The sequence below is a fragment of the Mobula birostris genome, chromosome 2 (assembly GCF_030028105.1).
Source record: "Mobula birostris isolate sMobBir1 chromosome 2, sMobBir1.hap1, whole genome shotgun sequence".
In the NCBI taxonomy this organism is placed as follows: domain Eukaryota; kingdom Metazoa; phylum Chordata; class Chondrichthyes; order Myliobatiformes; family Myliobatidae; genus Mobula; species Mobula birostris.
Genome location: NC_092371.1, coordinates 26,065,614 through 26,137,702, shown reverse-complemented (window position 1 = coordinate 26,137,702; position 72,089 = coordinate 26,065,614). Strand labels below are relative to the sequence as shown.

Sequence of the window (72,089 nt, the reverse complement as noted above, 5' to 3'; positions counted from 1 at the left end):
TACTGATAACGCAGAGGACAGAATCCATGCCACAAACTTCAAACATACTGTATGTAAAATTGGTTTCAAACAGTAGATTGCACACAACATGCTTTTTGAACACGACGGCAGACTGGGCAACTTGGCCAATGGGCCTTGGTACACAGAAAATGCCATAGCTCAGATTCAGGGCAGCGCAGTCCAGATAACTGGTTGTATTCATTTGGCTTTAACCAGGTCTCAGTTAGGAACATAAAATCAAGGTCTGTAGAGGTACTAAAATCATTTAAGCTAAAGTAACACACACAAAACGCTGAAGGAACTCATCAGGTTCGGCAGCATCAATGGAAAATAATAGATTGACAACATTTCAGGTCGAGATTCTTCTTCAGGGCTGAGAAGGAAGGGGGAAGATGCCAGAATGCAAAGGTGGGGTGGGGGGAGGGGAAAGAGACTAGCTGGAAGGTGATAGGTGAAGTTAGGTGGGTGGGAAAGGTCAAGGGCTGGAGAAGAAGGAATCTGATAGGAGAGGAGAGTGGACCATGGGAGAAAGAGTACCCAGGGGGAAGAAATAGGCAGGTGAGAAGGGGTAAAAGTGGGGAATAGACAAGATGGAGTATAAAAGTCTTATTTGAAAAGGACCTCACATTTCGAAGAGCTAACTTAAACAGAGTAGCCTGGTGTGGTGCAACATGCAGGCAGATTTTAAGAGTAAAATATTATTAATTCTATTGTGTTTTTTGTAATCACTGTGAGTGCCCACAAGAAGTTGAATCTCAGGGCTGTATATGGTAACATATCTGTACTTCGATACTAAATTTACTTTGAACTTTGAAATGGTTCTGGAGAACTGGAAAATCACAAATGTTGCCCCACTCTTTAAGAAGGGAGGGAAATTATAGACCAATTAGCCTGTCTTTTGTGGTTGGCAAGATGTTGGATGTTGGAGTCCATTACTAAAAATGACACCAGGGCTACCTGGGGGCACACGGTAAAGTGGGCTGATGTCAGTATGGTTTCCTTAATGGGAAATTTTACCTGACAAATCTATTAGAATTTTTGAGGAGATAACAGGCAGGATTTACAAATAAGAGTCAGTGGATGTTGTTTATTTGGACTTCCAGAAGAACTTTGACGAGGTGCACACATGAGGCTGCTTAACAAGGTAAGATCACATGTTATAGGTAACTAGATGATTATAGCTATTGAAACTGTAGTTAATAGTGTTTAACAATGTGTCAAGAGGGTTAGATTCACCTGACTCTTCAGGACCCTCACTCTTTCTCTCTCCTGGAGCCTCGCTGTGTGAATAAAGACTTACATTTCCCCGTTCCAGCTTCTAGGTGGCACAATTGTAGTTCAGTCACAACGGAAAGCAAATGGAAGCTTTAGAGAGGGTGCAGAGGAGATTTACCAGAATGCTGCCTAGACTGAAGATCAGGTATTATAAGGAAAAATTGAGCGAGCTAGGGCTTTTCTCTTTTGAATGAGGGAGGATGACAGGTAGCTTATAGAGGTGTATAAGATGTTAAGAGGCAAGAGTAGAGTGAACAGCCATCGCCTTTATTCCAGAACGGCAGTGACGAATATGAGAAGGATAATTTAAAGGAGATTAGAGGAAAGTACAGTGGGCATGTTTTTTTTTGCACAGGGAATGGTAAGTGGTGGAATGCACTGCCAGCGACAGATTTTCAACAGTATCCAAAGCAGCATACCTGTTACTGAGGGGAGCAGCCACAGGTGTACTCTGCATGTTTGGCTATACCCTTTCCTTCTCCTGATTGTTACCCATCTATCTGCCTCTTGCAGCTTAGGGGTGCCTGCCTGCCTGCCTGCAGCTCTTACCTCTCAGGTGAGACGAAGGTCACCCAGCTGCAGTTCTAGTTCCCCTAGTCCGTGAGGAACTGCAGCTCGATGCACTTCATACTGATGTGGTTATCAGGAAAACTGGAGGTCTCCCAGAACTCCCACATCCGACATGAAGAACATGTTGACCCTGGATCCATTCTCACTACCCTATAGGTAGGGCTAATAGACAAGGAAAGAGAGAAACTTACCAGAAGCTTACCTTCATATCCGTATCTTCTCACCAACACCTCCACCTCTCCCCTCTAACTCTATCCACCCTGCGTAAACCTCACTTCTTTCTATAGGACTTTACCAAGTGTCTAATCAGTATCTCAAGTCTGCCGAAAAGTTCCGAAATACCCCACTCACGCTCAGCCACCCCCAAACAAGTGACTGCTGGCACCACCTCAATCCACACTGGGTCTCCATCTCTGTCCATCGACCCAACAGCGCCCTGGCTGGTGGGAGGACCCCGCTGCACCAATGTTTCTGTATAGAACAACACCTCTCCCCGTGGCACCTGATTCTGTTTGTAGATAGAGATTTTCTTTTCATTGCAATGCTGTTCTTCGGCCCACTCCTTCTCTCCAGTCATCTCGGGGATGGAAAAGAGAGGGACAGGATTACTCAATTCCCACCCCACCCCCCCCCCACCCTCCTCCTCACTACGTTTGGGGAGAGGGGAACCATTGTGTAATGCTCGCTCCTGAGTAAGGGAAGGGAATGGGAGAGGCGAGGAGAGAAAGGGAGGCCAGGCAGGCGGGAGAATTAGGAGGGGCGACGGAAGGGAGGGTAGGCAGTAGGGACAAGTGGGCGCACAAGAGTGAGAAGTGAGAGGGCAGGAGTGTGGGGGAAATGGGAAGGAGAGCAGGGAAAATTGAAGAGTGGGGGAATCAGGAGAGGTGATGGGGAGGGAGTCAGGTCGGGGGAAGGAGGGAGGGCGGGGAAGCAGCAGAGACAACAGGGAGGGAGGGTGGAGGTGAAGGAGGGAGGGGAGGGAAGCAGAAGAGGCAACAAAAGGGAGGGCGAGCAGATGGAGAAGCGAGAGAGGCAACAGGGAGGAAGGGAGAGGCAAGTGTGAGGAGCAACAAGGTGGAGAGATGGTGAGGAGGGAGAGCATGAGGAAAGACAAAGGGGTGGGAGGGGATGCAAGGGGAAGGGGAGCAGCAGAGTGGCAAGAGGGCTGAGGGGGAGTGGGAGAGATGGTGAGGAGGGAGGGGGTGAGAAGGAAAGTCACAAACCTACCAAAACCTGAAACAAATGGCAAGGACATTTGTTCCAAACAGTCGCGTTTATTCTTTAATACATAAGGCTCCCCTCTCACCTCTCCCACTCTCTCCTCTCCTTCACCTCTCTCCTTTCCCTTCTTCCCTCTCATCTCCATTTTCCATTCCCACTCTCCCACCCAAAAAGCATGGTTACTAGGCATCACAGGAGACTCTGAAGGAGCCTTGAGTTAAGCTGTCCGATGGACACAATCTGACCATGGTCTCAGAATGGGTCTGAAGCTATCCCCTCACTTCCCCATTCCACATCAGACCTAAACAACACTCCTCTTCCTTCCCTGGAACCAATTCCTTGGCTCAAACCCACAGGGCCCTTTGGATGTGGCAGCTGCGGCCTTCAAACGGTGCTCCCTTGCATTGGAAAGAGCTTTCATAGTGAAGGGAAGATTTGAACTTCCTTGGAAGAGACTTCGCTGTGAAGGGAATGCACTGCCCTCCACTCTGTCTGCACTAATCCTAACCTCACCATCAAACCTGCAGATGGGGAGGTGGGGTGGTGTAGTAGTCTGGTGGACCGCCCTCTACCTTGCTGAGGCCCAGTGACAACTTTCAGACACATCTTCTTTCTTACCCCTCGAACAGGGCCCCACTAAGGAGCACCATCACTGACCTTATTAACTCTGGGGATCTCCCATCCGCTGCCACCAAACTCATAGTTCATGCACCCCACACCTCCTGTTTCTACCTCCTACCCAACATCCACAAACCTGCTTGTACAGGTAGACCCGTTGTTTCTGCTTGTTCCTGTCCCACCAAACTTATATCTGCATATCACGACTCTGTTTAATCCCCCGTTTCAGTCCCTTCCTACCTACACACACTCTTGACCTTTTCAATGATTTCAATTTCCCTGGCCCCAATCATTTCATTTTCACCATAGACATCCAGTCCCTATACACCTCCATCCCCCATCGAGAGGGCCTTATAGCTCTCTGCTTCTTTCTAAATAACAGATCCAACCACTCTCCTCCATCTGATAGAACTGGTCCTCACTCTCAATAATTTCTCCTTCAGCTCCTCCCACTTCCTTCAAACAAAAGGTGTAGCAATGGGCACTCACATGGGTCCTAGCTATGCCTTCCTTTTTGTTGGTTACATGAAGTAGTCTATGTTCCAAGCCTACACTCGTATCACTGCCCAACTCTTCCCACACTACATCAATGACTGCTTTGGCGCTGCTTCCTGCATCCATGCTGAGCTCATCAGCTTCATTAACTTTGTCTCCAACTTCCACCCTGCCCTCAGATTTACCTGGTCCATTTCGGACATCTCCCTTCCCTTTCTCGATCTCTCTGTCTCTATCTCTGAAGACAGATTATCTACTGATATCTTTTATAAACCCACTGATTCTCACAGCTACCTGGACTATACTCTTCCCATGCTGTCATTTGTAAAAATGCCATCCCTTTTTCTCAATTCCCCTGTCTTCTCCACATCTGGTCTCAGGGTGAGGCTTTTAATTCCAGAACTAATGAGTTGTCCTCCTTTTTTAAAGAAAGGGGCTTTCCTTCCTCCGCCATCAACTCTCCCCTCACCCGCATCTCTTCCATTTCATGTACATCTGCCCCCCCATCCTCCCTCCCGCCACCCCACTAAGGTTAGGCTTCCTCTTGTCCTGACCTACCACCCCAGTAGCCTCCATGTCCAGCACATAATTCTCCATAACTTCCACCATCTCTGATGGGATCCTACCACCAAGCACATCTTTCCCTCAACAACCCCCCCCCCACACATTCCCCTTTCCACAGGGATCACTCCCTAAGCAACTGCCTACATCTCCTCCCTCACTACCATTCAGGGCCCCAAGCAGTCTTTCCAGGTGAGGTGACACTTCACCTGTTAGTCTGTTGGAGTCATTTACTGTATCTGGTGCTCCCGGTGTGGCCTCTTGTATATCAGTGAGACTCAATGTAGACTGGGAGACTGCTTTGCTGAGCATCTACACTGTGTCCACCAGAAAAAGCGGGATCTCCCAGTGGCCACCCATTTTAATTCTACTTCTCATTCTGACAGGCCAGTCCATGGCCTCCTCTACTGCTGCAATGAGGCCACACTCAGGTTTGAGGACCAACGCCTTATATTCTGTCTGGGTAGCCTCCAACCAGATGGCATGAACATTGATTTCGCGAACTTCCAGTAATTGTCCCCTCACCATTCCCAATTGTTGCTTCCCTCTCTCACCTCATCTCCTTACCTGCCCATCACCACCCTCTAGTGCTCCTCCCACTTCCCCTTCTTCCAAGATCTTCTACCCTCTCCTATCAGATTTCCCCTTCTCCACTCCTTTATCTTTCTCACCTATCAGCTTTCCAGCTCTTTACTTCACCTCTCCCCCTCTCCTGGATTCACCTATCACCTACCATCTTGTATCTCTTCCTCCCATCCCCCCACCTTCTTGCTCTAACTTCTCATCTTTTTTTTCCTGTCATGATGAAGGTCTCAGTCCGAAATGTTGACTGTTTACTCTTTTCCATAGATGCTGCCTGGCCTGCTGAGTTCCTCCAGCATTTTGTGTGTGTTGCTTGGAAAGAGCTTGTTTGGTATCATCAAATGTCTTGGTTATGTCCATTGACCAGTCAAGCATGTGATTAGGGGCATTGCCTTTAAGTGCAATATACAGGGGGAGCTTAAGATCAGCAGCTCGCAGAATGAACCGGTGGCAGAAATTCACCATGCCTAAAAACTCTTGTAGTTTTTGGTAGCGTCAGGCAGTGGGAAATCCATAATAGCGGCTACTTTTGAGGTGGAGATGCGATGGCCAAGAAGGTCAATGGCTGACAACCCAAACTGGTACTTAGCAGAGTTAATAATCAATCCGTTTTGGCTTAAGCACTCAAAAAGTGTGCAGAGATGAGATATGTGTTCAGATTTGGATGCACTGGTGACAAGTATGTCATCCAGGTAAATAAAAAGAAAATCTAAGTGTTGTAATACAGAGTCCATCAGGCATTGGAAAGACTGTGCTGCATTTTTCAGCCCTAACAGCATGCACAGGAACTTAGAAGCCAAATGAGGTTATCACAGCTGTTTTGGGAATGTTCTTTGAGCATACAGGCACTTGATGGTAGCCCCTAACTAGATCAACTTTGGAAAAAATCAACTCTCTGGCTAAACATACCGAAAAGTGTGGGGCTGGATAATGATTGGGGGTGGTGGCCGTGTTAAGGCATCAATAATCACCACATGGTCGGCAACCACCATCAGGATTAGGGACCATATGCAGGGGTAAAGACCAGGGACTATTTGACCAGCATACAATGCCAAGTCTTTCTATGTTGGCCAACTCAGCATATACAATTGCCAGCCTTTTTGGTCCAGTCTACGTGTGCGGGCATGGACTGGTGGGCCGGGTGTGGGAATGTGGTGCTTGCCCCCATGTTTAGTGACTGTTGTGGAGAATGTTGGCTTGGTGATGTTTGGGAAATCACCCAGCAATTGAATGAACTCACATGTGGTGGTGCATGTGCTTGACAGAGTCACTGTGGGGAACTTACTGGGGGAGCAGATTAACGACCCAAAATCCTTGACATCCACAAGTTGGCGGTTCATAAGATCGATTGATAATCCTTGGGCACACAGGAGATCTGTAGCGAGCAAGGGTTTAGCCACTCCTGCCAGGACGAAGTCCCATGTGTAATGTTGCCCACTGATGCAGAGCATCACCCGTCGTGTCCCGTTAGTCTGGATCCTGCTGTCGTTGGTGACCCCCAGCGAGGTTTCGTCGCTCTTTGCCTTGCTGGCCGAACGCTCACATGAGCACCCATGTCACACAGGAAATGTCGCCTTGAATGGGTGTCTGTAATGAACAGTGGATGACCCTGGCAGCTGGAACCCAGTGTTCACAGACCTCTGATGTTCTGATGCGCTGGCACTGTCGAAGCTGTAAGGTGGTCAGTACTTCCTCACGTTTGCACCAAAGCGAGTGTGGTAAAAGCACAGGCCCGGGCTCATCAGTTCTGCAGTTGCAGGCATCCTTATGTTGAGGGATTTGCTGACTGGGCTTATTGAGGTAGAGAAAGGGTGAGGAATGATGCATCGCTACCCAGCTGAGTATAGACTATCAGACATTTTAGCAAACTCCCTATAGTTCTTCACGGTTGCATTAGTGAGGGCTATGTGAACTTGATCAGACATTTGCTGCATGAAGCATTCTTTAAAAATAAAACAAGGACGATGATTTTCCAGGAGAGACAGCAGGTGGTCCGTCAGTTCTGATGGCTTAGCATCACCAAGGCCAGGCAAGGATAGCAACTGCTTGGCATGCTCAGACTCCGATAGTCCAAAAATCTGTAAAGGTGAGTTTTCAGCAATCGGTATTTATTGTGTTCAGGTGAGTGTTTAAGCAGACTCACCACTCACACAACCATGAAATTGCTGAGTGACAATACCATATAGAAATATTTGGTGTTGTTCGTGGAGATTTCTCACAGCATGAACTCGGCTTGTACAAACCAAGCAATGCATTTTGCTCCCAAAATTCCAGCAGTTTTAAGCAACTGCGTTGGCTGACATGTTCAATAACTCTGGAATAATCCTCGGCTGTAATGGTCACCAACATAGGTTTTCGCAAATAAAAATGGCAGAGGCATTTTATGTTTAAGAAAAGCCATAGCAACTTACTTATTGTATGCCAAACACTGAACACAAAGCACAGTATTGTGAATTATGTACGCTTCCACAAATTACACAAATTACGGAAGGAGCAGTTCTCTCTGGCAGTTGGTTGTCACAATGACTCAGAGCTGGTGTAAGCCCAAGGTCTGACTGCAGAAGCCCGTCTGTGGAATGAGGGAGCATGGCTGTTGGTCATGGTGGTTTGGGTCAGGATGAGGGTGACAACGTTTGGAGGCAACAGCAGCACCACTGTCCTCCCCAGCAGGACCTGGGACTGGATTTATAAGGGTCTGCAAGAACAACAGACCTACCACATCAGAAGTCGGCCGGGGCATCAAAGGAGCAGATGGACAAGTCAGAGAAGGAGAAGCCGGCACTCAACCAGGAGAAGATGAAACCGGTGCTCGGCCAGGAGAAAGAGAAGTCAGTGGACATGCCAGAGAAGGAGAAGCCAGCTCTCGGTGGCCAGAAGTAGAAGTTGGAGGGTGGCCGGGAGAGGGAGAAGCTGGCACTCGATTGGGAGGAGGAGAAGGCGATGGTTGGCCAGGAGAGGGAGAAGCTGGCCGACGGGTCAGAGAAGGTTCGGGGGTGCTGACCCGGGTGCAGACCGTGCTGCTGCCAGCTACTCAAAAATAAATGGGAATAACAGAGACATGGCTTCAAATGGACGGGGCCTGGGAAATGAATCTTCAGGGATATACGTCTTATCGAAAGGACAGACTAATGGGCAGAGGGGGTGGGGTGGCCCTGTTGGTGAGGAATGATATTCAGTCCCTTGCGAGGGGGGACATAGAATCAGGAGGCGTAGAGTCAGTATGGAGAGAACTGAGAAATTCTAAGGGTAGGAAGATCCTAATGGGAGTTATCTACAGGCCCCCAAACAGTAGTCTGGATATAGGGTGTAAGTTGAATCAAGAGTTAAAATTGGCATGTTGCAAAGGTAATGCTACAGTTGTTATGGGGGACTTCAACATGCAGGTAGACTGGAGGAATCAGGTTGGTACTGGACCCCAAGAAAGGGAGTTTGTGGAGTCCCTCCGAGATGGATTCTTAGAACAGCTTGTACTGGAGCCTACCAGAGAGAACGCAATTCTAGATTTAGTGTTGTGCAATGAACCGGATTTGATCAGGGACCTTGAGGTAAAGGAGCCATTAGGAGATAGTGACCATATTATGATAAGTTTTAATCTACAATTTGAGAGGGAGAAGGGAAACTCGGAAGTGTCAGTATTACAGTTGAACAAAGGGAACTATGGTGCTATGAGGGAGGAGCTGGCCAAAGTTCAATGGAAGAATACCCTAGCAGGGATGACAGTGGAACAGCAATGGCAAGTGTTTCTGGGAATAATGCGGAAGGTGCAGTTCGTTCCAAAGAGGAAGAAAGATCCTAAGGGGAGTAAGGGGAGGTCGTGGCTGACAAGGGAAGTAATGGACAGTATAAAAATAAAAGAGAAGAAGTATAACATAGCAAAGACGAGTGGGAGGCCGGAGGATTGGGAAACTTTTAAAGAGCAACAGAAGGTGACTAACAAGGCAATACACGGAGAAAAAATGAGGTATGAAAGTAAACTAGCCAAGAAAATAAAGGAGGATAGTAAAAGCTTCTTTAGGTATGTGAAAAAGGAAAAAATAGTTAAGACCAAAATTTGACCCTTGAAGACAGAAGCGGGTGAATTTATTATGGGGAACAAGGAAATGGCAGACGAGTTGAACAGGTACTTTGGATCTGTCTTCACTAGGGAAGACACAAACAATCTCCCAGATGTAATAGTGGCCAAAGGACCTCAGGTAATGAATGAATTGAAGGAAATATATATTAGGCAGGAAATGGTGTTGGATGGGCTGTTGGGTCTGAAGGCTGATAAGTCCCCGGGACCCGATGGTCTGCATCCCAGGGTACTTAAAGAGGTGGCTTTAGAAATCATGGATGCATTGGTAATCATTTTCCAATGTTCTATAGATTTAGGATCAGTTCCTGTGGATTGGAGGGTGGATAATGTTGTCCCTCTCTTCAAGAAGGGAGGAAGAGAGAAAACAGGGAATTATAGACTGGTTAGCCTGACGTCGGTGGTGGGAAAGATGCTGGAGTCAATTATAAAAGATGAAATTACGACACATCTGGATAGCAGTAACAGGATTGGTCCGATTCAGCATGGATTTACAAAGGGGAAATTGTGCTTGACTAATCTTCTAGAATTTTTGAGGATGTAACTATGAAAATGGACAAGGGAGAGCCAGTGGATGTAGTGTACCTGGACTTTCAGAAAGCCTTTGATAAAGTCCCAAATAGGAGATTAGTGGGCAAAATTAGGGCACATGGTATTGGGGGCAGAGTACTGACATGGATTGAAAATTGGCTGGCTGACAGAAAACAAAGAGTAGCGATTAACAGGTCCCCTTCGGAATGGCAGGCGGTGACCAGTGGGGTACCGCAAGGTTCAGTGCTGGGACCACAGCTGTTTACAATATATATTAATGATTTAGATGAGGGAATTAAAATTAACATTAGCAAATCTGCCGATGACACAAAGCTGGGTGGCAGTGTGAAATGTAAGGAGGATGTTATGAGAATGCAGGGTGACTTGGACCGGCTGGGTGAGTGGGCAGATGCATGGCAGATGCAGTTTAATGTGGATAAATGTGAGGTTATCCACTTTGGTGGTAAGAACAGGAAGGCAGATTATTATCTAAATGGAGTCAAGTTAGGAAAAGGGGAAGTACAATGAGATCTATGTGTTCTTGCACAGCAGTCACTGAAAGCAAGCCTGCAAGTACAGCAGGCTGTGAAGAAAGCTAATGGCATGCTGGCCTTCACAACAAGGGGAATTGAGTATAAGAGCAAAGAGGTCCTTCTGCAGCTGTATAGGGCCCTGGTGAGACCACACCTGGAGTACTGTGTGCAGTTTTGGTCTCCAAATTTGAGGAAGGACATTCTTGCTATTGAGGGAGTGAAGCGTAGGTTCACAAGGCTAATTCCCGGGATGGCGGGACTGTCATATGTCGAAAGATTGGAGTGACTGGGCTTGTATACTCTGGAATTTAGAAGGCTGAGAGGGGATCTTATTGAAACATATAAGATTATTAAGGGATTGGTCACACTGCAGGCAGGAAGCATGTTCCCACTGATGGATGAGTCCAGAACCAGAGGCCACAGTTTAAGAATAAGGGGTAGGCCATTTAGAACGGAATTGAGGAAAAATTTTTTCACCCAGAGAGTGGTGGATATATGGAATGCTCTGCCCCAGAAGGCTGTGGAGGCCAAGTCTCTGGATGCTTTCAAAAAAGAGATGGATAGAGCTCTTAAAGATAGCGGAATCAAAGGTTTTGGGGATAAGGCAGGAACTGGATACTGATTGTGGATGATCAGCCATGATCACAGTGAATGGCATTGCTGGCTCGAAGGGCCAAATGGCCTACTCCTGCACCTATTGTCTATTGTCTAATAATGGAGCTGTTGCGCGACAGCAGTGTGCAGAGTAACCGTGAGCGACTGTCTTGGACATTTCTCTTGCAATCACAAGCCCCTATTGGGCATTGATCATGCAATATGCTGCAATCCTGTTTGCCTAGTTTGGTGGCAAGACAGGTGATGAGGCAGCAGCGTGGCCTCAGTTGTAGCGAGGACTAGGCCTCAAGCCGCAGGCTTGCCTGCTACTGCAGCCCAGGCAAGAAGATGCGTTGTGTCCATGCCTGGTTGGGACCTGGCCTCTTCTATTAGTACTGCCCTCTGGTGCTCGTCTGATGGAAAGACAGGCTGGTTTGCTGGGAGCTGTATCATCAATTTGCATGTTGCTTGGGGAGTTGGACTACAATACATGTGTTTTCTTGTCTAACAATGTATGCTTTCTCTCCCTCTCGCTATTTTGAATGTATGCTATGCACCTTGGCCCCAGAGGAATGCTGGTGCCTGTTACAGTGGTGTTTGGGTTTAGGACATATGCATTTAGCAATTGACTTTGGCCACCAGGCTTCACATCTGAAAATGTATTGCGCATTTAATTTGGAGTGCAGATATGAACAATCTGATCCTAAAAGCCATGAATCCCAGCCCGGACAATACTGATTAAAATTCATTTGGATGTCTGCGGTGTGGATGTGAATCAGGAGGTGTGAAGGTTGTATGTAGTTTCAAAGAAAGCATTGTCGGTACATTGTAAATATAGTGTTGTCCTTTAATGATTGGCACATAAAATATTGAGCCCCATGTTGGGTCAGTGAGACCTTTCCACCGAAAGCGTCTCCAAATGATGCCTGTTGTACCTTGTTTTGTCGAATACAGAAAAGCTGCTTTGTATCTACCAGTAGTTTTCTCCGATGACTTCTTCACGCAACATTTGGTGACAGTAGTGGGATACCTCTGTGACCCATCGTGTGGCCAGCGATCTTAGCAGTCTAAGTGGGTGAGTATTTTTTAAAATTAGCACACCCACTTGGGTCTGTTTGGGTCGGTGGTACATAGGAACATGAGGTATCACGAACGTGGAGAACTGAATGTGTGTTTATGTAAGAGATGAAACTGTGCGTGTTATTTTGGTGAGACGGAGCCACCAGTTTTGAAGGATGGTTACCGAAGGTTCGGGATGCCAGAGTGGGGGCATTTATACTCGCTCAGGGAGCTGCACATGTTTTGTAAATGTGATGCAGGCATCATGAGCTTAGGTGGTCAAAAGTGGCAGATCGCAGAGAACATACTGCGGAGCGAAGTTAAGATGACGCTAAACGGCGACTCCTTCGCTTCCATCTTCGGAAACAGCTCTATTTCCATCTTTAATGTCTTTATTTTTCCCTTTCAGGGATTTTTTTTTGAAGACCCTGACCTGGAGTTACACGCTGACTTTGGTTCTTCGCGGGAATGGGACCCGTTCCCGGGGTTTCAGGACCTGCCGTTGTTGCTCGGCACGCCAAGGGGTCGGCCTGAGAGTCCGGCTCGGATTTGGAAGCCCAAGATCTCAGAGCTTTGGAGACAGGTGGATCGAGGGTCGGTGTCATGGCAGGAGACCCGCGTGTGGTCGGGGGAGTCGGGAAATCTACTACTGTGGGCCCGAAGACCCGGGATCTTTGCGATCTTCAGGCACAGAGCTCGAAAAAAGCGACGTGACGGACTGTGTCAACATCGTAAACCAGAGACTTGGTTGTTATGTCTCCCCACTCGCTGGGAAAATGGAGACGTCTCCTTGGAGGGAGGAGGGAGAGAGAGAGAGAGAGAGAGAGAGGTGAAATACCAGGTAAAACGAGAAATCTTTGGGGTAACTGCAAGTCTGTGTCTTTGCTATTGCTTTGCTCATGTGCCCGGTTGCGGTGCTGATGCTTTTTTGCCGGGGGGGGGGCGGTGGAAATTGTTTCTCGCTGCCGCTTACACGCCGGAGGGGGGGACTTTGGGGTTCTTACGTTTAACTGTCGTTCAACCTTTGGGGCACTTCTCTGTTTTCGTGGATGTCACTGACAGCAGGAGGGCAGGTATTGAGCACGGACCCCTAATACAACTACTGCTAGAAGCACTGAGTCTGCCAGCAATTAAAGTAAAAACTCACCAGCAAGGGGAGAGTAGGGAGCAGAAAGGAAATGAGCAGGGGCAGACATCACTGCAAAAAGGCAGGAGAGGAACAAGAGGCAATTGAAATTGAACAAGAGGCAGGAAGAAATGATGGAAGCCAGTTTAGGAAAATTATGCGAAGAGTTGGAGGCAGAAGAGACGAAGAAATGGAGGAGAAATGGGGCAAAGAAGGGGGCCAGTTGGAAGCTGGACACGCGGGGGAGGAGGAGTCCTGGCACCACCATGTATTAAGCAGATACTACTGAAGACATATCATGGGGTAATACATCAGGGAAGGCAGAGCATGATCACGACCAGGGGTGGGCGGAGATAGACCCCCCTCACTGGGGGGTCTATTTGCTGCACTCTCTTTAAACTTGATGTGTTCGCTGGAAATGTAAACACGAGGAATTCTGCAGATGCTGGAAATTCAAGCAACACACATCAAAGTTGCCGGTGAAAGCAGCAGGCCAGGCAGCATCTCTAGGAAGAGTACAGTCGATGTTTCGGACCAAGACCCTTCGTCAGGACTAACTGAAGAAAGGATGGTTTTCAGTTAGTCTTCAGAAGTCTTCCTTTATTCAGTTAGTCCTGACGAAGGGTCTCGACCTGAAACGTCGACTGTACTTCTTCCTAGAGATGCTGCCTGGCCTGCTGCGTTCACCAGCAACTTTGATGTGCGTCGCTGGAAATGTAATTACATTACTGTGTGACATTTTTAAAAAGTGAAAAGAGAGGGAAGGGGGAGAGAAGTGAAGGGGAAATGAAGGAGGTGAAAGTCAAGAGAGGGGGCAGGTAGCGGGGAAGAGGCAGGGAGGAACAGAGTGGAGACTGAGAGATGGAAACGGAAGGGGGCATCAGGGGTGAGGAAGCGGGATACGTCTTCCACCGTGATCGGGGCTGAGGCACAGTTCCGCCCCGCCCGCCGCCCTCCAATCAGGGACCGGGAAAGACCTCACATGACCTGCAGGCGTTCTGACGGCGGGGAAGAGGCAAGCGGCACGCGTCAGCCAAGGTGAGTCGGGGACGAGGGAGGATAATGCGGAGAGGGAAGAGAGACGGGAAAGCGGGATGTGCGTGCCATCCTGTTCGGGACTGAGGGACAGCTCCACACCCTCCGCCCGCCTCCCTCCAATCACAGACCGGGAAACGCGCTCACGTGATCCACGGGAGTTTGCCAGAGCACGTGATGGCGGGGAACGGGGAAGCGAGACTGTTGGGTCCATCGTCAGCTGAGCTGAGCTGGGTTCTGTGCTGCGGCTTGGGACGGTGCCCTTTCCCCGTGGGCGACTACCTGGACGGAGGTGGGATGAGCAGAGGTTGTTGCATCCCCGGGGCGGTTGAGGGAGTGGGAAGGTGGTGCAAAGTGAAGGAGGATACGGATACTCGCATTTTGCAGACGCTGGAAATCTTGAGCAGCAAACACAAAATGCTGGAGGACCTCGGCAAGCTGGGCAGTATTTTACAAGTGGAGGGGGAAGTAGTGTTTTCCCAGTGTGTCTGGGTGCTGGTTTGCGGATGTGAGGGTGAGCACGACGTTTCTCACTCTGGGAAAGGTTGGGGGGGGGGGAAGAGGTGCCCTGTCGCTGTGGGAGCTGCAGCTCATCTCCAGCCCCTGGACCAACTTTCTGTTTTGTTTCTTGGAGTAATTTCCCTAACGCAGTGAATGTTCTGATCTGATCCGAGTGATCTGACTCTCACCGCAAAGATTTAAGTAAGTACCCCAAGTTGACAAACTTATTGGCTTGTTGAATGCGAAAATGAGCCTCAGTCTGTGTTCTCAGATGAATATTGTAAGGTCTCATGACAGCAAACTGAAGGAATATTTCCATGTTCCAGCACAATTCATACGCCATCTCTAACGGGATCCTACCACCAAACACACCTCCCCCCCGGCCCCACTTTCTGCTTTCCGCAGGGATCGCTCCCTAGGCGACTCTTTTATTCATTTAAACACGAGGAATTCTGCAGATGCTGGAAATTCAAGCAACACACATCAAAGTTGCTGGTGAACGCAGCAGGCCAGGAAGGGTCTCAGCCCGAAACGTCGACACTACCTCTTCCTAGAGATGCTGCCTGGCCTGCTGCGTTCACCTGATCCTTTATTCATTCATCCCTTCGCACGGTTCTCCCTCCTGGCGCTTATCCTTACAAGCGGAACAAGTGCCACACCTTCTTTCTCACTACCATTCAGGGCCCCGAACAGCCCTTCCTTCACCCGTGAGTCTGTTGGGGGTCATCTGTTGTAACCGGTGCTCCCGCTGTGGCCTCTTGTATATTGTTGAGACCCGACGTAGATTGGGAGACCGCTTCGCCGAGTACCTACTCTCCGTCGTCCAGAAGAAGCGCCATCTCCCAGTGGCCACCCATTTTAATTCCACTTCCCGTTCCCACTCCGACATGTCAGTCCATGACCTCTAATGCCGCGATGGGGCCACGCTCAGGTTGGAGGAGCAACACCTTGTCTGGGTAGCCTCCAACATGATGGCATGAACATCGCTTTCTCAAACTTACGGTAAAGCACCCCCCCCCCTTCACCATTCCCATTCCCCTCTCTCACCTTATCTCCTCACCTGCCCATCATCTCCCTCTGGTGCTCCTCCCCCTTCCATTTCTTCCAGGGTCTTCTATTCTCTCCTAACTGATTCCCTGCTCGCCTGCTCTTTTATCTCTCACCCATCAGCTTCCCAGCTCTTTACCTCCCCTTTCCCTTTCTTCCATGGCCTCCTGTCCTCTCCTATCAGTTTCCCCCTTCTCCAGCCCTGTATCTCTTTCACCAACTTCCCAGCCCTTTACTTCACCCCTCACCCCCCTGTTTCACCTATCATCTTGTTTCTTCCTCCCCTCTCTTGCCCCTGCCCCCTTTGACTCCTCTTGTTTTTCTCCAGTCTCCATGAAGGGTCTCGGCTGGAAACATCGAATGTACTCTTTTCCATAGATGCTGCTTGGCCTGCTGAGTTCCTCCAGCATTTTGAGTGTGCTGCTTGGATTTCCAGTTTCTGGAGATTTTCCTCTTGTTTGTGATTGAATTATTTCACTAGCCCCCAAGAATGATCTGACTCAACAGCATTCTTTTCCAGCATTAAACTTTATCACTGATGTCAGCTCTTTTTTTGCCCTGGTCAGATGGTTCCTCTTCTGGTTTTGATTCTGGTAGTTCAAGTCTTTGTTGCTGAATCTGCTCCGGCCGAGGATGAGATTACTTACCTCCCAGGTCTTGCCAAGCAATCCAGCTTCAGGCAATACTCGGGGTACCTCAATACATCTGAGAATAAACACCTCCACTACTGGTGAGTGACTCATATTTTTGCATTGTTCTTGTTGTCACTCTGAGTTTTGGTTTTCTTGTGACAGATCAAATATAATGTGGAAAATGCAAGGTGGGGGAAGTAAGGCAGAATTTTTATTCTAGATGGTGTGAGAATGAGGCATGGTGTCATGCTATTCTGGGGTCTTGCATAAAATCACTAAGTCACTTAGCATGTAATTCGGAAGGCAAATGATTTAATTCAAGAGTATTTAAAAATAAGAGGTTGGGCACCCTCTTCCATTTCCATGAAACTCTGGATTTCCTGCATCTGAAATTTTTGTGTACAGGTTCACTTGGCTCCAGATGTCATTACAGCCTTGCTGTAAAATTGGAGCTAAATTCCAGAGGTGAGGTGAGCATGAATGCCTGTGGCATTAATGTGGCATTTGATTGAGGGTTGCATGAAGATAATACATGCCAATGGTGGAAACATTGCTCCCCTCAAGGAGGGTGTGGCTGGTGGTCAATTATCCCATCTGAGGGCATCACAGCAGGAGTCCCTCAAGACAGTCTCTTTAGCCCGGCCATCTTTAACGCTCCTTCAATGATTGCCCTTCCATTGGAAGGTCATTAGTAGGGTTGTTGGCTGCTAGTTGCACAGTTTCACTCTAAAACAAAGCCATGTACCTTTGCCCAATGTGGGTGACATTTGGACACAGACAAATAACATCTGTGGTATGATAGTGCAAGGCAATGGCCATCTCTGACAAGGGAGATGGTAATATCATTGAGTACCAAGTCCCCCATCGTAAAAGTCTTGGGATTGGCATTAACATGAAACCTACTGCCACACATGCACAGCTGCCTCCCTTCCTCAGCAGATCAGGCAGCATCTATGGAAGGAAATAAACTACTTGCGTTTTGGGTCAAGACCCTTCACCGGGACTGGAGAGGATAGGTAATGGGGTGAAAGTTTAACCAGAGTGGAGACTGGAGAAAGAGAAGAAAGTGGAGGGTGCTTAGTGTTGCACCTTGATTCCTGCCGCGGTGCACCGTGATTGCAGAATTTGCCATCCGCAGTCCTTGACAGTGACACAAGTGGAGAAAGTGTGAAAAGGTGGTGTTTGGCTAACTTGCCTTTTTTTGGTTAGGATACTGAGCACAGTAGTTGGGAAGTATTTGCGCAAGTCTTTGGTAAGCCTATGTTTCGAGCCTGTGGGTAGTTCTGGTTGCCCTACTGCAGAAATGATGTCATTAAACCGGTAAGGTTGCAAAAAAGACTTGAGAGAATGTTACTGGACTTAGAAGGTTTGAGCTATAAGGAGAGACTGATTAGATTGGGACTTTTTCCCTTGGAGCCTGGGGGGCTAAAAGGGTAATCATATAGTGGCTTATAAATTCACAGGGGGAATAGGTAGGGTGAATAGCCACAGAGTTTTCCCTGGAGTAGGGAAGTTCAAAACTGGAGGACACAGGTTTAAAGTGATCCCCTTCTGCACCCTCTCCAAAGCCTCAGAATCCTTCCTGTGCTGGGGTGACCAGAACTGTATGCAATACCCCAGATGTAGCTTAACCAGATTATAAAGTTGCAACATAACCTCTTGACTTTTGAACTCAGTGCCTCCACTAATAAAAGCAAGCATTCTATAAGCCGCCTTAACTACCTTATTGACCTGTGTAGCCACTTTCAGCATGCTATGAACTTCGATCCCAAGATCTCTGTGCTCAGCAACACTGTTAAGGATCTTGACCTTAGCAGCATATTGTCTCCTTGCATTTGTCCTACCGAGGTGCAACACCTCACATTTATCTGGGTTAAACTCCATCTGCCATATCTGCAACTTATCCACATTGTGCGGTATTCTTTGTCAGTCATCTACACTATCCACAACTATCATCTGCAAACGTGCTAACCTACCCATCCACCCAGTCCCTCAGTGGTGGGCAGAGTTGTACCCATGAGGAGACTGGCTAAATCCACCACTCCTTTCTGCTCAGAATCCCCTTCTACAAGCCGACAAATTGAAGCAGGCATTGGCAGTTCGCCCAATTGAACCCACTCAGTTGTTTAATAAGTTCATGAGTGTCACTTTTCTTCCTTTGGAAGAAAAAGTTTCACTTTGCCAGCTTTAAATGACTGAGGCTCTAACTTTGTGAAAGCACATCTGGCATAAAACATAGTGTTTATCTTAAACTAATCCAATGTTAGTTCATTGAAACAGTTCAGAGGAGGTTCACTAGACTTGTACTTGGAATGGGGGGGTTGTCTTAGGAGGAAGAATTAGAGGGATTTGATTAGAAGAATTAAAGGGAATTGACTAATGCATTCAGGACCCTGGGGGTGTTTTAAGACATGCAACAAAATACTTTCTCCATGAGTAGAAAGTCTTTGGAACTCTCTCCCTCAAAGCTGAGTCTTTGAATATTTTTAAGGCAGAGGTAGATAAATGGTAAGCAGGAGTAAACGATAATGTGGAATTCAGATCTGCCATGAACTCATTAAATGTTAAAATAGTCTTGGGCAGAATAGCCTGCTCCTAATTCATGTGATTATGTTTTCCCATGAGGAACTATCCAGTCAGCATCCAGCCTATCAAGGCCCACATGATTTCAAGTATTTCTTTTATACTAAATTAAACATTGCTTAATGTTTCCTCCGAGGACAACTGACTGTTGTAGTTATTGGACTTGTAGCCTTCTCTAAACTGATTCCGATGCAGTTAAATGCTTAAATAAGAGGTATGCAAGTATCCTTAAGAGTTTCTCACGGTTGTGGTCTTTTAAAGAGTGATAAAGCTACGTTGGAAGCAGTTTTGAGAATGTTCACTTTGTCTGTTGCTAGGGAAGAGGCTGTTATGGGAGGTATATTGGGCCTGTACTCGCTCTCGTTTAGAAGAATGGGGTGATCTTTTTGAAGCAAAAGATTTTGACACGTAACACGGAAGATGCTGAGTGGATGTCTCCCTCAGGTGGTAATCCAAAACTCATGAGCTTAGTTTTCAAATAAAGTTGGTTGCTCAGTTTATGACAGATGGGGGAATTGTTTTTAGCCCATAAGACATAGGAGCAAAAATTAGGCTATTTGGCCTATTGAGTCTGCTCTATTCTATCATGCTGATTCATTATCCCTCTCTACCCTGTAACCTTTGACACCCTTAGTAATCAAGAACCTATCAACCTTCACTTTAAATATACCCTAAGACTTGGCCTCCACAGCCAGCTGTGGCAAAGAATTCCTCTGGCTAAAGAAATACCTCTGATCTTTGTTCCAGGGGATGTCCCTCTTTTCTGAGGCTGTGCCCTCTGGTCCTAGACTCCCCCCACTATAGGAAGCATCCACTCTACATTCGTTCTATCTAGAATGTTTATATAGACTTCACTAATATATTTGATAAGATTCCACATGATAGGCTGCTCTGAAAGTTTAGATCTCCTGGAATCCAGGGAGAACTGGCTAATTGGATACACAATTGGCTTGATGATGAAAGTAGATGATAGTATTCAGGATGAGGTAGTAAATTGGATTTGATCGCAAACTTTGGCCCGGAACATCGACTGTACTTTTTTTCCATAGATGCTGCCTGGCCTGCTGAGTTCCTCCAGCATTTTGTGTGTGTTGCTAGATTCCAGCATCTGCAGATTTTCTGTTTTTTAATGATTTGATTACTACTCTGGAAGTCTCATCCAGGGATGAAGTTTAACTCTTCTGTCCTGCCGAGGGGCTTCGACCCGAAACATCAATTGTCCTTTTTTTCTATAGATGCTGCCTAGCCTGCTGTGCCTCCCTGACTCGAGGCCTGTGACTAGTGTTGTGCCACAGGGACTGGTGCTGGCTCCATTGTCATTTGTCATCTATATCAATGAACTGGATGATAACGTGGTAAACTGGATCAACAAATTTGTGATGACACCAAGATTGGGGGTATAGTGGGCAGCGGGGAAGGCTGTCATAGCTTGCAGTGGGATTTGAACCAGCTGGAAAAATGGACAAAAAAATAACATGTGGAATTTAATGTAGACAATTGTGAGGTGTTGCACAGGACAAACCAGGGTAGAACTTGCACTGTGAAAGGTAGGGCACTGAAGAGCGAGTTAGAATAGAGGGATCTAGGAATACAAATCCATAGTCCCTTGTAAGTGGCTTCAGAAGTAGAGAGAGTAAAGAGAACTTTTGGCACATTGACTTTCATAAATCAAGGTATTGAGTATGGGGGTTGGGATGTTATATTGGAGTTGTATAACATATTTGGTGCCTAAACTCCTAATTTGTGTGCAGTTCTGGTCACCTACCTACAGGAAAGACACCAAGATTGAAAAGGGTGCATATAAAATTTACAAGGACTTGAGGATCTGAGTTACAGGAAAAAGTTGAATAAGTCAGGGCTTTTTTTGCTGGAGCATTGGAGAATGAGGGGAGATTTGATAGAAGTATACAAAATCATGTGAGGTATAGATAGGGTAAATGTAAGCAGGCTTTTTCCACTGAGGTTGGGTGGGACTAGAACTAGAGGTCATAGGTTAAGGGTGAAAGGTGACATATTTGAGAGGAACCAGAGGGGGAGCTTTTCCACTCAGGGTGGTTAGTGTGGAATGAACTACCAGTGGAAGTGGTAGATGCAGGTTTGATTGCAACATTTAAGAGAAATTTAGTAAGTACATAGATGGGACAGGCTTTGGTCCAGGTGCAGGTTGATAAAATTAGAATAACAGTTCAGTATAGACTATTCTAACCAAAGGGCCTGTTTGCATTCTACATGGTAGAAAGTCATTTTTCTAACTGGCGGGCCAAATGTAGACAAATGGGGTTAACTTGGATCTGGCATTAACCAGTTGAGACAAAGGGCCTGTTTTGTACCATATACAGTGCTTATAAAAAGTATTCACCCCCCCCCACTCCCTTCAAAAAAGCCAAATTAAACCCAATGTGGTTCAATGTTGTAAAACGTTGAAACACATTGGATTTAATTTGGCTTTTTTTGACACTGATTAACAGAGAAAGGCTCTTTTGTGTCAAAGTAAAAACAGATCTTTGCAAAGTAATCTGAATTAATTACAAATATAAAACACAAAATAATTGACCCCCTTCAAGTCAGTGTTTGGTAGATGCACCTTTGGCAGCAATTAGTCTAAAATCTATGTGGATAGGTCTCTACCAGCTTTGCACATCTGGACACTGCAATTTCCCGCCATTCTTTTTTACAAAACTGCTCAAGCTCTGTCAGGTTGCATGGGGATCGTGAGTGAACAGCCCTTTTCATGTCCTGCCACAAATTCTCAATTAGATTGAGGTCTGGTTTCTGACTTGGTCACTCCAGGACATGAACTTCGTTTTTAAGACATTCCTGTGTAGCTTTGGCTTTATGGTTGGGGTCATTGTCTTGCTGGAAAACAAATCTCCCAAGTTGCCGTTCCCTTGCAGACTGCATCAGGTTTTCCTCCAGGATTTCCCTGTCTTTTGCTACATTCACTTTACCCTCTACCTTCACAAGCCTTCCAGGGCCTGCTGCAGTGAAGCATCCCCACAGCAGGATGCAGCCACCACCATGCTTCATGGTAGGGGTGGTGTGTTATTGATGATGTGTGGTGTTTGGCTTATCCCAAACATAGCCTTTAGTCTGATGGTCAAAAAGCTCAATTTTGGTTTCGTTAGACCATAGAACCTTAGTCTAGCTGACTTCGGAGTCTGCCACATGCCTTCTGGCAGCCTCTAGCCCAGATTTCATGCGAGGTTTTCTCTTTGCCTGGTGAAGCGCCTGGGCAACAGTTGCATGTGCAATCTCTCCCATCTCAGCCACTGAAGTTTGTAACTCATCCAGAGTCATCACAGGTCTCTTGGTGGCCTCCCTCACTAGTTCTCTCCTTGCACGGTCACCCAGTTTTTGAGGATGGCCTGCTCTAGGCAGATTTACAGCTGTGCCTCATTTTTTCCATTTCTTGATGATTAAATTAACTGTAATCAAAGGGATATTCAGTGACTTGGAAATTTACTTGTATCCATCTCCTGACTTCTGCTTTAAAATAACCTTTTTGCGGAGTTGCTTGAAGTGTCCTTTTCTCTTCATGGTGTAGTTTTTGCCGGGATACTGACTCACCAGCAATTGGACCTTCTAGATACAGGTGTATTTTTGCTACAATCAATTGAAACACCTTGACTGCACACAGTAATATCCATTAACTAATTATGTGACTGCATCAGTGATGATCTGGTGTGTCGTATTAAAGGGGGAGGGGGGAATAATTATGCAATCAATTATTTTGTTTTATATTTGTAATTAATTTAGATCACTTAGTAAAGATCTGTTTTCACTGTGACGTGAAAGAGACTTTTTCATTTGATCAGTGTCAAAAAAGCCAGATTAAATCCACTGTGATTCAGTGTTGTAAAACACAACATGAAAATTTCCAAGGGGATGAAAACTTTTTACAGGCACAGTAACTATAATTTATGATCTTGGCAAGAGTCAGGAATTTAGAAATGGGCATTGTTTGTTTTCCCATCCTTGTTGTGGCTGGTTTCTCGTCCTGTGTTCAAAAGATATAAAAGCTTGAGAATGCTTCCCACCAGGCTCAAGGACAACTTCTATTCTGCTGTTCGTAAGATGCTTGAATCAACCTCGTCTAGGTAGTCACTTAATCTACCTTATTGTAGCTCTTGCACTTAGTCTACCTGCACTGTACACTTCCTGTAACACTGTATGCTGCATTCTGTTTTTATCCTCTCGTGCTGCCTCGATGTAGTTCTATCTGGATGGCATGCAAACAATAGTTTTTCACTGTATCATTGTCCACATGACAGTAATAAACTACATACCCATTACTGTTGTATGTTGATTCATCTCTAATGGTTGTTGATTTTGCCCTGCAGGTTTGTGGAGTCTGAAGGGTATCCTGAACGTGATCCTGTGGTGCTCTGGCTGAACGGAGGCCCTGGCTGTAGCTCTTTAGATGGACTTCTAAATGAAAATGGCCCCTTCTTGGTAAAGAGAATTTGGCGACTACTGTTCGATCTGATTTTTTTTTCTGTAGTAATTTGGCTTGCTGCTAAGGACTTTAAGGCATGAACATCGACTTCTCTAACTTCCGCTAATGCCCCACCTCCCCCTCGTACCCCATCTGTTACTTATTTTTATACACACATTCTTTCTCTCACTCTCCTTTTTCTCCCTCTGTCCCTCTGAATATACCCCTTGCCCATCCTCTGGGTCCCCCTCCCACCCTTGTCTTTCTTCCCGGACCTCCTGTCCCATGATCCTCTCGTATCCTTTTTGCCAATCACCTGTCCAGCTCTTGGCTCCATCCCTCCCCCTCCTGTCTTCTCCTATCATTTTGGATCTCCCCCTCCCCCTCCAACTTTCAAATCTCTTACTATCTCTTCCTTCAGTTAGTCCTGATGAAGGGTCTCTGCCTGAACCGTCGACTGTACCTCTTCCTAGAGATGCTGCCTGGCCTGCTGCGTTCACCAGCAACTTTGATGTGTGTTGCTTGAATTTCCAGCATCTGCAGAATTCCTGTTGCTTGCGACTTTAAGGCATGGCCTGTTTCAATAAATGCTTCTGTGTTATAAGTCTGGAGGGATGCTATAATTAGACTTGATACCCTTGAAGTAATTGGCCAGAGTGAGTAACCAAGTTGAAACAGAAGTTAGCAAATGGAAGTACTGCCTCCTCCAAGGCATGATAGAACTTGGGTGTGAGGTGCACTTGATATTACTCTACATGGCATGGGTAAGGTACCCTGCACCTGTGTACTGAGGGAATCACGCAAGTTCTCTTCTGCTTCATCCAAAATGGGTTCTGTACATTGGAATGTGTTCATAAAGCGAGGAAGCAGCCCTTGCTCACTGAGTCAGAAGTATTTTTTTCAGTTATTGTTCACAATGTGCAGATGTAGCAGCTGGTTTATTTAAAGGCCTCTGGAGAACAAGAAAATAAATAGCTAGATAACTATGTAGACACAGTTTAAGGATAAATGTGAGCCGGGACACCAAGGATTCCTCTACAGATCCTTTACAGTCTGTGGGCCAAATAGAGCCACAGTTCAAGGAACAGCACTTCATATAGTATTAAATTCCTTTAATAAGGTGGTGGTGCACAAATCTAAATTTTGCCAGTGGGAATTTCAACCCACAGCCTATTAAGTGAAAGTGCTAAATAGTGGTGTTCACTTTGCAGATCCAACCTGATGGGAAGACGCTCTTATACAATCCTTACTCCTGGAACAAGGTATGCAACCTTTTTTTGTGACATCTGACCAGTTCTCAGGAGCAAATTCCTTAATAAATAACTATACATAATAACTTTTCTTTAGCACTTTAATGACTCAAAGCATCCCAGGAGGATTGTCAAACAAAGATCAGCAACTAGACATGTAAGGTGATACTGGAGTTGAACATAGAAAATAGTCGGCATATCAAGGAGCATTTATGGAAAGGAGCAGTCAATGTTTCAGGCAGGTAATCTTCCGTTAGGTGGGCAAGTTGAAGTTTTAAGATCCAGGAGAAAGCTGAAACACTGGTAGGGGATAGTTCAGGACAAGAGGGAAGGCGTACAACAGGATGAAGGGCTGATTTAAATAACAGAAGGAATGATGGTGCGAGGCAACCGGGGATAATGTAATACGTAAAGACACATCATATGCTCAGCAATACAGCATGGATATAAGCCCTTCAGCCCAATGAGACCAAGGCGTCTGTCCAGTTGGTCCCAATGTCCTGCATTCAGCTCTCCTCCCTCTAGGCCCCACCCCTCCATGCACTTACCCTAATGCTGCTTGGATGATACTATTGTACCTGTCTCAATCAGTTCTTCTGGCAGCTTGTTCCATATAGTCACCACCCTGTGTATAGAAAAAGATGCCCCTCAGGCCCTTTTCCCCTCTCACACTAAACTTGTGCCCCAAGTTTTGGACTCCCAGTGCTGGGGACAAACTCGTTTACCTTATTTATGCCTCTCATAATTTTAAGCATTGCTGTAAAGTCACCCCTCGTTCTGCTAAGATCCAAAGAATAAAAACCTAGCCTGGCCAACCTCCCTCGACAGCTGAGGCCCTTTAGTCCTGGCAACGTACCCATAGTTTTTCTTCACCATTTTAACCACGTCTTTCCTGTCTCAGGCTGACTGAAACTGCATGCAGTACTCCCAAATCAACCTTGCCGGCGACTTGTACAACTGCAGCAAAATGTTCCAACCCTATACTAGGTGCCCTGAATGATGAAGGCCAGTGTGCTAAATATTTTTAACCACCCTCTCCACCTGTGACACTTGTTTTTAACTGTGCGCTTGTATTCCCAAGTCCCTCGGTTCCATTGTACTCCATAGAGCCTTGCCATTCAAAGTCTTTGGTTGGACTTCCAAAAACGCGTCACTTTACACTTGTCTTTACACCTCATTCCACATCTCTAACTGATCAAGGTGTAATCTACAATAACCTTACTCACTATAAGCAACAGCTTCTAATTTTGTGCGATTGGCAAACTTACTGATCAATGGTGTGCCTCCGCATACAAATTATTTGTATAAATAACAAGGACCCTAATGGCACACCACTAGCCCCTGACCTCTTCAGAGAAACAACCTTCATCCAGCATTCTATGCTCTTTGCCTCTGAACCAATCTAACTAGCTCTCCCTGGACTCCACGATACCTACCCTTCTAGACCAGCCTACCTTACAGGACCTCAACGAAGTTTTTGCTAACGTCCAAACAGAGCATCCACTCCCCTACCCTCATCTACTTTTTTGGTATGAAGTAGAGGTAGATGATTTACTCTCATTTATAAGACCATAAGGTATGAGTAGTTAGGCCATTTGGCCCATCGATTCTGCTCCACTGTTTGATCATGGCTGATTTATTTTTCCTCTCAACCCCAGTCTTCTGCCTTCTCGTAACCTTTTTTTAAAAAAAAAACTATAAATCTCTGCTTTAAATAAACTTAGTGAACTGTCCTTCACAGTTGTCTGTGGTAATGAATTCTACAGATGCAGCATCCTCTGGCTAAAGAAATTCTTCCTCATCTCTGTTCTAAAGGGACGTCCTTCTATTCTGAGGCTGTGCCTCTGGTCCTAGACTCTCCCAGTATTGGAAGCATCCTCTTCACGTCTATTCTATCTAGTTAAGTAAGTCATGCAAAAATAGAAATAAAAAAAGTAGTGAGGTAGTGTTCACGGGTTCAATGTCCATTCAGAAATTGGGGCAGAGGGGAAGAAACTGTTTGTACATCATTTAGCATGTGAGTTCAGGCTTCTGTATCTCCTTCCTGATGGTAGCAGTGAGAACAAGGTATGACCTGGGTGATGAGGGTCCTTAATAATGGATGCTACCTTTTTGAGGTTTTGCTCCTTGAAGATGTCCTGGATACCACAGAGACTAATGCCCATGATGGAGCAGACTGAATTTACAACTCTGCAGCTCATTTCAATCCTGTGCAAAGGCCTCCTTTTCTCTCTTCCTCGCTCTCTGCCCCCCCCCCATACCAGATGGTGATTCAGCCAGTTAGAATGCTCTCCATGGTACATCTGTAGGAATTTGCGAGTGTCTTTGGTGACATACAAAATCTCCTCTGTTACGTGGTCGACAGCAATGAATATAGAACTGAGTTAGGTTTGATAAACAAACATAAACATTTATTAAACTCTGCTCAACAATAATGAAAAGTAAACAAACGACTAACTTAACCGGAAGTTCACTGCTGATACAGCACTTTAACAAACAGCCAAACTCTGGAATAGTTCTTAAAGTGGTAAATTTGAACACAGTCTTAAAGTGGTAAATTTGAAAGTCCAAGTGATTTATACAGTCAGTAAGGAGAGATTTCCCTGAAAACTGATTTCTTCGAAGACGTGACATTACTGCTGATCCCAGCCGAGAGATGTGTTGTCCAAAGGATTCGGGAAGAAGGAAATAAAACGGCTTAAAGGAACTGACCTTTTCCCTGGAGGGTGAACACTGCACAAACCTTCCTAATCTTGCAGGGGTTATCTCAGATGCAGGCCACTATTCCTGTATGAAGATTCAATAAGATCGATCCTTTATAAAACCACCGAACGACACCAACTTTATTCACTCCTTTGGGTTCCGTACTTTGGTAAGGTCTTCACCCTCCATTGCTAGACTGTAAGGGTAAAACAAAGGTGCACCAAACAAGGACTGGCAGCGATTGGCGAAACTGCCGGCACAACGTGTTTGCACCTTACAATAGAAAGTAGAAAAACTCCACTTTAAAATGAAACTGAGTCATAAGATGAATACGCAGCAAAACTACCTAACGAACTAACTGCGTGACAACAAGGGTTTCCCCTTGTATACCTGTTGGAACATGCCATTATGTGACCTCACATCGGTGGGAAAATTACATCATGTGACCTCACTGGCAGGAAGATTATATCACCCCACCATCACAAGACAATTACATCATGCTCACATGGTACTCCGTTACATCATGGTCATAAGACAGTCACAAGATACCCATGAGGTATGTAACACATCAAACTCATAATGAAATATAGGCGCTGTCGTGGCTTCCTTGTAGCTGCATCGATATGTTGGGTCCAGGTTAGATCCTCAGATATTAACACCCAGGAACTTGAAACTGCTCACTTTCTCTCCACTTTTGATCCCTCTATGAGGACTGGTATGTGTTCCCTCATCTTACCCTTTTCTAAAGTCCACAATCAGTTTTTTGGTCTTGCTGATGTTAAGTACAAGGTTGGTGCTGCGACACCACTCAACTAGCTGATGTATCTCACTCCCGTACGCCCTCTTATCACCATCTGGAATTCTGTCAATCATTGTATTACCAGCAAATTTATAGATGCCATTTGATTCCCTCCCCCCCCCCACTTCTAAACGACACAGAGCAGCGAGGTTTTTGTGAAATCCAGCAAGTTTTACTGTAATTTATGTAGAAGTATTAAAAGATTTAACTATCAGCTTTTACACTTTATTGCAACTGTTCTAATCTTACACTATAATAAAATAACTGTCATTTCAGATTGCAAATGTGATATACCTTGAGTCACCAGCAGGGGTCGGATTTTCCTACGATGATAACAAGCAGTACCGAACCAATGATACTGAGGTGAGATGGCTTTATCTGTGTGATTGTTAGGGAATGCATTTGGCTGTCAAAGTGTTTGTCTTCGTGAGGAAGTTTAGTTATTACCCATTCCTGTTTGCATTCGTTGTAAGGGTGCTGACCCAGCAAGTCTTGAAGGTCAAGATGTTCCCCTGACGTACTGCCCTTGCCCTTCTCGTGTTGCAGATGGGGAATGAGATGCTAGGCAGTATTCTTGGTGAGGTGTTCTGCTGTCACTGTCAGTAGTGGAGGCTTGCTGACCAAGGGAGCATGCTCAGTTAATGGTTTGGAGTATTCCTGAGTTTTGAGTTTTTGTATCCATCAAAGTTGTTTATTGTCACTTCCAGTACACAAGTGTAGAGGGGAATAAAATATTTGTTACCCTGGATCTGATGCAGTGCTAAAGAACACAAGATAAAGAACGCAATGAAAAAAACCACAATAAATATATTAATAAATAAGAAGGCTTATATATATTTGGTTGTATGTCAATAGAGTGACGCTAGGCACAGGAGTCTGTGCATAAAGTGACTGACAGGAAATTATAAAGTAGTGGTGTCGTAGATTAGTTCTGTTGGTAAGCATATTGGTGAGAGTCCAGTGTGGCAGGAATGAAGTTTTTGATGTGTGTCAGTACCAGCCGTTCAGAGCACCAGAATAATTGGTGTTGGTGCCGCCAGGTGATGGTTGTTCAGTTCTGAAGGTGTAGAGTTCTTTGGTACAGAGTTGGTAGTGACTGATTTGGCTTGTGGGGACAGCAACCTGGATGAGTGATGGGTTGAAGTTGTCCATGAAGACATCAGTGAGCTGGTGTGCACATTCCCTGAGTACTCAGCCTGGGATGTTGTCTGGCCCAGCCACCTTACGGAGATTGACTCTCCAGAGTTCCCCTTATATCTGCTACAGTACGTTTTTGGTGCAGTTTTTCCTTGTGTAGTCAGTAATTCTCTTGTTGCCTAACTACATACACTAGGGATTGTTTGTTATCGGATGGGTCTTCCTGAATATTTTGAACATGGACGGTCTTGGCCCTCTTGATGCCCAATACTTTTTTTTTCTTCTAGCTGCTCTGAGAGCTATTCTGTCACCAGTCTTGAAGGTAGTGTCCTGGGCCTTTAGTAGGGAGCATACCTCAGCGTTCAGCCAGAGCTTCTAGTTGGACCATGAGATGACCATAATGGTGAAAATTTCATTCACTTCATCTCTCAGAAACACTGAGGTTGTGACTAATGTATGCCTACTTCCCTTTTGTAGCTATAGTGTTGTGAAAGCTGCCCTTTCAGCTGATCAGTTTCTGGTCAGTGGTTCGAAATGGTCATTATCTTAGATCTTGGATTTTCAGTGAAGAGTCGTGTTGCAGTTTGTCCTAAGTCTTATGGTCAGTTTGATAGACCAGGATTCTTTCCAGGTCCTGGCATGTATTGCTTTATTATTTTATGGTATTGTATGATTTTAGACACTAGAATCCTTTCCATTTTCTATTACCAATCTGTTGCAGTAATCATTGGCTATTGAGGTTGCAAACACTTGGTATACATCTGCTTCCAGATCAAGCTATAGCAAGATCTGTAGCTCAATAGACATCACATATAAACATTAAGTTCTGATTGGTGTGAATTTTCCATTGAGACTTGGTGCAAAAGTATAATCTTTTACTTTTATTGCTGTAGGTCGTATCCTTGGGTGAGAATGAGATTGGCTGATAATCACATTTTCACTGTATTTACTGCTGGTCAAAATTAACCCTGCTTTTAAACTTTGCTCTTGCACCCTCTCTCTCCTCTTCCAGGTTTCATTCAATAACTACCTTGCCCTGAAAGAATTCTTCCGACTTTTCCCAGAATACAAGAAGAATAAGTTCTTTATCACTGGAGAGAGTTATGGAGGAATCTATGTACCAACTCTAGCAGAGAGAGTCATGTCTGACAGGGAAATCAATTTTAAGGTGGGTGCTGAAAAATTGCAAATTGTTCATAACTGGGGAAATAGTTGGCAAATTGGAATTGGTTTATTGTCACATGTATGGTGAAAAACTTGTCTTGGAGACTGTTTGTATAGGTCAAATCATTACACAGTATGATTGAGGTAGAGCAAGGTAAACAATAATACAGAATAATGTATAACAGCTGCAGAGAAAGAAACAAGGTGCAAGATCGAACATCAGGTCAGTAGTCCATCTTATTATACTAGCTTCTCCGTGGATTGTCACCTTGTCGTGGTGGAGAGGCTTGTGTGGTCCTGTGATCCTGAGAGCGATGCCGCCTGGAGCTATGCTCCCTGTAGGGTCACCCATGGTGGTAAGGTCAAGGGTGAGGTCCCTGACAAAGAACAATCCAACCAAGATCTCAACGGTGGAACAGATGGGCGAAGTTACTTTGAACTCAACGGCTGTGAAGGCGGATGAAGGCTGCAACAAATGTATCAGCTCCAATCGTCCTGGTTTCCATGCCATTGGAATCAGTTGGTTGATTTGTGAAGTATCGTGTGCTTCTTGGAGTGCAACATCAAGTACATGTTAAACAAATACACACACAGGCGTCTTCACTCTGTGGGCCACTTCTTCAGAACAAAGACCATCATCCTTGAACTCGAAGGATAGCTACAACGACTAGGGAACTACTTAACAATCTTAACTGCTGAGTAAAAGCTCTCCTTGAACCTAGTAGGACATGATTTAAGACTAGAGTATCTTCTAAAATGAAAAAGGGGAGGAGAGAGAATGTCTGAGGCAGTGAGAAGTATAGACAGAACCGATAAACGGGAAGTTGGTTTCCATGATGTACTGAACTGTCTACAACTCTCTGCAGTTTCTTCCAGTCACTTGCAAAGCATTTGCCATTCCAGATAGGATGCTTAATCTAGCAGCAGCTGTGGAGAAGGATGCCCACTGTTGGAGGTTGCTAATTTTTTTTCTCTGATAATGATATGGACCAGAGCACTGACATTTTAAATCTCCACAGCTTCTGCTTGACCTGAACATTTCTGGCATTTTGTATTTATTTCACAATCTTCAGATCTGCAGTATTTTACCTATAAATCCCAGCTAGCTAGGTACATGTGTTGCATGTCAATCAGATGGGGAATGAAAGGATGGGGCACCACCACAGCGTAGTGGTTAGTGCGACACTCTTGCAGCTTGGGCCACAGAGTTCAGAGTTCAATTCCGGCTCCATCTCTAAGGAGTTTGTATGTTCTCCATGTGACCCTGTGGGCTTCCTCCCACAATCCAAACACATACTGGTTAGTGGGTTAATTGGTCATTGTAAATTGTCCTGTGATTTTTAAACAGTTTTTTAGTTTACTGTCCGTTATGCCCTTGGAGTTTAGGGCAACAGTGAAGGTCCTCCATCTGTCTGTTCTTGGCCAGCTTCTCAGTTGTGCCCGAGGTATGGTTCAGGGTCCACATTTCTGCCTCTGTGGTAGGGTGCCAAGTTGTCTTTGGTCTCCCCTGTTTCCCCTGCTCTTCAAGGGTCTAAGTGCTTTCTTGATGGAGTTGGCCCCTCCTCTCATCACATGCCCAGTCCATCTCCAACGTTGTAAATTGTCCGATGGTTAGGCTAGGGTTAAATACAGGTTGCAGGATTTATTGGACCGGAAGGGGCTGTTCCACACTGTATCTCTAAATAAATAAAATGAAGATGTGGAAATCTTCCTTCCCCATCTGATGTGTCCGGTCTGAGGCAGCATAGTAACTTTCAGATGTACTGCCTTTTATGTTAAATGAATATCTCATTGCCCCTTCGAGTAAAAGAGGTGTTTTCCCCATTGTTCTGACTTTTCCCTCTATCAAATTCACTCAACTATATTACCTGATCATTGTCTCACTACGGTTTATGGCATCTCTTCTGCATTTCCTTCATTATAATAGTTCAAGAATTTCTTAGTCAGCAAAACACTTTGGAGGAATACCAGAGGGGATATTGGGTCTTTGTGCTTCAGAATGATGAGGGGAAACTCGAAGATTTCATTGCACTGTATTTTCCCTTTGTAAGGAACATCTGAATTTTCTGAATGCTCCATTGGATTGATGCAGGAGCGGTAACAACTATAAATCCAAATCCCTACGTGGAGCAATGAGACCAAATACAGTAAAAAAGACATTGTGAATTATTGCCTTTAACACAATTGCCCAGTGACTTGCATGTGGCTCCAAATCAAGAGTACATAGTTGATTACACAGTACGTAGGGGTGGGAAATAAAAGTTAGTTTGGCTGCTGTAGTCTTATCTCACAAGAATGAATATAGAATTTAAATGGTTACCTTGCTCTATATAGTATAACAACTGAAAGACAGTGAGGATAAGCACTGCTATAACTAGGAATTAGGGGTGAAGGAATTAGTGCAGCAGCTATTGCCTGAGCTAACAATATATTTGCAGTCAAACCTTGGGTCCAGTGGTTTTAAGGTCCTTCTGGATTGATGGTCATCCAGGGAGAATTGGAGATAGCTCTTTGGTTTCTACAGGAGGAATTTATTCAGAATTATCTTTTTCATAAGTGTGCTGGTATATAATTTTAGGTTGTAAATCCTTGGATTTAAAAGTAGAGGTGGGGTGTCTATTTGAAGTATTTAAAACATTGAGAAGATTTGGTTAGTAGATACATATTTATTTCCTATGGTTCGCGAGGCCAGAGTAAAAGAACTGTCTTTGCATCAGAATACTGTCAGGAAGCTTCTTTTTGCATACAGCATAGCAAATTTCTGGAACTTTCTCCTTGAAAACATTGACTTTTAAATTTTAAATTTCGAATTTTTGTTCAGTAAAGGTGCAGTTATCTTCCTGGACAAAGGTAGGATTTGAACGGTGATCTGATGGAATGGCCTCTGCTTTATTTCAGGGAATGGCCGTTGGAAATGGATTATCTAGTTTTGAGTACAACGACAACTCTTTGGTTTACTTTGCATACTACCACGGGCTATTGAGATCTTCGTAAGTACAAACAACTCATTGTCTCTGTAGCATTTCTGTGACAGTGCTTTTTTGGATTAAGTTTACTGAACCCTTACAGAGTTGGTCACCAAACAGTACTTTATAAGTCAATGCTCCAAAGGTACATGATCAAGCAATTATAACAGCTTATTTAAAAAAAAATGTGTTATAGACATTGTTATAAATTTTAGGTTCAGGTTGATGAATATCTGTTTAAAATGCATAGGTGTTCATTGCATTTATCAGATTGTGAGATGCAAATTTTGTTTCTGCCATCACTAATTAAATGAAAGCAAAATATCATGATTGCAGCTTTCAGTGACTGATGTACAAGAACACCTAGATCTCATTGTACTTCCCCTTTTCCTAACTTGACTCCATTTAGATAATCTGCCTTTCTGTTCTTACCACCAAAGTGGATAACCTCACATTTATCCACATTAAACTGCATCTGCCCACTCACCCAACCTGTCCATGTCACCCTGCATTCTCATAACATCCTCCTCACATTTCACACTGCCACCCAGCTTTGTGTCATCGGCAAATTTGCTAATGTTACTTTTAATTCCCTCATCTAAATCATTAATATATATTGTAAACAGCTGCGGTCCCAGCACTGAACCTTGCGGTACCCCACTGGTCACCGCCTGCCAATCCGAAAGGGACCCGTTAATCGCTACTTTGTTTTCTGTGAGCCAATTTTCAATCCATGTCAGTACTCTGCCCCCAATACCATGTGCCCTAATTTTGCCCACTAATCTCCTATGTGGGACTTTATCAAAGGCTTTCTGAAAGTCCAGGTACACTACATCCACTGGCTCTCCCTTGTCCATTTTCATAGTTACATCCTCAAAAAATTCCAGAAGATTAGTCAAGCACCATTTCCCCTTCGTAAATCCATGCTGACTTGGACTGATCCTGTTACTGCTATCCAGATGTGTCGTAATTTCATCTTTTATAATTGACTCCAGCATCTTTCCCACCACCGACATCAGGCTAACCGATCTATAATTCCCTGTTTTCTCTCTTCGTCCCTTCTTGAAGAGAGGGACAACATTAGCCACCCTCCAATCCACAGGAACTGATCCTGAATCTATAGAACATTGGAAAATGATTACCAATCTGCAGCTTAATGTGAAAAAGACTAAGGAGCTGGTGGTAGACCTGAGGAGGGCTAAGGCACTGCTGACCCCTGTTTCCATCCAGGGGGTCAGTGTGGACTTGGTGGAGGATTACAAATACCTGGGGATACGAATTGACAATAAACTGGACTGGTCAAAGAACACTGAGGCTGTCTACAAGAAGGGTCAGAGCCATCTCTATTTCCTGAGGAGACTGAGGTCCTTTAACATCTGTCAGACGATACTGAGGATGTTCTATGAGTCTGTGGTGGCTAGTGCGATCAAGTTTGCTGTTGTGTGCTGGGGCAGCAGGCTGAGGGTAGCAGACACCAGCAGAATCAACAAACTCATTCATAAGGCCAGTGATGTTGTGGGGATGGAATTGGACACTCTGACGGTGGTGTCTGAAAAGAGGATGCTGTCCAAGTTGCATGCCATCTTGGACAATGACTCCCATCCACTACATAATGGACTGAATTCAGCAGGCCGGGCAGCATCTGTGGAAAAGATCGGTCGACGTTTCAGGCTGGAACCCTTCGTCAGGACATGGTGGTCCTGACGAAGGGTTCCGGCCCGAAACGTCGACCGATCTTTTCCGCGGATGCTGCCCGACCTGCTGAGTTCCTCCAGCGTGTTGTGAGTGTTGCTTTGACCCCAGCATCTGCAGATTATCTTGTGTTTACATAATGGACTGGTTGGGCACAGGAGTACATTCAGCCAGAAACTCATTCCACTGAGATGCAGCACAGAGCGTCATAGGAAGTCATTCCTGCCTGTGGCCATCAAACTTTACAACTCCTCCCTTGGAGGGTCAGACACCCTGAGCCAATAGGCTGGTCCTGGACTTATTTCCTGGCATAATTTACATATTACTATTTAATTATTTATGGTGCAACTGTAACGAAAACCAATTTTCCTCAGGATCAATAAAGTATGACTATACTACTAGGAACGCAAAAGGACATTTACTTACAAACACTCAAGATTCAGAGGGGAAGCAAGAAGACCACTTTGTAGGCGGACAGCTAAAATAAAGCACGGACAGCTAAAATATAGGGCTGAGAATAAACACCTCTAATGTTAACTGGAGGAAGTCAGTGTTGGTGGGGGGTGCAGAATACTTAAGTATGTTCCATCTGTTTTTAAACAATAATATCGCAGATATGAGGAATAAGAAATATTGCTGTTGTAAACAATGAGGAGAAAATGAGGGATTTGCCATCTGGTGGGAGAAAAATTATAAATTGTTGCAATGAGTGAAACAACCTGAGCTATTAAAAGAAGCAGTGAATGAAATAGTACAGAAGCTGTATGATCTGATATTTTAGTTGTCTTACGACAAGACTCTACCCGTAAAGGTGCTCTAAACTATAGGACAATACAATTGTTTTTATTTGAGGAAAAAAGCTGTATGACATGAAGAGTGGTGGTAGAGAATTGCTTCTCTGAGTGGAGGCTTGTGACTAGTGGTGTGCCACAGGGATCAGTGCTGGGTCCATTGTTATTTGTCATCTATATCAATGATCTGGATGATAATGTGGTAAATTGGGTCAGCAAATTTGCTGATGATACAAAGATTGGAGGTGTAGTAGACAGTGAGGAAGGTTTTCAGAGCCTGCAGAGGGACTTGGACCAGCTGGAAAAATGGGCTGAAAAGTGGCAGATGGAGTTTAATACAGATAAGTGTGAGGTATTGCACGTTGGAAGGACAAACCAAGGTAGAACACTCAGGGTTAATGGTAAGGCGCTGAGGAGTGCAGTAGAACAGAGGGATCTGGGAATACAGATACAAAATTCCCTAAAAGTGGTGTCACAAATAGATAGGGTTGTAAAGAGAGCTTTTGGTACATTGGCCTTTATTAATCAAAGTATTGAGTATAAGAGCTGGAATGTTATGATGAGGTTGTATAAGGCATTGGTGAGGCTGAATCTGGAGTATTGTGTTCAGTTTTGGTCACCAAATTACAAGAAGGATATAAATAGGGTTGAAAGAATGCAGAGAAGGTTTACAAAGATGTTGCCAGGACTTGAGAAACTCAGTTACAGAGAAAGGTTGAATAGGTTAGGACTTCATTCCCTGGAGCGTAGAAGAATGAGGGGAGATTTGATAGAGGTATATAAAATTATGATGGGTATAGATAGAGTGAATGCAAGCAGGCTTTTTCCACTGAGGCAAGGGGAGAAAAAAAACAGAGGACATGGGTTAAGGGTGAGGGGGGAAAAGTTTAAAGGGAACATTGGGGGGACTTCTTCACACAGTGAGTGGTGGGAGTATGGAATGAGCTGCCAGATGAGGTGGTAAATGCGCTTTCTTTTTTAACATTTAAGAATAAATTGGACAGATACATGGATGGGAGGTGTATGGAGGGATATGGTCCGTGTGCAGGTCAGTGGGACTAGGCAGAAAATGGTTCGGCACAGCCAAGAAGTGCCAAAAGGCCTGTTTCTGTGCTGTAGTTTCTATGGTTTTTATGCAAATCATCACATAGTATTTTACAGCCCTGGGAGTGGGATTATTTATACTGACCTAACTGTCTACAAAAATGGGTATCTACACTAATACAGTTTTCCACCTCTTCACCTAGGTCTTAAGATATCTAAGTGGTAATGCTCTCAATATTTTAAAAGGCAAAATAGACTGTTTATAGGTCTGATTGTTGGCAAATGAATGGGAAGCAAAAGTTGGATGGTTTAACACGCTATTTAGGAAAGCGTGAGTTGATCAGTGTTTCCCCATGATGCATTGTATGGTTATTACAGTTATCACATTCACCATGACGAGGATTCAACTAAAAATGTCATGCAGATATGCAGAGTGGCATTAAAATATGTGTTATTTCTCTTCTTTTGGCATGGTGGTGAACAGTAACAGAATATTTGGGCCATTGGGGTCTCTGGCTTGCTGTAAGCATTTGAAGCGGTATCCGAAATAAAACAAAATGCTGGAAACACTTTGTTGGCCAGACAGCTTTTGCAGAAAGAGAACCACTTAACATTTCAGATCTGAGTTCATTGGATCTTTCATTCTCCAAGGGGTGTCTATTTGGTGTGGGAAATGCTACCTCCAGCTTGCACTGACTTCTGTGCTTCCTATCAAACAAAATTACCAGTATTGAAAATCTGAAATAACGATGAAAGATCATTGACCTGAAACTTTGACTCTACTCTAGTCATGCAATCTGAACTTCTGGGTATTTCCTGGATTTTATTTTCATGAATTATTCTACACAAGGGCAATAGTCTTTATGTCACACATGATATATACAGATTAATGTCCATTTTGAAAATGGATGGCAGAGGGGAAGAAGTTGTTCCTGAATTGTTGAGTTGCTCCTGAATCGTTGCCTTCACACTTTTGTAGCTCTTCCTGATGGTAGCAATGAGAACAAGGTATAACCTGGATGATGGTAGTCCCTAATGATGGATGCTGCCTTTTTGAGACATCATTCCTTGAAGATTTCCAGGATGCAGGATTCATGATGAAGCTAAATCCAAGTGAATTTTGCCCAAGCACAGTGTGTGATATGATTTTTTTTTTTTGGTTTTATTTCACTGTTATTGTCATGCAACCTAGTAACCCTTAATGTGAATCTTTAGAAAACAATGGAAATCCGTTAAGGCCAAAAACCTTGCATCTTATGTTGTAGATAGTGCAGATGAAAATCTGCCTTTCTAAATGCTATCTCGACACACGAGTAAAGTTTATCCAACCACCAGCTGCCACTTTGTTTTTTCCATACATGTCTGAGTTCATTCCAATCTGCACCTGGTATTTCTACCCTGAGAGTAAAATATTCTACTAGTTTAGGGAGTAAATAACATATTCTCCATAATTTCTTTTAGACTTTGGAATGATCTTCAGAAGTTCTGCTGTTCTGAGGAAATATGCAACTTCCACAACAATAAAAATAAGACCTGTATGTCAAAGGTGAGTATCATTTTGTACATCCCTATCGTGCACAGCTACTTTTACAGATCATTCCTTCCCCATAGCTTGCATAGTTTTCCTCTTTGTACCTCCCAAAAGTTACCAGTTAATTTCTTTCCATCTTTCCAGTACTTCAAGCTGCGCATTGCAGCTCAACTGAATTTAAAGTAAAAGTATTCTAACATGGTGTACATCCTTGTTTTCTTTTGTAGTTTGGGTCCTACCCTCTCCTGCAGAAATGGTTCCCTCATATCAGTTCCCAATTATTATATGCTGTCATGGCATGGTAGTTTGAGGTGGCACAGCAGCATAGAGGCTAGCATAACACTCTACAACACTGATCAGGGGTTCATTTTTGCTGCCTGTATGGAGTTTGTATGTTTCTCTCTCCCCCCCCCCCCCCCCCCATGACCCCTCTGGTTTCCTCTCGCATTCCAATGATTTGCAGATTAGTAAGGGATTGTGTGTAGTGAGCATGCTACGTAGGCGCAGGAAGCGTGGTGACATTTGCGGGCTGTCCCCAGAGCACACTTGGACTGTGGCTGTTAATACAAATTACACATTTCGCTGTATATGTCGATGTACATGTGACACATAAAGCTTGCGATAATCTAATTGTTAATGAACCTACTGTATTGATCTTGGTGTGCAACGTGGATGAAGAGCACAAAGCTTAGACGGGTTAAAAAGAGCCAAAGGTAGCATTTGGTTTAATCAGGTTAAAAGATGGTCTGTGTATTGTATTGTTTTATTATTTCATCTTACCCATGAGCATCAGTCTGCCAAAATAAAGGATATTTTTTGAGAAGTATGATTTTTACATAGGATAATTGACACAAGGAGCCTTAGACACAAATAATTGGGAAGTTTACGAATCGGGGGTTGAATAAATCTGAATTTTTGCAGTGGTGGATGAGGCGGCATGTTAGCGCAGTAGTTAGCACGACACTTCACAGTACCAGTGACCTGGGTTCAATTCCCACAGTTGCCTGTAAGCAGTTTGTATGTTCTCATCCTGACCATGTGAGTTTCCTCTGGGTGCTCTGGTTTCCCCCCTCAGTCCAAAAACCTACAATTGGTAGGTTAACTGGTCTTTGTAAATATTCCCTTAGATTAGATTAGATTATGAGGACTCTTTTATTGTCATTTAGTAATGCATGCATTAAGAAATGATACAATGTTCCTCTGGTGTGATATCACAGAAACACAGGACAGACCAAGACTGAAAAACTAACAAAAACCACATAATTATAACATATAGTCACAGCAGTGCAACAATACCATAACTTGATGCAGAACAGGCCATGGGCACAGTAAAAAAAAAAAGTTCGAAGTCTCTCGAAAGTCCCACATCTCACGCAGACGGGAGAAGGAAGAAAACTCTCCCTGCCATGCCCGACCACAGTCTGACTCTGAGTCATCTGAAAACTTCGAGCTCCGATCAGCCCTCCGATACCGAGCACCATCTCTGCCGAACGCTTCGACCCCAGCCTCAGTCGCTAGCAGCAGGCAAAGCCGGGGATCTTGGGGCCTTCCCTCCAGAGATTCTCGATCGCACAGTAGCAGCGGCAGCGAACCGGGCATTTCAAAAATTTCTCCAGATATTCCTCTGTGCTTCTCACATCTGTCTCCATCAAATCAGAATTGTGCACAGCGTCCTACTTACAAATACGATATCATTTCACCGGAGAGCTGCGTGCGCTGCGTCGCGCTGCCATCTTCTCCTTGCGCCTAATTAGGCTAGGACTAAATTGGGTGATTGCTGAGCAGTGTAGCTTGAAGGGCTAGAAGAGTCTATGTCAATATATGTAGGAGGGAAGGGCTGGATTGATTTTATAGTAGGTTAAAAGGCTGGCACAGCATCGTGGGCCAGAAAGCCTGTGTTGTGCTGTTATATTTCATGTTCTCATCTGTGCTGCCCAGAATGAGACATAAACAGTGACGAATGATAACATAGCTTTGCTTACAGTCTCCTGGACTTCTGTGTAGTGATTTAATCAAGGGAGTTGCGCTGTATGTGCTTACCAATGCTTCTGACCCAGCCCTTTGGTAATATAATTGCTAAAATTGGTTGGAGTACTGAAGGAGTAAGCTAGAAACACTGTATACTGTACATCTTCTGGTTTAAGATGGCACTGGTGAGGCACAGTGACGACTTGCTGGCAGCAAACAAAACTACTAACTACTTTAGTAATCACACTTTTCTCTCAAACAACCACTGCAATTACTAGCCTGTAACTTCCCTTTTGGAGTTGAGCTGTTGAGCTTTTGAGCTGAAGTTTTGAAGGTGCAGGGTGGTTGCAGCATTGTGTGTATTGGCCAGACAGAGGTGGCAGGGCCCGGGCCCAGGCCCAGGAGCGGGGTATGAACCACTGTATGGCAATTGCTGGAGTGGACTTGGAGGCGATTTGAAGCGGCAGAACTGAGACGAGGCAGCGGAGTCCAGGTCCGAGAGCGTATCAGAGAGGCAGGGCACGGGTGGAGTGTGAGGAACGGCCCACTGTTTAACTGATTTAAGTGTCAGGCCAGATTGAAGTATCTGGGTGTCAGAGCCGGAGGAGAGGCACGGGCCAGTGTTCAGCTGGATGCCCACGGGGTTTACTTATTCTGCTGAACTGAGGCTGTAGCCTCCAACAGGCTCCTGGATCAACTGTGACTGGCTGGCTTCGTGCCTGTGGCCTCACTTTCGTGAACTTCAGTTCTGAATGTTATTTACTTGCTTTTATTATTTGCACGATTTTTTTTTCCCTGCACATTGGGTATTTGACGATCTTTATTTCATGGGTTCTATTGGGTTTCTTAGTTTAGTGGCTGCCTGTAAGGAGACAAATCTCAAGCTTGTATAAAGTATACATACGTTGATAATAAATGTACTTTTAACTTTCGTTAACCTTTCTGGCAAGGGACAGTTGGAATAATTAATGTTGAGAAGATTATGAAGTTTTTTTTTCTTTACAGGTTATGGAGGTGATGCATATTGTATCGTTTTCTGGGCTGAATGTATACAACCTGTATGCTGATTGCATTGGAGGAGTTCCAGGCCAAGTACAGTATGTAAAAGTTGGTTTGAACTTGGAACGATGTTGGAATGTTTGCTATCTACTGACGACAGGGCTGCATGGTACCATGGTGCTTAGCACAATGCGGTACAGTACCAGCAACCTGGGTCCAATTCCTACTGCTGTCTGTTATGAATTTTTACATTCTCTCCATAACTGCAGTGGGTTTCCTCTGGGTGCTCTGGTTTCCTCCCTGTACTCAAGTCCCAGTGACAAAATGCCTTATTTGCAAGTTTTTTTGGAAAGCAATCCACACCGTTGCAAAAGGATTAATCTTGGTATGTGTGGGAAGTAGTGGAATTGGAGGAGACCTAGCATTCCTGAAATTGGAAAATGCAGTGTTTATGCCTCTGGATTGTAGACTACCCATATAGAATATGATGTGGTGTTTCACCAATTTGAGTCAGGGCTCACCCAAGCGGTGGAGAGGCTGACAATGGGCAGGTTAGTGTTAGAATGGGCAGGGGAATGGAAATGCCATCAATAGGAACTTGGCATGGTTATGGCGGACAGAGCGTAGGTGCTGTGCAAAATGGTTGCCCAGTCTACTCTTGGTCTTGCCAATGTGGTGAAGGCCACATTTGGAGCACTGAATGCAGTGGGCAAGGCTGGAGGAGGTGCAAGTGAATCTTGCCTTGCTTTGTGTAGACTGAGGGGGGGGGGGGGAAATCCCAAATCATGACCTGAATTTTCCAGGGATCTGTTGGCATTTCCACAGTTAACTATCAGTAACTACCAAATTTCATGAAGATTGAAAACTTTGAAACTGTTGGCATCTGTTTACACTTGTTTACCTTGTTGTGCTTCTTCAAGGGAGCCGAGCATATGTCAATGTCCCCCCACCACTTAGTGGGAAAACTGCATGAACTTACTCCACTGGGTTGGACAAGGTTCAGGATTGAAATTTATTTATCACATGTCTATCGAATTGTTCCGTTTATGTTAACCAATGTACCAAAGATGTACTGAGGCAGCCCGCAAGTGTCGTCACATATTCTGACACCACAGTTAAACCACCAAGCAATATGCTTTTTTTTTTATCTTAACAGCTTTGATCAAAATCAGAAGCAACTGGTTATTCATAATTTGGAGAACCTGTTTCCCAAAAGTGAAATGAGCCTTTTATGGAGGAAGGTAAATACGATTCATCTTTATTTTACAGGTTTCCCCCGCTATCCGAAGGTAGAGCGTTCCTATGAAACCGTTCGTAAGCCGAAATGGCGTAAAGCAAAGAAGCAATTACCATTAATTTTTATGGGAAAAATTTTTGAGTGTTCCTAGACCCAAAAAAGTAACCTCCTAAATCATACCATAGCGCACAAAATCTAAAATAACACTAACATAGTAAAAGCAGGAATGATATGATAAATACACAGCTTATATAAAGTAGAAATACTTCTCAGCAATCATTGCAGCACAGTCAAGCATAGTGAAAATCTCACGCAAGTGCTCTCGGCGGAAGCACTCTCTCCAGTAACCTTTAAGCTATGAAGCTGCCGTCACCTCAAAAACCAATCAAACCACCCATGACTACCTTTAAATTCCACTTTTGCAAAAATGTCTTTCATTTATATTGGAAAAATTTTTGCATGTTCCCAGACCCGAAAAATAACCTACCAAATCATAGCAAATAGAAATACACAGCCTATATAAAGTAGAAATAATGTATTATATGCAGTGTAGTTTCACTTAGCAGAATTGGGAAGACAGCGAGCACACCGATGGTGGTGTGTTAGGCTGAGGTTGCGGTGGTGGGAGGTACAGGAGACCGGTCACTAATGTCTTCTATGTCTGCCTGCCTCAATGTCGAAGGCTGAGGTTCGTCGTCTGCTGTGGCTGATGTGGAAGGCTTGAAAAACAACAGTATGCTTGACTGCTTAGCCTCATGCATTTTCCTATCATACAGTTCTTTGTAAGCACTCGAACCATCCTGCAGATATACCCTAAACCTATGCCCCCGTTCAAAATTAAAGTCATATTTTTCTGCAATCATTGCAGGCCTGTCACTCGCAGCAAAAATCTCCCGCAAGTGCTTCACGTTCAGTTCCTGGACGACTTTACTTTTAGGCAGTTCGCTACTGCGTTCGGTTTCAATTCGTATCCTTTCCTCTTGCAGTTGCATCCACTCTTCATCTGTCAATTCTTGGTCATGGAATGCCAAAACCTCTTCATCATCTTTGTCATCTTCCACAAACCCAGCCTCCTTAGCCAAGCTCACTATTGTCGTATTTATTGTTGATGGTTCGAAGCCTTTAAAATCGTTCACTGCTTCGGGACATAGTTTCCTCCAAACGCCATTTCTCATCGAGACTGTTAGCCTATCGAGAGCATCTCCAAGGTTGACGATTGCCAATTTTATATTGTATTCTTTCCAGATCTTGGCAAAGACGCTGCGGAGTTGCCCTCTCTGTCAATAGCATTTACAATAAAATGCATCACATTTTGCGTATAGTAAGCCTTAATTGTGGCTATTAGGCCTTGGTTGCACGGCTGCAGCAACGATGTCGTATTCGGCGGTAAGAACGCAACACGAATGTTACTGCCATACTCGGTAATGGCAGGTGGATGAGCAGCACAATTATTGACAATCACAGGACAGCTATTATCGAGGTTATTTTCTCTAGTATTTTTCAGCTGAAGGACTAACGTATCCAGTCATGTACTCAGAAAAAAATCACTTGGGTATTCCAACTGCTTTGATGTGAACGGAACACAACGGGAAGTGCTTTCTTATCAACGCCTTTAAGTGCCCTCGGATTTTCTGAATGATACACTAGTAGAGGCTTAAGGTCAGCATCACCAGTAGCGTTAATAATAGGCATTAGGGTAAACCTGTCCTTCGATGCCTTGTGTCCCTTAGCCTGCTTTTCTTCTATCGAAATAAATGTCTTGCTCAGCAATTTTTTCCAATAAATTGCAGTTTCGTCACAGTTAAACACCTGCTTATACAAATAACCACCTTCTGTAATTATTTTCTTCAGTTCTGCTGGGAACTTTTTGGTCACTTCAGTATCAGCGGAAGCACTCCCTCCGGTGAACATTAAACTATGAAGCTGCCCTTGCCTCCAGAAACCAATCAAACCACCCATAAACAACAGGAATTCTGCAGATGCTGGAAATTCAAGCAACACACATAAAAGTTGCTGTTGAACGCAGCAGGCCAGGCAGCATCTCGAGGAAGAGGTGCAGTCGACGTTTCAGGCCGAGACCCTTCATCAGGACACCATGACTACCTTTAAATTCCACTTTCGCAACACTTTCATCACCGTCGTCCAGTGCTTTATGTTTCAGCTTATTAAAAAGTCTGACTGATTTCTCCTTAAGTATAAGATAACTTAAGGGAACACCACGCTTTTTACACCCATCAATCCACTTAAGCAATAGACTTTCCATTTTATCCATTATTGGATGCCGACTAAAAGAGACCACTTTGCTACGAGCAGAACCAATAGTGACATCGGCAGCTTTCAAGATTCTTTTTCTCTGCGTGTAAATAGTGCGAATGGTGGACGCAGGCAAGTTCAACGCGTGGACAATGTCCTTACTTCGTTGACCACGATCAAAACGCTTAATTACATCCAGTTTTACGCTAAGCGTAACACCCTTACGAGTTCTCTTAGGCTTTTCCGATACCTTAGAACTCATCTTACTAACGGATGCACAAAATAAATCGAGATAAAGCACAGATGCTCACAGGCACGTGTTTAAGCTATGGCGGCTAGAATGCAGTGCTGGGGGAGGAGCTTGGCTGCTCGGGGCATGCGCTGCTTTTTTTCGTGAGAGGGAAAACACTCTTCGGTTAGCAAAAACAGGTAACTAATGTAGGTCTTTCGTAACAGCGAGCTATGGTAAAGCGAACATTCGGAAAATGGGGGCCACCTGTATTTATTGAGATACAGTACGCATTATGCCCCCTGCAATCCTCTGATTTAATCCTAGCCTAACCACAGAAAAATTTACAATGGTCAATTAACGTACCAGCCACTAGGAAACAGGAGCACCCAGAGGAAACCCATATTGTCACGGGGAAAACGTGCAAACTCCTTACAGTCAGCGGCAGGAATTGAAGCTGGGGTTGCCTGTACTATAAGGTGTTGTGCCAACCACTGGGGTACCGTGCCACCTTTATCCAAATAAATTCGGTCATCAGGGAATTCAGCATTAATTTGCATTCTGTAAATTTTAACTATTGTGAAACCTGTGAAGGATTGGGTAGTAAAAGTTTAAAGCAGATTTTGGAAATGGTCTGTGTTCAGCTGTGGATCAGCTGGTTAGAAACATAGAAAACCTACAGCACAATACAGGCCCCTGCCCACAAAGCTGTACCGAACATGTCCTTCCCTTAGAACTACCTAGTACCTGCAGTCAGTGGTCTAATGATGAACTTGGAGGGCAGGCAAGAACAGAAGTCCTGATGTCTTGGTCTTCCTACACGCTGAAGCATTAAGTTCACAGTGCATCTTGTGTCCGTGACAAATTCCTGGCCGGAAAGTAGTCTTGGTTGACTGGCAGACCTGGCTCCAGGCAAGGAGGATTCCACAGCAGGTCATAGGTGCTGGCAGGCCCCGACTGGTACCCTAGAGGGAGCAGTAGTTCCTGGAAACATTCAGCCAGTGGGCTGGGGAAAAAGATTCCAGATGTCTATCCTAATTATGCCTCTCAAAATCTTAAATTCTATCAGGTCTCTCCTCATTTTCCGCTTTGAGAACAGTCCAAGTTTGTCCGACCTTGTAGCTCATCCCTCTAATCCAGACAGCATCCTGATAAACCTCTTCACCCTCTCTACTGTCTCCACATCCCTCCTGTAATGGACAACGAACAATGCTCCAAGTGCAGTCTGACTAAAGATCTGTTTGGCTGCAGCGTGACTTCCTTACCCTTGTCCTCAATACCCCTGCCAACGAAGGTGACTTTGCGATGAGTCTTAACCAAATCCACTTTCTCTATTGCATTACTGTCAGTGAGCAATGGACTTGGACTCCAAGATCCCTCTGTACTTCAATTCCAGTCAGGTGCCTGACATTAATTGTATACAGACGGCCCTCCTTATCCGTGAGAGATTTTCTGGGACCCCTCACGGATGCTCAAGACCCTTATTCAACTTGTCTAAATGCGGTGGACCTTAGGACCCAGTGGAACCCCGGACCTTATTTAACCGGTCTCAGTGCAGTGGGCATTAGGACCCGGCGGCGGAGCTCTGAATCCACAGTGTTTCTTTTCATGAAAATAATCACGACCGTGATTTAAAATAAAGTGGAAATAATAAAGTGATCGGAAAGAGGTGAAACACCATCGGTCATTGGAAAAGCGTTAGGCTACAGTCGGCCAATGATCGGAACAATTTTAAAGGATAAAGTGAGAAAAGCCCTGCCCCAATTAAAGCTACAATTATTACTAAGCAACACAGTGGTTTAATTATTGGGTTTTGGGTTTTTGATTCTCCACATCAACCCAGCAGGGATGGAGAGCGCTCGGGAACGTTCTGTCACTGGATCGAACTTGGGAATTTCCGTCCCGAGCCCGGCGCTGAAACATACATTTCTTAAGTGTTTTATATGCATAGAAAGGTAAAATATATACTAAGACAAACGTTTGAATAACTGACGCTAAATAATACCGGATGTACCTGCTCCGACTTAAAGAGAACTTCCGTTTTTTTTTCTGATCCTGATCCACGATAACCTACGCACATCCCCCCCATATACTTTAAATCATCTCTAGATTACTTATATTACCTAATACAATGGAAATGCTATGTAAAATAGTTGTTATACTGCAATGTTTAGGGAATAATGACAAGAAAAAAAAGTCTGTATATGTTCGAACAACAAATGCTGGAAGAGCACTTCCGGGTTTTCTTGATTCGCGGTTGGTTGAGTTCGCGCATGCAGAACTCGCGGATAAGGAGGGCCGACTGTACTTTCTCCTTTCATTTAATCTCCCTTAGTGCAACACCTCACACTTGCTTGGATTAAACTCCATCTGCCATTTCTCTGCCCATTTCTGTATCCCACTGTATTTTTAATCCTTTACATTATCTGCAACTGGCTAACCTACCCATCAAGCGTATCATAACAAAAAATAAAATAGGATTATAATGGCATTTGAAGATCAGAAGGAGAAAATTTTAACTAGTGTCAATGTTTCTGAGAGCTATCTGGAAGAGAAAGATGGAGAGAAATAATTGTCTTCTGATGAATTGTGGGTAAGTAAATGCTTCAGTTCAACTCCAGTAAGGGGGGAGACCCAAACCTTTCAAGTCAAGTCGCTTTTTATTGTCATTTCGACCATAAGCTGCTGGTACAGTACACAGTAAAAACGAAACAACATTCCTCCAGGACCATGGTGCTACATGAAACAACACAAAACTACACTAGACTAAGTGAGACAACACAAAGCTACACTAGACTACATAAAGTGCACAAAACAATGCAGGGCAGTGACCTTGTGCACTGATTATAATACCTTCAATAATTGCTTGCTCAACCCAACTACAAATGCCACAACCAGCTTAGCAACAAGCTACTTGTAATATCACCTGTCTATGCAATCATTATTTTACCTACCTAATCCTGCCCCTTTCCTCACTTCCATCGCCAGCATTTCCTGAGACTTATGTCCTTGTTCGAATTTTAATTTTTCTGCTTGATTTCACAATGCCCAAACAAGCTGCAGTTCATTCAAGAATGATCTGTTAAAATTGATGGCTCAGTGATCTTTCTCATTAGCCCATGTAAAATTTTAACGTATGATACACAAATGTACACATCCAGATATTTCACTCCATCCACATCATTTTGTAATCCTTTGTTCCACCACATGTAGAGTCTTTTCCCTGTCTCCAACTTTCCTTTGCTCCAGCTGAGGGACAATGGCATTCAAACCTGTCCAATCTAGCAAAATCACCCATCCCTGAAAGTGTCTCCTGTGCTGTTTGACCATAGCTATTCATTCATGGCAGTATAGTTTGATGGAGTCTTGTTAACTGGGGGGAGGGAATATTAGGAGTAGAACAGAAAGTAGAAGTGGTCATTTCAGGAGTCAGGAACCAGTAGAATACCACTGCCTAATCCACAGACCAAACCTTTAAGGAAAGTGTAAACACGAGGATTTCTGCAGAAGTTTGAAATTCAAGCAGTGCACATCAAAGTTGCTGGTGAACGCAGCAGGTCAGGCAGCATCTCTAGGAAGCGGTACAGTGCCAGAAATGTCGACTGTAGCTCTTCCTAGAGATGCTGCCTGGCCTGCTGTGTTCACCAGCAACTTTGATGTGTGTTGCTTTAAGGAAAATGGTAGTTATTGCTTCTATCTTCTGATGAATTGTAGATAAGTATGTGCTTCAGTTCAACTCCAGTAAGGGGGAGACCCAAACCTTTCAAGTCAAGTCGCTATTCAGTAATTGTAACTTTCTAAGTACTGCATAACATTGATCAACTAATCTGTTGTACAACTACTAATCTAAACATATCAGTTTAAACAGTTCATATGGATGCGCTTTCCAATCACCATATGGAGATGTACTTGCATCACTTCAGTCTGACTTGTATTGATTCCTTATCTGTACAGCTAAATGGTGAAAAGTTGGGTTTGGGCCTAATTTAGTATTTCTTCAATTTCCACAAATACCATTTTTAGCTGAAGTTGCAGGTACCGAAACTTGGGTGTTAACTCCTTTGTCTGTTTGTAGGGCATTTCAGTTCTCTAAAACTGATTCCATTTTTGTAGATGGCTGCATCTGATTGCTTCACCTAATTTTCTACATCCTTCATTTTTCTAGGAATTTTGACTGTAGCAGTATCTAGCATCTGCATCTACTTTCTATTTAAAAACTCGGGTCCATCAGATTTGCATTTTACACTTGAATTTGCTGGAAATAAGGGAAGTGTAGCATTTGATTTTTTAAGAATAAATTAAACAAGTAATTTTAAATGCAGAGCCATGGGATTAATTTCTCTTCAATTGCTGGTAGGTGTGCCTATTTGAAAAACGGAGCTGGATCAGGTTATTCGGGTTAATGTAGTTGGGAATGGTCTGCCCCTGCCTCACTCACTGGACAAGCCAATTACCAGAGCCGTTCCAGCAAACTTGGTTCTTGAGCTTTACTCTGTCATGCTTATGTCTCATACATTTTCTCCAGAAACAGCAGAACATGTATCAGAGCTACATGAATGTGCGATTAGACCCCCCTTGCACCAACACCACCGCCTGCTCTGACTACTTGAATAACCCAGATGTACGGAGGGCTTTGCACATTCCACCGTTTGTGCAAAAATGGGAGGTGTGCAGGTAAAATCTTGTCTCTTGCATTAACTGCATGGATTTGCTCATAATTTGGAATATTTATCAGAATTCCTTGTGCTTGCCTGTCTTTGTGGTTTTGTATGAGCAGTGTGAACTGTTTTGGGAGGGCTGTGTTCCTATTAATGTCTCCCTGTAAAAGTAGGTGTATTTGGTAGATTACTCAAGTCAAGACAGCGACAGTCTAAAGTTTGATCACAAATGGAGTCTTGCAAGTACTCCGCTTGTAAAGTAAGGACAGTGATCTGTGCAAGATTTTGAAAAAGACCTGCCCACATTTAATGTTATAGGTGACACTTGGTGAATTGTAATGGTGTGCACACATGCATGTTGAGTATGCCATTGTGATGTTCTCCTGTAAGAATGGAGTAATTACAGCAAGCTAGTGTTTATCCGGAGCTTGTGCACCCAGATTTTTCATGCATCTGGCAGACATTTGAAAGCATAATGTAACTCTCGCTTCAGCTAGCGGCTTAATCTAGGGAAGACAGGCCTCGGCCTGACCAAACTTAAGAAATCTTGTTTGGATGGATGCTGTGCGATGTGTCCCCTGTTACAAATCAGTACCATGAAATAACAAACAGTACACGATATGTGATTGAACGATTGAGCTTTATCATTCTTAATTTGACTATATGGTTGGTAAAGAAACAAAAAAAGAGGGCCCGTTCTCGTGAAACAGTCTAATGTGCAATGTTGGAGCTCGCGGTTTGGTCTGCTGGCTTCCTGTCGACCTCCGAGCATAGCTGACCCTCGCTCCAAGTCACTCCGTCCGGTAGTCTACCAACTCTCTCCATTCACGTCTTCTCTTCTCATCTCTCCCTGACAAAAGACCCCGAAATCCTTTCTCCCAGACCCACAAGAAAGAACAACATCCCTCTCATTAGATAGCACACATTCCAAAGCCCCATTATCTGTAGTCATGACCCAAACATGGCTGCTACAGAGAAACCATTACATTGGCAGTGAAAACTTGCAACAATGTAAAATTTTACATTTATATTGTGTAGCCTTAAAATATAATTGCAATGTAAAATGTAGATATTTAAAAAGTAAGGAGGTGACATAGCTTTGTAATTTATTTAAAGGCTTGCGTTTAGAGTTCTCATGTTATGTACACCAGTTGTGTTTTTTTTTTACCAATTCTCATGTAGCTAGCACCTGGCTCCAATACACTCACTGGCCACTTAATTAGATACATCTTATTAATGCAAATATCTAATCGGCCAATCGTGTGACTGCAGCTCAATGCTTAAGAGCATGCAGACATAGTCAAGTGTTTCACTTATTGTTCAGACCAAACATGAGAATGGAGAAGAAATGTGATCGAGGTGACTTTGACCGTGGAATGATTGGTGCCAGACGGGGTGCTTTGAGTATCTCCGAAATTGATGATCCCCTGGCATTTTCACTCGCAACTGTCTCTTAGAATTTTAGAAGGGGTGCAGAGGAGATTTACCAGGACGCTGCCTGGATGTGAGAGTGTGTCTTATGAGGAAAGATGGAGCGAACGTGGGTGGTTAAGGACGATGGTAGGTGACTTGGTAGAGGTGTATAAGGTGAGAGGCATGGATTATTTAGAGAGAGCACAGTAGCAGGCCAATCTGACCCAGCAGGCCCACAGTGCCCGACTACGCCCATGTGAGCAGATAACCACCTAACTCGTATATCTTCAAAATGTGGGAGGGAACTGGAGCACCCAGTGGAACCCTGACCCTCGCAGTCACTGGCTGCACCAACAAACCTGTAATTGAACCAGGGTTGTTGGTGCTGCAACAGCTTTACGCTAACCTCTATGCTGCTGTGCCGCTGCATTCCGTCAGCGGGCATATGGATCATGGGAATAAAAAGGTTTGTGGTGTCATCAGTTCTTCTAGAGATTGGGATTATACCTATACTGAGCACATCTTCACTGACTGATTCTGGGGTAACTTTCGCAATTTGTCATTTTGGAAAACAATGGCACTGGGAGGGTTTTCTGTCTATCCAGAAATACTCCTGAGTAGCTACATTGACTATGAAGTCTTGTAGGAGCAAAGGTTAAAATAGCTTCCATTGCTTTGATACCAAGCATGAATGTTTTGAACACATTCTTCTGATTTTCTAGAAGTGGTTGATAAAAGTTGGTGGGGGGGGGGGGTGTTCCACACACTTGACTGAGAATGACAGTATTATGAAGGGTGGTTATACCATGCTTTCTCACTCTGCACGTGAAGAATGCGTCTGGTCCACCCATAGTGTGAATGTGAGTATGTCATTTATGTCTTTACCGAGATGTCTATGCTTACCAAGAATTCATCCATATGAAATGTTGGAATGACTATTACTTCTGACAGTTCATAAGATCCTATTCAAAGCTAGGAAGTGGTTTTTCCTGGGAAGTCTGTTTTCGTCTCGTATTCTCGAAGACTCTTCGTAAGGGAGTCCTCCTACCATTTGATTACTTGAACTTTGTTTTTTGTTCCCATCTAGTGCTGAAGTATATATGAATTATCAAATTCTCCACCGTGACATGAAGGATCAATACCTGAAACTATTGGCTGCCAGGGTAATTAAAATCCTGTTTTTTCCATTCTGCTATTTTATTCTAAGTAGGCCACTAAGCTAGCTTTTGGAAGGGGAAGTTGGACTTTACTGGTGATGGCGTTGTAAATTATCCACAGTGCAGTGGTGAGTTTCTCCCCTCCTCATTTGTCCGATTGATTTCTCAATGCAATTTAGTGATACCATACCCCTTCTGCCTGCCTACTATGGTGGTATATTTAAGAAAGGAAGTTCAGCGCTTTGGAAAAGTGGAAATTTTGGCCTTGTAGTGTTCACTTCCATTTGCAGCAAATGCAGCAGCCCATGCTTGCATGCAGAAAGAATTGGACAATGGTTGGGTGATTTGATAATTGGCATTGTAACAGTAGCACTATACAGGTGTCAGGCAATGACCATCTCCAACAAGAGTCTAATTTCCTACTATTGACTTTCAATGCCATTTCCAGCACTGAACTAGTTGACCAGAAATTTGACAGAAATGACTGACTGCGAACATGTTAGATACTGGAGTGGGTGCCTAAATCTAACTTTCTGCTGTCTATAAAACAGCTCTGGATGAATGCAGTACCAACGACACTCGAAAATCTCAGCACTATCCCAGGACTCTTGTCTGGCAACCCATCCACCCGCATATTGCTTCTATCACTGATGCACAGGAGCTGCAGCACGACACACAACTTGCAGCCTCCACTGCCAAGAATGTCAGTGATAGTGGGCAAGACCTGCAGATCATGCACCATCCTGATATGTAAATGTATTGCAGATCTTTTGTTGTTGGATGTGTACCTTGGAGTTCCCTACCTAATAGATGGAAGCAAGAAGCAGTGCAAGAAAATGGCATGCAAGTAGCACAGAAACGAATAGTGATAGCAGAAGGAGGAATATTAGTCAAGATGCTAGGATAACTCCTTGTCCCACCTCTAATAGTTCCTGTTGTAAATTTGGTTATCCTCACTGGCATGGTCACAAACCAAATCTGGAAGAGTCTTTTATATCCATAATTTACTTCCCATTACACGGCTGGCATTTAGGGCAGCAATGAAGGTCCTCCATCTCTGGCAGTGTTCAGGGCTTCCTTCATCTTGTCAGTAGCTTCCTCTGTTTTCACTACTGTCATGCAAGTCCCAGGTGGAGACGCGGGAATACTGTTGCACTCGGATTGCTGTTTCCATAACAGTTTTGTTTTACCAGTCAGGGTGGTTTGTACCCCTGAACCTGAAGGTCTGGCCTCTACCCTCTGAACGTTATTGCTTTGGCTCTTGGTAGGGTCACCCATGCCAAACAGGTCAGACTCTAGCCAGCATAGCTGTCTGGGTCACTGAGGCACGCAGACCTCCCAACCATGACAAGGTTGTGGTCCTCCTGGAGAATATCCATTACAGTTATCATTTGCTGTGTTACGACATACTTAAATTCACTCATATATTCAATGCTTAATAAATAGTTAACCAATAGTTAAAAGTGGGTGTGAACCAAGTGTTGGAAAATGAGCACTAGTCAGAATTCGTACAGCACATAAACGGGTCCTTCAATCCACTGAGTCCACCTTGGTCATCAAAACCCATCTATACTGCTATAGTGTACCACGACTTGGCTCACAGCCTCTGTGACTATGATACTTCTGAAGCACGAGGGTGATCTACCTTTAAAATATTCAAAAGCTGTTCGGCTAATGACCCTCTGACACAAAGAAATCTGCCTTATCACTGTCTTAATTGGGTGAACCCTTATTTTTAAAAGTGATTGCAATTCTAGATTCTCTGAAAAGAGGGAACATTCTCTCTACTTGTTGAGACTAGCCAAGGTCTTGTATGTTTCACCAAGACCCTCTTGCCCAGTACTCTAGATGTGGTCTCACCAATTTCCTGTATAACTGAAAATATAACTTGTATTTTTGCCCCTCAGTTTTAAAAAAAAACATTGTCAGTTTACATAATTATTTATTGTAGCTGTAACCTAGTCTCTCGTGAACCATGCATTAGGGCATGCTCTGCGTCAGTTTTGCAAACTCTCACCATTTTAGAATTGTTATTTTCCTGTCAAAGTAGACAAGTTCATGTCTTTGTATGCCAGATCCTCACTCACTCACTCACAATGTATTGATTCTCCTTTGTAGCCTCCATGTCTCCCCTTCACTATTTGTTTTTCCCCTATCCTCATCATCATCATCAAGGTTACCTTTGGTGTCTTTACCAAGTGTTTTTTAAAATTGTGTGGAAGGACCCTGCTTGAGGCAACACAGTAGAATAGGCATTGGTGCATCACTTTACAGTGCCAGCTGTCAGTCAGTGGGTGCCGTCCTGAATCCGGGCTTGGCGGCTATGCACCTCCACCTGCTTCGATCTTGTGCTCTTTTTCTGGCCTCAGCAGAACTCAACCCAGTCCATTGCCTCACATTATCGTACCAAGTGGTTCACTGCCTTCCTCTTTCCCTCTTTCCTTCTATCATCCCTTCCAATAACAAATTCTGCAGTCCACCACCTCTTAACAAGTGCCCGGCATATTCTAGCTTCCTTTTCTGCACATTCTTCAGCAGCTCGTTTTCTCTCGTCGCTCTCTTCAACACTTCCATATTACTGACCTTCATCCCCCATCTAATTTTTTGCATTCTCCTTAAACACCACATTTCAAATGCCTCCAGTCATCATTGCACTTCCTTGTATAAGGTCCACGATTCGACTCCATACAACAGACTGCTCCAAACGTAGCATTTCCAAATTCTACAACGCAGCCCAAAGTCCAACCTCTTGCCACACAGCACGTCACTCAGGCTCCAGAACGTTGATCTTGCAATCTCAATTCTTTGTGCTAGCTGTAGGGCCAGGATATGTTTCCTGCTGCTGTCAGTAAAGAGTTTGTACATTCTCCCATGACCTTGTGGGTTTCCTCTGGCTCCAATTACCATCCACATTGCAAAGTTAGGGTTCTTGAGCTGTGGGCATGATGTGGTGGCACCAGAAGCTTGGCCCAGTACAATCATCTGGGTGTGTGCAAACAACAGATCTTACTGCATCCTTCAATGTTTCGATGTGCATGTGACAAATAAAGCTCTTTGCTAAGTTTACTGAATACCCTTCTATATCTTAAATTCCAAGGATTTTAGTAATTGCACTTTATTAGCCTTTTCTTCCCATTGCAACATTGTGTTGGCGCCCAGTATATATTGGAGTAGTCAAGTCATTTAATGGTTACCTTGTTTGCAAGTCATGTTTGAACAACTGTGCCTATGTTGTTTTTAAACTAATATATTCTTTATATGTATAGTCTCTGTAAGACTGTATATAGTCTATAATGTTATTTTTTTCTTTAATCCTGTTTCAGAAATACCGGATCCTAGTGTATAATGGGGATGTGGACATGGCCTGTAACTTCATTGGAGATGAATGGTTTGTGAATTCACTTAACCAGGAGGTAAGGTTATTTGTGGTTTGGCATTTGTTCCATTCATCAGGGTTAGGTGGCCCCAGGTTGTTTGCTATTGTGTATCCAATAGCGAGTAACGCTTGGGGCTTATACAGAGTGTGGGGGATATGCAGAAATGAGGAAAGTAAGACAATTCAGGTACAAGTGTCGCACAGTTATATTGTATGTAAGTGAAGTGTTTCATGTCCACGAATATAGTAGACGTGGTAACTGCAAATCACTGCAGTTCAAAACTAAACCAGTGAACTGGAGCAAGAGCAGTGGTTATGATAACCTTTCCCCTATCTTCCACCACCTTGCCAGTGTTATTAACCTAAAAAATTATAGTGCTTAGTAAATAACTGCTTTTGAACCTTGTGAAGTAGAGAATATTTCATCTTTGTAAGATGACAGTATGATCAGATCTTTTATTTTTAAGAAATAACAGTTGGTCAGGACAGCAAAGATTAGTGCATGCACCCAACAAAAAGAGAAATGGGGTTTTGATATGATTACCCTACAATAGATTGCACCTCCAAGTGTGGCACTGTGCTGGACTGCAACAGCTTTCTATTTTTGGCTTCCAAGTCTCTGGCGTGTGTCTTTATTCTTTATGATGCTAGAATGCTGCTCTTTGAGCTATAATTGTCTTCATGCATCTGTTGGGCTTGGGATATCTATGAAAAGATTGGGAGTGCTGACGAGGCATAGTAGGCTAAATAGGGAAGTAAAAGCTCATGTAAAAGCAAAAGAGAGCTTATGACAAAGCAAAAATTTGTGAGAAGACAGTATTGGGAAGCCTTTAAAACCCTACAGAAAGCAACTAAAAGAATCATTAGGGAAGAGATGAAATATGAAGGCAAGCTAGCAAACAATATCAAAGTGGATAGTAAAACCTTTAAGTATGTTTTTTAAAAAAAAAATGAGAGTAGATATAGGACCGCTAGAAAATGAGGCAGGAGAAATAATATTGGGGGCCAAGGAGATGGCAGATGAACTAAATGAGTATTTTGCATCGGTCTTCACTGTGGAAGACACTAGCAGTGTGCCAGGTGTTGGAAGGGTGTGAAGGAGGAGAAATGAGTGCAGGTACTATTACAAGGGTGAAGGTGCCCAAAAAGCTGGAAGTCCTAAGGGTACATAGGTCACGCAGACCAAATGAACTGCACCCTAGGGTTCTGAAAGGGGTAGTGGTAGAAATTGTGGCAGCATTAGTAATAATCTTTCAAAAATCATTGGACTCTGGTATGGTACCAGAGGCCTGGAAAATTGCAAATGTCACCCCACTGCTTAAGAAAGGAGGAAGGCAGCCGAAAGAAAATTATAACCAGTTACCCTGACCTTAGTGGTTAGGAAGATGTTGGAGTCAATTGATAAGAATGAGGTTATGGAGTACTTGGTGAAACAGGACAAGTTGGGGTAAAGTCAGCATAGTTTCCTTAAGGAAAAATCTTGCCTGACGAACCTGTTGGAATTCTTTGCGGAGATTGCAAGTATAGGACAGATAAAGGGGATGCAGTGGATGTTGTATATTTGGACTTTTGGAAGGCCTTTGACAAAGTGCCACACGCAAGGCTGCTTACCAAGTTAAGAGCCCATGGTATTACAGGAAAGTTACAGGCATGGTTAAAACATTGGCTGGTCGGTAGGAGGCAGTGAGTGGGAGTAAAAAGATCTTTTTCTGGTTGGCTACCACTGAATAGTGAGTGTTGAGGAAATGGGTAGGCTGCAGAGATTAGGAGAATGGACAAGAAAGTGGCAAGTGAAATACAGTGTTGGAAAATGCATGGTCGTGTACTTTTGTAGTAGGAATAAATCTGCAGACTATTTTCTAAATGGGGAGAAAATCCAAAAATCTGAGATGCAAAGGGACTTGGGAGCCCTTGTGCAGTACACCCTAAAGGTTAACTTGCAGGTAGAGTCAGTGATGAGGAAGGCAAATGCAATGTTAGTATTCATTTCAAGAGGTCTAGAATATAAGAACAGGGATGTGATACTGAGGCTTTATAAGGCATTGATGAGGCCTCACCTTGAGTATTGTGAACAGTTCTGGGCTCCTCATCTAAGTAAAGATGTGTTGGCATTGGAGATGATTCAGTGGAGGTTCACAAGGATGATTCAGGGAATGAAAGGGTTATCACACAAGGAACGTTAGATAGCTCTGGGTCTGTAGTTGCTGGAATTTAGAAGGATGAGGGTTGGATCTCAGTGAAAACTTTTGAATGTTGAAAGGAGTCTAGGACAAGAGGGCACAGCCTCAGGATAGAGGGCCATCCATTTAAAACAGATGCAGAGAAATTTCTTTAGCCAGAGGGTGGTGAAGTTTTGGTATTTATCACCACAAACAGTAATGGAGGCCAGGTCATTGGGTGTATTTAAGGCAGAGCTTTATAGGTTCTTGATTAGACACAGTATCAAAGGTTACAGGGAGAAGCTCAGGGTGTGGGGAGAAAAGGATCAGCCAGAATTGAATGGTGGAGCAGACTCGATGGGCCAAATGGCCTAATTCTGCTCCTATGTTTTATGGTCTTAAATTGCTTTCTACTACATCATTAGAAAGCATGACTTATTTTATTCCATTTGGAGAACAAATACAAGAAAAGAAATGGTGTTCTGGGGAAACTGAGTATTAATGCAAACCATTCCATTTGTTGTGTGTAACCCAGCATAATCAAATCTCTGGTTGTACATTTCCAGTAAACAACAATAAGAGCTGGAAATAGCTCAGCATCCAGTAATTAGGCAGCCAGTGAACAAATTGCCATGTAGCAATAACAGGTCCAAATCACCCCACTGTTGCAGGAGTCAGACATGAGCAGTCTTGAATGCAATGGTTTAAATTCTGACTGTAGAAAAACCATTTGTCCAAAACTCTGGAAAAAAAATCATTGACCATGTGGCCCTGCTTGTGAACACTGTGTCTAACTTTGCCAGTATCCACTCCTGGGATCTGGTTGCTTTGTTATGAAGAATCTACAGAGTATTTAAATGAAGTCAGGTGGACAAAGAAACAGAAGGAACTGTGGGTTGGAATACTGTAACCTGTGTACATCTTATTCAAGCTATTTCTGCCATGAGCAAAGCTATGATAGGATCATCTGAATTCTTTGTGTTGTATTGTCAGACTTGATTTAAGGTAAAGGAGTAAAAGAGTTATCATTGCTCTGTGAGTGTTCAGTGTGTCATCCATATACATCCGTTTCATTTTCCACACAGGTCCAAGTGAACCGCCGGACTTGGTTATACAAAGATGAGAATGGTGATCAGGTGGGAGGGTTTGTCAAGGAATTTACCAACCTTGCTTTCCTGACTGTAAAGGTACATCCTTTCAATGAGTTTGTGAATTGTCAATAAAAACACTGCTGGGGATGCTTAACAAGATCTGGGAAAGAGAAAGAGTTAATGTTTCATATCAAAAGCCTTTCACTGGAAGTGGGAAAAGTTTATAGACAAGTGCAGAGCCAGGGATAAACAAGGAGGAAAGATTAGATTGAACATCAGGGACTAACACATCTTAATTAGGCACTTCAGCCTACTGACTTAAATGACTGAAAATTTTATATGGTAAGCAATGGACAATAGGTGCATGAGTAGGCCATTCGGCCCTTTGAGCCAGCACCACCATTCACTGTGATAATGGCTGATCATCCACAATCAGTACCCCGTTCCTGCCTTCTCCCCATATCCTTTAAGAGCTGTATCTAACTCTTTCTTGAAAGCATCCAGAGAATTAGCCTCCACTGCCTTCTGAGGCAGAGCATTCCATATATCCACCACTCTCTGGGTGAAAAGTTTTTTCCTCAACTCTGTTCTAAATGGCCTACCCCTTATTCTTAAACTGTGCCTCTGGTTCTGGACTCCCCCAACATCGGGAACATATTTCCTGCCTCTAGCGTGTCCAATCCTTTATAATCTTATATGTTTCAATCAGATCCCCTCTCATCCTTCTAAATTCCAGTGTATACAAGCCCAGTCGCTCCAACCTTTCAACATATGACAGTCCCGCCATCCCAGGAATTAACCTCGTGAACCTATGCTGCACTCCCTCAATAGCAAGAATGTCCTTCCTCGAATTTGGAGACCAAAACTGCACACAGTACTCCAGGTGTGGTCTCACCAGGGCCCTGTACAACTGCAGAAGGACCTCTTTGCTCCTATACTCAACTGCTCTTGTTATGAAGGCCAACATGCCATTAGCTTTCTTCATTGCCTGCTGTACCTGCATGCTTACTTTCAGTGACTGATGAACAAGGACACCTAGATCTCGTATTTCCCCTTTTCCGAACTTGACACCATTCAGATAGTAATCTGCCTTCCTGTTCTTGCCACCAAAGTGGATAACCTCACATTTATCCACATTAAACTGCATTTGCCGTGCATCTGCCCACTCACCCAACCTGTCCAAGTCACCCTGCATTCTCATAACATCCTCCTTACATTTCACACTGCCACCCAGCTTTGTGTAACCTGCAAATTTGCTAATGTTACTTTTAATCCCTTCATCTAAATCATTAATATATATTGTAAATAGCTGCGGTCCCAGCACCAAGCCTTGCGGTACCCCACTAGTCACTGCCTGCCATTCTGAAAGGGACCCGTTAATCCTTGCTCTTTGTTTCCTGTCTGCCAACCAATTTTCTATCCATGTCAGCGCCCTGCCCTCAATTCCATGTGCTCCAATTTTGCCCACTAATCTCCTATGTGGGACCTTAACAAAGACTTTCTGAATGTCCAGGTACACTACATCCACTGGCTCTCCCTTGTTCATTTTCATAATTACATCCTCAAAAAATTCCAGAAGATTAATCAAGCATGATTTCCCCTTCGTAAATCCATGCTGACTCAGACCGATCCTGTTACTGCTATCCAAATGTGCCCCTATTTCATCTTTTATAATTGACTCCAGCATCTTTCCCGCCACTGATGTCAGGCTAACTGGTCTATAATTCCCTGTTTTCTCTCTCCCTCCTTTCTTAAAAAGTGGGATAACATTAGCTACCCTCCAATCCACAGGAACTGAACCTGAATCTATAGAACATTGGAAAATGACTACCAATGCGTCCACGATTTCTAGAGCCACCTCCTTAACGTACCCTGGGATGCAGACCATCAGGCCCTGGGGATTTATCAGCCTTTAGTCCCATCAGTCTATCCAACACCATTTTCTGCCTATTGTGAATTTCCTTCAGTTGCTCTGTTACCCTAGGTCCTCTGTCCACTAATACATCTGGGAGATTGTTTGTGTCTTCCCTAGTGAAGACAGATCCAAAGTACCATTTGGATTCGTCTGCCATTTCTTTGTTCCCCGTAATAAATTCACCCGTTTCTGTCTTCAAGGGCCCAACTTTGGTCTTAACTAATTTTTTCCCCTTCACAAACCTAAAAGCACTGCCCCATTTTTTTTTTATTTTTCAGGCAGGTGCTGATAATGATTCTGATGTTACCATTAATATCTCTTCTAAAACCACCTATCCCTTGTCCTCTTGGCATTCAATTTACCTTGCACCATCTTTTCTGCCCTGCATCCTAGTTAAATTCCCTCCCTTTGCTTGTTGCCCCCAGCTATGTACTGGTTTAAAACTGATGAGTTGTCCAGTTCTGATGTTGATACTATCTCCCTCATTTGCTGCTGATGAGCATTTACGGCATTTTCTGTTTTGTTTTTCCACTTCTCGCCTTTGCAAACATTTTGTTTCTAGTTTAGCATGACTTTTAACTCCATATTATATTCATATTCTTTGGATCCTTCTTTTGGAGGATTATAAGGCTGGAGAGTTTGTGGATGTACTGAGAAATGGTGATTTGAACATGAGAACATATAAACAATTCTACTAATATTCCCTAATTTCTCCACACCACAGGATACCATGATTTCAGCCCTTGAAGTGTTTTTACAGAATTTTTTTTTGGTCCACATTTCTCCTTTTTAAAATGCTACTTGAAACCTATCTCTGACCAGGCATTGTCCTGGTGTCAGCTTTTTGTTTGACATCTTGCAGAATGTTTACCTTTGGAAAGGTAGTCCAAATGCATGTTGTCAGAGGGTTGAAAAGGGAAACCATTGGTTATCTTCGTATGGAGAATGGTTACTGAAGGCTGAAAGAGTTGGCAAGTCTCTACCCTAAATGTGTTTGGTTTGTTAAGAAGGGAAGTAGTAAAGGGTTTGAGGAAATAAGTGTATTTGGGTAATGAAGCAATGCCTTGCATTACTACTCCATTTCACTGTGAACATTTTTATTTCTCAGGGAGCAGGTCACATGGTGCCATCGGACAAACCAAACGCAGCCTTTACGTTCTTCAGCCGCTTTTTGCACAAGGAGCCATATTGAGACAGGACCAAGAATTCTAGCACAAAGCATTAAAATTAACATTTCTGAGCAAGTGTGCACTTAGGTAGGGTAGGGGTTGGAGTGTGCTCTGAGGCAGTATCCAAAAACATTGAGTTAATGTGGGGAGCAATTTCCAAAATGTCAGCTTCGCCCAGGAAAAAAATACTATCTCAGAACCCACTCCAGCATAGTTTTTAATGGAGAAATATTAAGCACTCCCAGGTGTCGTTGTACAATTATTGGCATACTCCAGAGACTGATCTGCCTGCAATTATGGATATACTCTGCAATCAAAATCTATTTCTTGATCTTGTTCAGAAGCCTAAATGAATGTAATCTAGATGATGGTTTATCTGATAGAGAATGAATGATATTATAATTTCAAATGAACTGCAAATTCCTTTGTATCAAAACAATGAGGCAAATTTCTTGCAAGAAGTGTAAATTTAATGTATGAAAAGGAAATCATGATTTCAAGTTAGCTTTAAGATTCATGCCACTAAACTATGTTTGCATTTCTGATATTAGCAAGCACAAATCATTTAACAGCTGCTAAATGTTCTCCTGTAAATCTGGACCATGGGAAAACTCTTAATGTACTATCAGACCCACACTTTTTGTTTTAATTTTATAATTTTACTCAATTTTATTAAGAGGTGCCGATGTTTACTACCTTTTGATGTGTTTTCCCAATTTGAATACACAAGAAGTTGTGACTTGGAATTCATTGTCTGAAAGAGTGAAGGTAATATTTTCAGTCCTAACGCAAACCAATTAGTTATCTACTTGAAAGCGAGAGGCTGTGGGGAATAAGGTGATTATTTTTTTTCATATATTGCTAGCTCAGGTTTGATAAGGTGATCAGTTTTTCGGCACATCTTAATTGGATGAAATTGATTTATTTTTGATGTGGTTTCCTCTTTTAGAAAATGAGGAAGAATATTGGTATCATTCAGATAATGGAACGGTGAAGCAGACACTGCCTTATTGAAGGCTTTCTTCTAGTTCCAGGGTTTCAGCTTCTCATTATTTTTCCTCTCTAACAGCTTTGCCTATTCTATAGTTTTCACTGCTTGGCTCCCCAGCATGAGATTCAAGTTGGTTAAAGTCTTGGTCCTTAATCTCAAGATGAAGTTGAGTGCCAAGAGCCACCACTTTCTCCTTCACATCTTTTATTGTCTTGGAAAGGCTTGAGAAACCATCAACAAAGTTGGGACAAACTTTCTTCCAAGCACAACTCATTTGTTTGCTTTAGATCAGTCCATGCATCTGCAGTATTCCTTACTGCATTGTAAAAATTTGATTTCCAAAGTTCCCTCAGTCTTCTATTGCATTGGTCTTAGTTGCAGTTTACATCTTGATCAGTTGGCTGTATTGTTTGGTGACAAATGGATAAAAATTATCCGAAAATGGAGGATGCCCCTAGGCATTATCAAGTATTAAATAAAATCTTGAATTGTAAATCCTTGGAAGCACAGTATCTCCAATTTTGGAATAAAATGGTTCATAACCAGTCTTCAAGAAGAGCCAATATCACCCTAGTTGTTCCGTTGGATTACCAAATGACTGAATGATTTCCACATCCCAAAGGTTCTTGGACTGATAAGCAGGCAAATGGTTAAGTCTGCAGTCTCCTGCAGCATTTCCACCAAGCCAATGGATCAGTCTCTCCCACAAGTCTTTTCCTCCCTTGTAGTGTAAATTGGTTTGGGCCATTACAACCCAGTCTCATCCATTTTGAAAACTTGTTCAATATAATAAATATTTCTGAAATTACTTGAGCCAAAGCATCAAGAAATTCACTCACTGCAACAGGTTGAGCACTCTAATATTATGAACACTAGCTCTTTAAATCTGTTAAACCACCCTCTATTTGAAGCAAATTCTTCACTTTAATTACTCTGCATTTTCAAATATATGAACAGGCATTTTGCTTTATCTTTAATAACCATCAGGCTGACAGATCTTCAAGCCAAATCACCAGAAGATTTTCCATATCAATTATCAAGCTGCTTTGAAATGATGGTAGCCTGTATCAGGGCTGATTCTTAACATGCTCAAGAATGAGTGCTTTGTCTTTTATGATGGGGTGTCATTTTGAATAACTGAAACCCAATGTTTTGACAGTTTGCAATGGCATGTCCTCCCTTTTTGTTTTAATTGTATACATTTTTAAATTTCCATTGTGATGGTTTTCCTTTTGAATGACATACCATCACGTTTGTCTTTCTTGCTTTTTGGGGGGTACTATAATGGCAAAATACTAACAGTTACACAACATGGTACCTGTACAGTATAAAGAATCTCAAACACTGTTTCTCATATGGCACACTCAAGATGGCTAGTGTTGTATGGGAGGCTGAAGCTGTGTTACTGTTAAGTGGATTTATTCATGCAACGTCTGAAGAAAACTGGTGTTGGTAAGGATGAATGTGTGTACATAAGTCAGACATTTGAATTGAGAGCTTGTTTGTATAGGTAGTCCATAAATCTGGTGTTGGTATATTGGCCTTCCCTTAATTTCCCAGTATTTTCATGGATTGGGCAGAGTGGATCTAATGTATTCCAGTTTTTCCTAAGTGGAAGGATCCTGCTTAAGAAACACTGAATAATATTGGGAAGTTAATCATAAACTGTCCCTTTCATCCTTAAGAAACCAAGTGAGCGATACTAACATTTTTATTACACATTTGAAGAAAGTCTGCATACCTTGAGATTAATACCTTCTTCCAAAGCAAACATGATCAAAGATATCACACATGTCTCCTCTGAAATGATTTAGTCAACTGTGATATCTTCGATCACGTTTACTTTGGAAGAGAGTAACAATCTCAAGGTGTGCACACTGTTTCTTCAAATGTGTAATAAAAATGTTGCTATTGCTCACTTGGTTTCATAAGGATGAAAGGGACAATTTATGATCAACTTCTTTAGACATTGACTGTAAGCTTTGCTCATCCACTACATTCTTTTCCTCTACTGCTTTTGTTGTACAACTTTTCCTTGCTGCCTTGGGAAAACCTTGAATTACCTGTTTCACTCTGTCTCCCTCATCCCCAATTTACTCTCCCACTATTGATATACTCAGCTACAGGAAGTGGACTACACTGGCTTGGAAATGAATCTAACGTGCACAATTTCCAGATTCAAGTGTGCAAATGGCAGGAACAGCAAAGATAACAATAAATGAATGAGCAGCACCACAATGGAGGAGGAATAATCTATGTAATGACTACATTCACTTTTCCCCTTGATCCATAAATGTGTCTAGGCACCACCCAGTCTATTTCAGTTGACTTTATTTTGTTGTAAAGAGAGGAGAACGTTAGATTCTACAGCATTTCCCTGGCGATCTAAGCACTTTACGCTGTGAATGTACTTTTATTAGTTCGGGTACTACTGTGGCAAAATGTCAGAAAATGTATGCACAGCCAGCACCTAATAACAGCAAATGAGTTATCCGGTTAATCTAGTTAGTAGTGTTAGTTGAGTGAGGAACATTGGATAAACACCAGCAAAACTCCTTCAGCTAGCACATTGGAACTTCTTGTGTACAGCTGGTGTTAGGACCTTGGGGTTTAATGATTGAAGCAGATAAATATATTTTTTAATCAATGCCTTTCTGGTTTTGATTTATTTTGCATAAGACATATAAATATCAGTGATGCTCATATTTCATCACCACTGTGTAAATCAAAATGTACTATTTTTTGAGGTTTGCCTATCCTTTCAGGAATATTTATTTCCCCTTCCTGATTGCCCTTGGGAAGGTGGTGTGGAGTCAGCCTTGAACTGATGCGGTTATGTGTTGATGTTTCCACATTACTTGGAGGTTTCAAGAATTTCACTCTAGTAACACCTAAACGGAATAGTGTGACTGATGGTATTCCTAGTAGACCTCCCCTTGTACCTTCAAGAACTTGAGGGTTAGAGATATTATTGAATTGCTATGGTGAGTTGACTTTTAGACCTGTAAATTGCCGCAAACTGACGGTGATCATTCCCCTACTGGATATTTGATTTTGGAAATAGTTCAGGTCACATCCGGGCATAAAGAAAATGATCATTAGTCAGATCGTCCATCTTGATGCCAGAAATTGCCTGCATTTTATTTTCAGAAGAAGTCCGTTAGTCCACTACTGCTGTCTGTGCCTGGACTCTCCATGGACTGCAGTGAGGCAGTGTGATTTGTCTGCAAACTTGTCAGCTCTCTGGGTAAACCTGTAGCAAGTACCACTGTTGACATGAATAGGGGAAATTGCCTGCCAGGAAAAAGTAAGATTTTGGTTTAAATCTAAATATTTGTTTTTAAGAATGTATTTTGTTTAGTTGTAACTTTTGAACAGGCCCTGGGCCATTTTGTATATTTGAATCTTAAGGCAAAGTGTAAGTTCAGTTATATTTTAATCAGCTGTTATGCTTGGGGTGTGACCGCTAAATTCTCAGGCCAGTAGACCTTCAGAATTGCTGCCTGACTTATTTTCATAGTTTTCTCTGGCTTTTTGTATTTCAGCATCTCCAGTATTGGCTTTTGTACCTCTAACATTACCTACTCCAATCTTTAGCTTGCCTTCTGTAGAAATCCATTTTTTAATCTTTTAGTTTTGACTGATGTGATGTGTAGAACAGGAACTCTTATCGACTCATCTTGGTTCCATAACCATTCATCCTCAAAGCAACCCCTTCCCCCTTTCCCTGGTAAACCATATTTGGATTACTTTCACCATATTAGCATCCTTCCATAAATAAAGAAACTAGTACTCCAGAGTACTGAAAAAAGAAAATAGTAAAGTTGTCTGCACCGTTAGTGATAAACAGAGTAAGAGGTGGAAAATTTCTTAAATGCATTTATTTTAATGCTGCGAGCATTATAAGAAAGGTGGAAGGGCTTAAAGCATGGATTGATACCTGGAAGTATGATGTGGCCGCTATTAGTGAAACATGGTTACAGGAGGAGTGTGATTGGCAAATAAATATTCCAGGATTTAATTGCTTCAGGTATGATAGAATCGGAGGGACAATAGGGGGAGGTGTTGCATTGCTTGTCAGAGAAAATATTACAGCGGTGCTCTGGCAGGATAGATTAGAGGGCTCGTCTAGGGAGGCTATTTGGGTGGAATTGAGGAATGGAAAAGGTGTAGTAACATTTATGGGGGTGTATTATAGACCACCAAATGGGGAGTGAGAGTTGGAGGAGTAAATTTGTAAGGAGATAGCAGATATTTGTAGTAAGCACAAGGTTGTGATTGTGGGAGATTTTAATTTTCCACACATAGACTGGGAAGCCCATACTGTAAAAGGGCTGGATGGTTTGGCGTTTGTAAAATGTGTGCAGGATAGTTTTTTGCAGCAATACATAGAGGTACCAACTAGAGAAGGGGCAGTATTGGATCTCCTGTTAGGGAATGAGATAGGTCAGGTGATGGAGATTTGTGTTGGGGAGCACTTCGGGTCCAGTGATCACAATGCTATTAGTTTCAATATAATTGTGGAGAAGGATAGGCCTGGACCCAGGGTTGAGATTTTTGATTGGAGAAAGGCCAACTTTGAGGAGATGCGAGAGGATTTAGAAGGAGTGGATTGGGACAGTTTGTTTTATGGGAAGAATGTAATTGAGGTCATTTAAAGGTGAAATTTTGAGAGTAAAGAATCTTTATGTTCCTGTTAGGTTGAAAGGAAAGGTTAAAAGTTTGAGAGAGCCATGGTTTTCAAGGGATATTGGAAACTTGGTTCGAAAAAAGAGATATCTACAATAAATATAGGCAGCATGGAGTAAATGAGGTGCTCGAGGAATATAAAGAATGTAAAAAGAATCTTAAAGGAATTAGAAAGGCTAAAAGAAGATATGAGGTTGTCTTGGCAAGTAAGGTGAAAATAAATCCCAAGGGTTTCTACCGTTATATTAATAGCAAAAGGATAGTGAGGGATAAAATTGGTCCCTTGGAGAATCAGAGTGGACAGCTATGTGTGAAGCCAAAAGAGATGGGGGAGATTCTGAACAATTTCTTTTCTTTGGTATTCACTAAGGAGAAGGATATTGAATTGTGTAAGATAAGGGAAACAGGTAGGGAAGTTATGGAAACTATGATTAAGGAAGAAGTAGTACTGGAGCTTTTAAGGAATATAAAAGTGGATAAGTCTCTGGGTCCTGACAGGATATTCCCTAGGACTTTGAGGGAAGTTAGTGTGGAAATAGCAGGGGCTCTGACAGAAATATTTCAAATGTCATTAGAAACGGGGATGGTGCCGGAAGATTGGTGTATTGCTCATGTTGTTCCATTGTTTAAAAAGGGTTCCAAGAGTAAACCTAGCAATTACCGGCCTGTGAGTTTGATGTCAGTTGATGGAAAGTATTCTTAGAGATGGTATATATAATTATCTGGATAGACAGGGTCTGATTAGGAACAGTCATCAAGGATTTGTGCGTGGAAGATCATGTTTGACAAATCTTATTGAATTTTTTGAAGAGGTTACTAGGAATGTTGACGAGGGTAAAGCGGTGGATGTTGTCTATATGGACTTCAGTAAGGCCTTTGACAAGGTCCCACATGGAAGGTTGGTTAGGACGGTTCAATCGTTAGGTATTAATATTGAAGTAGTAAAATGGATTCAGCAGTGGCTGGATGGGAGACGCCAGAGAGTGGTGGTGGATAACTGTTTGTCAGATTGGAGGTCAGTGACTAGTGGTGTGCCTCAGGGATCTGTACAGGGTCCAATGTTATTTGTCATATACATTAATGATCTGGATGAAGGGGTAGTAAATTGGATGAGTAAGTATGCAGATGATACTAAGATAGGTGGTGTGGATAATGAAGTAGGTTTTCAAAGCTTGGGGAGAGATTTAGGCCAGTTAGAAGAGTGGGCTGAAAGATGGCAGATGGAGTTTAATGCTGATAAATGTGAGCTGCTACATTTTGGTAGGACTAATCAAAATAGGACATACATGGTAAATAGTAGGGCATTGAAAAATGCAGTAGAACAGAGGGATCTAGGAATAATGGTGCATTGTTCCCTGAAAGTGGAATCCCATGTGCATAGGGAGGTGAAGAAAGCTTTTGGTATGCTGGCCTTTATAAATCAGAGCATTGAGTACAGGAGTTGGGATGTAATGTTGAAATTGTACAAGGCATTGGTGAGGCCAAATTTGGAGTTTTGTGTACAGTTTTGGCCACCGAATTATAGGAAAGATGTCAACAAAATAGAGAGTACAGAGAAGATTTACTAGAATGTTACTTAGGTTTCATCACCTAAGTTACAGAGGAAGGTTGAACAAGTTGGGTCTTTATTCTTTGGAACATAGAAGGTTGGGGGGGACTTGATAGAGGTATTTAAAATTATGAGGGGAATAGATAGAGTTAATGTGGATAGGCTTTTTCCATTGAGAGTGGGGGAGATTCAAACACGAGGACATAAGTTGAGAGTTAAGGGGCAAAAGTTTCGGGGTAACATGAGGGAGAACTTCTTTACTCAGAGAGTGGTAGCTCTCCAGCAGAAGTGGTCGAGGCAGGTTTGATGTTGTCATTTAAAGTTAAATTGGACAGCTATGTGGACAGGAAGGGAATGGAGGGTTATGGGCTGAGTACAGGTTGGTGGGACTAGGTGAGAGTAAGAATTCGGCACGGACTAGAAGGGCCGAGATGGCCTGTTTCCGTGCTGTAATTGTTATATGTGGCCTCACCACTGTCTTAGTATCAAAGCACAACCTCCCTACTTCTGTATTCAAATTCTCTCATGGATGACAATGTTTTGCTAGCTTTTGTAATGTGCCAGTTGCTGAAGCCTGCCTAAACATGCTACCTTTAAAATGTAAATACCACATCCATGACTAAGTCCCTACCACATTGATTGCAGCAGCATCTGTAACATGATCGTGTCTGTTCAGTGCTGGTCTGAAAATACTTCCTTCAAATTCCTGTGTCAGTAAATGAATCCATAATCTTGAAGGTCAATCTTTCTGATGTTTTTACCATTATTGCACTTTGCCCAGCTGCTGTATATGTTGTCCGTTGCAAATCTTGCACTTCAACACCCAGATCTTACTGCATCTCATTTCTGCAGACTCGCACCATGTAGATAATTTGCTTTTTAAATTTTGCTGCAAAATGGCCAATTTCATTTTTCCCACACTACACCCCATTTGCTCACTTCATTGATTTATATCCTTTTGTTGTCATCTGGTCTAACTTTTACAACTTGCTTTGTCAAATGTAATAACTAAACATTCAGTGTCTTCAAAGCAGCATCAGTCATTAAGGAACCCCAGCATCAAGGGCGTGCGCTCTTCTCACTGCTGCCATCGGGGAGGGAGGTATAGGAGCCTTATGTCCAAGTTCAGGAACAGCCAGTATTTTTCAACCATTAGACTCCTGAAGCAGTGTGGTTAACTTCACTCACCTAACCCTGAACTGATTCCACAACATATACACTCACTTCAACCACTACAATACATGTTCACTATTTACTTACTATTTTTTATTATTTTCACGATTTGTCTTTTGCACATTTTGTAAAGTTTTTCATTAATTCTATTATATTTCTCCATTTTCTTTTGAATGCGCACAAGAAAATGAATCAACATAATATGAAGTATACAGATGTTGATTATCAATTTATTTTGAACTTTGATCATTTGTATAATTTTTTTCTTTTGCCTGTGAAACTGCTACAAGTAAGTTATTCATTGTACGTGTGTACATATGCACTCAGGGGCCACTTTTAACAAGTACACCTCTTCACCTGCTTGCTAACGCAAATATAATCAGCCAATCATACAGCAGCAACTCTACATGCAGACATGTTCAAGAGATAGTTGTTCTGGGGAAAGAACAGAATGGGGAAGAAATGTTATCCAAGTGAGGGTGGTTTGGGTGTCTCAGAAATTGCCAATCTCTGAGGATTTTCATGCACAAGTTTCCAGCATTTACAGATGTAACCCTCTGGTTCGGCCAGCAGTGTTAATCGAGGGGGAGACGGCCTCTGGCCTGGCCAAACTTGAGAAATCTCGTTTGGGTGGATGCTGTGTGATGTATTCCCCTGCTACAAATCAATACCACAAAATAACAAACAGTACACAATATGCAATTAAATGATTGAACTTGATAATTCTTAATTTGACCATAGGGTTAGTAAAGAAAACAAAAAGAAAAAGGGCCCATTTTAATGAAACAGTCTACTGTGCACGTTGGAGCTCATTGTTTTCCCGTCTCTTTGTTCTCCATCAATTTGCCCGGGCGTCGTCGACTCCTGACCCCATTCCAAGTCTGCTCAGTCCTGCGGTCTATGATCTCCCTGTTCTGGCATCTTCTCCCAAACAAAAGCCTGTGAAACCCCTTCTCTCGGGCACATAAAGAAAAATGCCTCCCCTCATTGACATTAAGCCCCCGTTATCTCTAATCATAACCCAAACACCGTTGCTACAGAGAAACCATTACATTAGCAGTGAACCCTTTCCCAGGGCATTACACAAAAAATGGGAAAAGAAACATCCAATGAGTGGCAGTTCTGTGGGTGTAAATGCTTTGTTAATGGGAGAGGTCAGAGGAGAATGGCCAGACTGGTTCAAGCTACAGGAAGGTGGACAGTAACTCAATCACACATTACATCAGCGGTGTACGAAGAACATCTCCAAACTCTCAACACATCAAACCTTGAAGGGGATGAACTACAGCAGCAGAAGACCAAAATACATATGCTCTGGCCACTTCATTAGGTACCACCTGTACCTAACAAAGAGGCCACTGGGTTTATCTACTTGTGCATATGACAATAAATTCGACTTTGGTCAAAACATCAAACAGAATTGAATTCTCTTGAAAGGAAATTGGTTTTCTTTTCTGACACGAGTGAGAAGAAATATTTTAAAGCTGATCACTGTTTTACTTGGAAAGCCATTTTG

At 43.3% G+C, this 72,089-nt stretch overlaps 1 protein-coding gene across 4 annotated transcripts; it reads left to right on the top strand.

The window, feature by feature from the left end:
• Nucleotides 1–14,225: 14,225 nt before the first annotated feature.
• Nucleotides 14,226–64,851, top strand: ctsa (cathepsin A). Of its 4 annotated transcripts, none has more exons than XM_072238965.1 (15): nucleotides 14,226–14,275; nucleotides 16,387–16,550; nucleotides 23,376–23,487; nucleotides 24,682–24,732; nucleotides 28,499–28,585; nucleotides 30,372–30,527; nucleotides 33,422–33,513; nucleotides 38,478–38,562; nucleotides 41,521–41,612; nucleotides 42,671–42,755; nucleotides 49,759–49,907; nucleotides 52,392–52,467; nucleotides 55,785–55,874; nucleotides 59,082–59,183; nucleotides 62,111–64,851. In XM_072238965.1, the coding sequence occupies exons 2-15, from the start codon at nucleotides 16,387–16,389 to the stop codon at nucleotides 62,192–62,194; spliced, it is 1,425 nt and encodes a 474-aa protein (XP_072095066.1). In that variant the 5' UTR covers nucleotides 14,226–14,275; the 3' UTR covers nucleotides 62,195–64,851. The 4 variants fall into 4 exon arrangements, with proteins under 4 accessions (XP_072095066.1, XP_072095056.1, XP_072095086.1 ...); XM_072238955.1 differs by lacking the exon at nucleotides 14,226–14,275 and adding an exon at nucleotides 14,435–14,564; XM_072238976.1 differs by lacking the exon at nucleotides 14,226–14,275 and adding an exon at nucleotides 14,857–14,974.
• Nucleotides 64,852–72,089: the final 7,238 nt, after the last annotated feature.

What these genes read in the sequence shown, in the direction of transcription:
- ctsa (XM_072238965.1), top strand. Translation starts at nt 16,387, where the DNA reads ATGGTTCCTCTTCTGGTTTTGATTCTGGTAGTTCAAGTCTTTGTTGCT. An exon ending in AATAAACACCTCCACTACTG is followed by an intron (nt 16,551 to 23,375) that starts GTGAGTGACTCA and finishes TTTGCCCTGCAG; the next exon opens with GTTTGTGGAGTCTGAAGGGT. An exon ending in ATAAGACCTGTATGTCAAAG is followed by an intron (nt 38,563 to 41,520) that starts GTGAGTATCATT and finishes TTTTCTTTACAG; the next exon opens with GTTATGGAGGTGATGCATAT.